This window comes from Oncorhynchus mykiss, chromosome 9 (assembly GCF_013265735.2).
Source record: "Oncorhynchus mykiss isolate Arlee chromosome 9, USDA_OmykA_1.1, whole genome shotgun sequence".
Lineage (NCBI taxonomy): Eukaryota > Metazoa > Chordata > Actinopteri > Salmoniformes > Salmonidae > Oncorhynchus > Oncorhynchus mykiss.
The window spans coordinates 38,721,629-38,793,717 of NC_048573.1; positions in this window are offsets into that span (position 1 = coordinate 38,721,629).

Here is a 72,089-nt window from a genome sequence, read left to right on the forward strand (position 1 = left end):
ACTGCAAGGTGTCGAAAGCATTCCGCAGGGCTGGCCCATTTCGACTCCAATGCTTCCCACAGTTGTGTCAAGTTGGATGGATGGCCTTTGGGTGGCGGACCATTCTTGATACACACGCATAACTGTTGAGCGTAAAATACTCAGCAGCGTTGCAGTTCTTGACACACTTCAATTAGTGCGCCTGGCACCTACTACCATACCCCATTCAAAGGCACTTAATTATTTTGTCTTGCCCATTCACCCTCTGAATGCCACACACACACACACACACACACACAATCCATGTATCAATTGTCTCAAGGCTCTCAATCATAATCTCCCATTAAAAATGCATTCAAATCTACTGTTACATATTGAGAGATGAGTTTGGTATGGAAAACCAGCCAGGCACATAAAAGGGGCGTCGAGTCGAAGTTAATAAATTGATACAAGGAATCAGCTTTCCATAGTTTCAGCAATTAGTTAAAATGTTAGAAAAATAATCAACATCAGACGGACATGTCATATTTGCTGTGTAACAGAAAAGAGTCAATCTTCATTATAACAACAATCAAATAAATGTAAACATAGGAAACACCTATCAATACTTTAGATCATTTACATTTTCCAACAGGGCTATACATTTGGGTGAGTTTTTTTCCCTCACCCGAGGAGCCTCGTTTTCACTGCCAAAAATAAAATGAAACCAACATAAGGTCAAATACAGGTAGCCTACTCAAATAATTAACATCCAATCTCATTAACCGTTATTCTTTTGCGGGAACGGTCTGTATGTTGCCAATCACAGCTGCTGCTCACTCCGTTTGCTCGAAAATGGATTAATGGTTAAATACAGTAAGGCCCACATGTATAGACACACATACCAGCTCTACTGGTAGTACTGCTACTACCAGCAGTACTACACTTGCACCTGTCGATGACACAAGTTGTTCTGCTTCCACGAACACATCCAATGCTAGCATCAGTAATTCTACATTTGTTGATAGCCAAGCTAGCATGAACACTGACAGTTGTGAATCTGATGTAGCCGAAGAGCTACTGCCACCTTACCCGGGAAAACACCGAACAACAGACACGGACGTTGGACCATCGAAGAGGCGCAAATATGATGAGAACTACATTGATTTGGGGTTCACAAATATTGGAAGTAGTGCCTTTCCTCAGCCACAGTGTGTTATTTGAAACTATCTCAGAACTCAATGAAACCTTCACTCTTGCGCAGACATTTAGAAACAAAACATGCCAATTTGAAAAATAAGCCACAGGAGTTTTTTGAGTGAGAATCAAGACGACTTTTGAGTAGTAAGACATGTATAAAAGCAACAGATACCATTAATAAGAAGGGGCTAGAAGCGCCTTACATGGTGAGCTGCCGAGTGGCTGGGACAGGCAAGCCCCATACTATTGTGGATGACTTCATCAAACAATACCATTTCACGACGCATCAGTGACATGGCAGGAAATGTTTTGAAACAATTACTGCTTCGCATTCAAGCCGGTGAATTCTATGCAGGTTTTTTTTAAGGTAATTTTTTTTTCTGAAACAAACAAGAAATAACACAAAAACAGAACTTGAGCGTGCATAACTATTCACCACCCCAAAGTCAATACTTTGTAGAGCCACCTTTTGCAGCAATTACAACTGCAAGTCTTGGGGTTTGTCTCTATACGCTTGGCACGTCTAGCCACTGGGATTTTTGCCCATTCTTCAAGACAAAACTGCTCCAGCTCCATCAAGTTGGATGGTTCCGCTGGTGTACAGCAATCTTTAAGTCATACCACAGATTGTCAATTGGATTGAGGTCTGGGCTTTGAGAGACATTTAAATGTTTCCCTTAAACCACTTGAGTATTGCTTTAGCAGTATGCTAAGGGTCATTGTCCTGCTGGAAGGTGAACCTCCAAAACAGTCTCAAATCTCTGCAAGACTGAAACAAGTTTCCCTCAAGAATTTTCCTGTTTTTAGCGCAATCCATCAGTCCTTGAATTCAGACCAGTTTCCCAGTCCCTGCCGATGAAAAACATCCCCCCCAGCATGATGCTGCCACCACCATGCTTCACTGTGAGGTGTTCTCGGGGTGATAAGAAGTGATGGGTTGAGCCAGATATAGTGTTTTCCCGTATTTAACTCGTTATGTGACTTCTGAAGCTAATTGGTTGCACCAGATCGGCTTCATAGCAAAGGGGGTGAATACATATGCACGCACCACTTTTCCGTTTTTGATTTTTTTATTTATTCCTATGAAACAAGTCATTTTTTTCATTTAACTTTTTGACTATTTTGTGTATGTCCATTACATGAAATCCAAATAAAAATCTATTTAAATTACAGGTTGTAATGCAACAAAATAGGAAAAACGCCAAGGGGGATTAATACTTTTACAAGGCACTGTACGTTTATGGGGGGTTCAATTAAAGAAGATATCCTCTTCTGCAAACCACTGGAAACCTTTTTTAAGTACTGGACAAATAAACTCCTCTATTTTTCCCAGTTTAGGACTCTGACTAACTCTGAAGGGAGCAAGCAGACAGAATAAAAGACTGTCTTGTGATCTGCATGGGTTACAAAGGAAACAACCAGTCAGTCGATTTGAGCGCCAAGATATGTGTATTGAAAGAGAGAAAAACAAAGGGACCTTTCTTCACCCTCCTTAACAAAGAGAACATGGCACCAAGCGCATAAAAGGACATTGAACTGTTCTCCCTTTGTTGTCACACAATACTAGACAAAATGTCTTCTGTGGTTGTGCAAGGTATCAGATTCATGTTGATGTAGCACATATGGTTACATTTTCCTGTTGGCCACACCCACATCTATGGATGTGTGTGTGTGTGTTCAAGGGAGGGCTCAGATTGGGTTTACAAACTACTTAATTATTAATATTTGATTTACACAAGCAGTGGGTGAGCTTTGGATCTCCCTCACAATTTTTATTTGGAATGTTGCTATTATCTTCATCTCATATAAGGTTACTTGCTAAAGATAACACATTTACTTTGCAGACCTTCTGCTTGCTTAGAAACCAGTTGGAAATTACATTTTATTTTATGACCTGTTGACGAGGAACATGGATATAATAACTTTTATACATTCTAATATTGATTGATGCTTATTCTAACTACACACAATCTGTATGTGTCACTACCTTTAATATTGTTGTTCAACTGTTTTGCAGAACATGTTATTGATTGGTGCCTTTAACATGATGTGTTCGTATTATGTTCTGTTTCTATTTATCTACACTCAATAATTGATCTTAAGGTGATTTGTTTTCATGAATATGGTTGTCATACTGTATGTATTTATTTAGTACTTTTTACACCTCTCCCCAATTTCATGGTATCCAATTTGTAGTTACAGTCTTGTCCCATCGCTTCAACTCCCATACGTACTCGGGAAAGGCAAAGGTCGAGAGTCATGCATCCTCCGAAACACAAGCCTGCCAAGCCACACTGCTTTCTGGCACACTGCTCGCTTAACCCGGAAGCCAGCTGCGCCAATGTGTTGGAGTAAACGCCGTACAGCTGGTGACCGAAGTCAGCTTGCAGGAGACCAGCCGGCCACAAGGAGTTGCTAGAGGATGCTGGGCAAATTGTGGCACAGCCTGAGATCAAACCTGGGGCTGCAGTGACGCCTCAAGCACTGTAACGCAGTGCCTTAGACCACTGTGCAACTCAGGGGGCCTAGTTGTCACATTTTCAATGTAAATTTCCTCCTGGGGGAGAGGCTTTTTCAATAGAACTTTGTCTTTCTCAAAGAAAAGTACAATTTAACACTTATGATAGTGTATCTAAGTATGCATTTATTGGTCTTTCATTCCATTTTATATCCATCTGATTCCTACTTAATAAACTTTGAAGATACCATTGACCAAACCAGCCAATCTGACCAACATGCAAAGCCAAACAGTGACTATTAACTCTTCACTGTAATAACGTTTCATCAAATGTTGAGAACTGATTGAACTGGTGTAATCGTTTTGCCCTCAACAAAGATTGACGTTTTATTGAGCTTGGTTGAAAGAATGTGTATGTAGGGACATTTGCATGACCACATTGTCAACGATCCCCCGGAAGACACTCCTGATGTCATGGGCCCAAGTACTAGATGTTGGGTTCCATAAGTTTGACTGAAGTCTCAAAAAGGAACTCTTGTGGTGCGGGCCATTTCTTTCACTATTGGACACAGGCTGTCCATATACAGCTTCTTTCCAAAGGAGATTTTTAGGCTCGGTCCTAATTTATGTTGTCTCTCACCTGGAGCTGCATGGCAAATTGTCCAGGAATATAAGGAAAGCACAAAGAACAATGCCCAAGGACTAGATAGCCATCCCCTTCTGAGGGGCCAAAAATATATATCTCTGTTACAGTATCCAGAGGACTGACTATTGAATGTGTGATAGAATAATACTATAGTATCCATGTCTGGTATCTATCTGAAACCTGTCACCTAAATAGGAATCTGAAGCTGTCTATATACAGTACCAGTCAAAAGTTTGGACACAACTACTCATTCCAGGGTTTTTCATTATTTGACTATTTTCTACATTGTAGAATAATAGTGAAGACATCAAAACTATGAAATAACACATATAGAATCATGTAGTTACCAAAAACGTGTTAAACTAATCAAAATATATTTTATACTTGACATTCTTCAAAGTAGCCACCCTTTGCATTGACGACAGCTTTGCACACTCTTGGCATCCAATCAAGTTTTAGAAACATCTCAAGGATGGTCAATGGAAACAGGATGAACCTGAGCTCAACTGAATATTTATGTAAATAAGCTATTTATGTTTTTTTAAAGTTGCAAACATCTCTAAAAACCTTAATTCTCTTTGTCATTATGGGGTATTGTTCGTAGGTTGCTGAGGATTTTCTTTTCTTCTTTAATCCATTTTTGAATAAGGCTTTAACGTAACAAAATGTGGAAAAAGTCAAGGGATCTGAATACTTTCTGAAGGCCCTGTGCGTATAATATATGCATACATGGTCATTATTACCTCACTACAGTAGAACCAGCTGACCTGCTTTTACACTATGATTTGACTATTAGATGGTCAATTTTTCTTTAATAAAACACTTACAAAATGAATAGTTCCACCATATATTTGAAAAAAGACTGTTCCTAAAAATGAAGGACAGTCGAAGATGAATCACTGATCACAGGATATAATAATAATCTTCAGAAATGACTAGGGCTTTACAACGATGACGAAAACTTGGAGAAATGTTTGGATTAAGCGGATTAAAATCTTCCTAGAAGGGCCCACACAGGGACATGCTGAATTTAGGCACATTAGCAAGTCTTCAACATTTCGGATTTATTGAAATCTCCATGTGGTCTTTGTTAAAGGGCACTTTATTTAATATTACAGGCTTTTAAAAAGCAATATTGGTGTACAAGTTCTACTTAAAATATCAACAGGGATGCAAAAGGCACTCTTTTCGGGGAATGACCAATCTAATACACAGACTGAGATGCACATTTAATAAGTGTATTTTGTTCCGTCTTTCTTTTGTCTTGGTTTTGCATCTTTTTCACTCTCCCTCCATCAGACTCTTTCAGAATCTGTATTCTTATGGCCCAAGATCACACACACACACACACAATCAATATGCACAAAGTAATACTGTATGCAACGAATCCCACTCCCTCTTATTTCCAGTGGTTTATATACAATGTACAGAACCATACCTGTTTGCCCATTTTGTCAAGACATATCCTTGAAATGGACCCATGTCTGTGATGTGTTACTGTATGTGGCTATGCCAAGACAAAGACAAAGCCTGTAAGATTAGGACCAGGCAGGCAGAGCAGAGTAAAGCCAGGTCAGACTGGGAAACAGGGGACATAACAGAGCAGAGTAAAGCCAGGTCAGACTTGGAAGTAGGGGACAGAACAGAGCAGAGTAAAGCCATGTCAGACTGGGAAGTAGGGGACAGAACAGAGCAGAGCAGAGTAAAGCCATGTCAGACTGGATAGTAGGGGACATAACAGAGCAGAGTAAAGCCATGTCAGACTGGGAAGTAGGGGACATAACAGAGCAGGGTAAAGCCATGTCAGACTGGGAAGTAGGGGACAGAACAGAGCAGAGTAAAGCCATGTCAGACTTGGAAGTAGGGGACAGAACAGAGCAGAGTAGAGTAAAGCCATGTCAGACTGGATAGTAGGGGACATAACAGAGCAGAGTAAAGCCATGTCAGACTGGGAAGTAGGGGACATAACAGAGCAGGGTAAAGCCATGTCAGACTGGGAAGTAGGGGACAGAACAGAACAGAGCAGAGTAAAGCCATGTCAGACTGGGAAGTAGGGGACATAACAGAACAGAGTAAAGTCATGTCAGACTGGGAAGTAGGGGACAGAACAGAACAGAGTAAAGCCATGTCAGACTGGGAAGTAGGGGACATAACAGAGCAGGGTAAAGTCATGTCAGACTGGGAAGTAGGGGACATAACAGAGCAGAGTAAAGCCAGGTCAGACTGGGAAACAGGGGACAGAAGTGAGTGTGTGTATGATATAGCACTCCAGCCTGTTTGGGAAATGTTGTGTGTGTCTCCGGCTTCTGTGAGCCTTCCTCACGCCCAGCACTGCTAATGAGGCCTCTGGGAACAAATCCTTTAAACTAAGAGATGTAACCGTATTTGTTTGGTTTCACTATCCTTGGACCAGAAATATTCACAAGGATAGTAAAACAAGGAACATTCTGACAAGTTTAGGTTCAGGGTTAAGGTTAGAGAAAATGCTATTTTTGTTTGGTCCCCACAAGGAAAGTAAAACAAATGTGTGTGCGTGCGTGCTTACGTGTGTGTAATCCATAAAAATATCTGTTTGGAGGAAACCATTAAATAGAGCACACAAGGCCAATGTGGGATAAACACTGCACAGGCAAATGTGACTCGTTTCAGGAAACTATGCGTATGTCGTGCGTCACTTCTTCACAGGAGAGCCATTTGAACATACAGTACATTTTTAAAAAATCTAAATGCATTTTTGGGCAGAAATGCCTTCTGGAATATAACTTTCATATGCTTTAATAACAAACTTGTATGCCATCTGTAAATATGAATAAAAATTGTTAAATTATGAGCCTAGTTGGTTTAGCCCCAGAAAAAGTGAGCAACCTTCCCGCTAGCCATGATTGGCTGAGATAATGAGTGGGCTGGAGATGAGTTCTGATTGGTCTGCCATGTAGCACTCTTCTGTCGATAACATGAGCTGGTCAGTATGTATAGGTAATCCTTTCTAACACGTTTAAAATAAAAAATAAAGATATAACGTAGTAGAACTCCACTTTCTGGAGGACCGAGTTTTGAAATCAGTGGAATTAGAGTTTGATTGCAAATATGCAGACAGAGTAGAAAAGAGAACACACGCTGTTGTATAAAACCCCTGCCTCTGGATTACATCTTCAAATGAATGGAAACCATGGCATCTGTGGCAGAGAGGGAGAAGCATCCATCCATGTATACGGATAAGAGGGTCTAGCTAACTACAATTTTCAGATATTACACATTTCTAATTTTGTCAGAAAGTCATTTTCATTTCAAGTTAAAGTGTACTGTATTCTAGCTAGCTGACGTTAACTGGCTGGCTCGCTAGCTAACGTTATGTGTATGAGATCTGTGTAGTTATATTATTCGTATATCAGAGCCATTTACATTGCTAGGTATAGGCTAATGCTAGCTAGCTAACATTGAACCTAGTTGGTTAGCTACCTGTAGATTTATGCAGGGTAGTAACTTTATGAGTTGAGATTAGGGTTCATTGTTTAGCTAGCTAGCTACATGTCTAAACAAAAGACTCCACTATGCAAGTAACCATGTCAATAGAATGTTCATGATGTCACTGTGACAACTGTCGATAGCCTGTGCGAATTTCCCAGTAACGTCTATCTACTTCGATTTCAGAGCACTCTCATCTGAGTGAGCCAGTGAACAGAAGAACTGGCAAATTTACAAATTTAAGAAAGCTCAAAAAAGTTTAATTAAATTGGCTTGCCAGCAGCACAGTTGCAGTCACCAACACTCTGGATAAGATAAATTCAGCCTAACCACCTCTACTAGGGCAAGTAAAATGGTCAGAGTGAGCTGATCACTCATTTGTGTCTGGAAAGTAGCTAGCTACCTAGCCAATGTTAGCCAGTGCTTGACTGATGTTGTTAGGTCAGAATGCTCAATCAACCTCCACTCATCGTGCGGTCTGAAAGCTCCGAGATCAAAACGCTCTGAATTCACCAACGGACAATCTGACAACCTCTGAGCTTATCAACGCCCAGAGCACACTCTGAGCACACTCTGGCAATCCAGTTTACATTTCTGAATACACACCCATAGTAGGAACCAGCCTTTAGTCTTGAAATATTTGGGTGTTTAGTGCATGGCCTCACATGTGAATCCTTAAAGAGATGGGTAGGGCTAAGGCTTTAGAGGGTTGAATGATGCTGAATGGGTGTATTCAAATAAGAACTCTCCAGTAGGTGTACCAAAACATTCAAGCCCATTTTCTCAAAAGTGAGGTAACAAGTTTATCAACTTTAAAAGCAGAATTACTTTCCATTGTTCCTCAAGTGTAGTGTATGATACACCATTTTCTAGCTCTGAGTCTCTACTTTTAGCCAATGTAAAAAACACAATTTCAAATTTGCTACCTCGAGCCGTCGGTCACAAATATAAGACAGCCTGCAACCCATCAAGCTGGGGATCGGTAACTCTCTCTCTTCTCTCTGGTGGCTCAAATTTCCCTAATTCCTCCCTATTGAAGAATAAGGTCAAGACTTCCTAGACTTAAAACAGTAATTATTACAACTTCCGGAGGATGTCCTCCAACATATCAGACCTCATTTGCCCATGTGGACTGGGATATGTACCGGGTTGCGTCTGAGAATAACACTGACATACAGTATACACTGATACAGTGACTGAGTTTATCAAGAAGTGTATAGGGGATGTTGATCCCACTGTGACTATTAAAACCTACCCAAACCAAAAACCGTGGATAGATGTCAGCATTTGAGCAAAACTGAAAGCTCGAACTATCGCAATTAACTACGGAAAGGTGACTGGGAATATTGTTGAATACAAACATTGCAGTTATGCCCTCTGTTTGGCAATCAAACAGGCAAAACGTAAGTACAGAGACAAAGTAGAGTCGCAATTCAACGTCTCAAACACGAGACGTATGTGGCAGGGACTCCAGACCATCACGGATTACGAAGGGAAAACCAGACACGTTGGGGACACTGACATCTTGCTCCCGGATAAGCTAAACATCTGGTGTGTACCTTTCCAAATTATGTCCAATCAATTGAATTTACCACAGGTGGACTCCATTCACGTTGTACAGTAGAAACATCTCAAAGATGATAAATGGAAATAGAATGCACCTGAGCTCAATTTCGAGTCTCATAGCAAAGGGTCTGAATACTTATGTAAATAAGGTATTTCTGTTTTATTTTTTTTAATACATTTGCAAACATTTCTAAAAATCTGTTTTCGCATTGTCATTAATTGTTTGGAATTGTTTGTAGATTGATGAGTATTTTTTTAAAATGTAATACATTTTAGAAAAAGGCTGTAAAGTAACAAAATGGAAAATGGGAAGGGGCCTGAATACTTTCCGAATGCACAGTGTATATATACAGTACCAGTCAAAGTTTGGACACACCTACTCATTCCAGGGATTTCTTTATTTGTATTATTTTCTACATTGTAGACCAACGTGTGGCCATTGCTGTGGTGAGAGACAAGTGCGCCTCTACTGTAATCTCTATCACGGAACCAGAATGAGATTCACTTTCTATAATCTCTCTCCCATTCTCTGCTCTGATAGACATGAGCCTGCAACTCTCATCTCTCCAGCGTTGCACTTCATCATTTATTTAAAGTCATTTAATATTTCCATGAGTTAAAATGTGTTCTTTTAAAATCATAGTGTGCTGGAGGTGCTGCATTGAAATAAATGTGCCAAAATGATAGAAATATCTACTCCTGTCTGCACAGAAAGTGAAGTTCAAAATATTACACCAGAAAGTATAATTTGGCCACAAAGGATCAAGTTTTTTATTTATTTTTCATTTTTAAATAGCTGTGGATTGTGTAGGTTACAGTGTAAACCAATCACAAGGCATAGTCTAGAAGGGAATGTGTAGAAAATAGGCTGATTGTTATGTTGTGGCCATCTGTAAACAGCAGCCAAAACATGCCTTTCGGCAATATTTGAAATACAATCACAGGAAAATCCAGGTTGGAAAGCAAATGGCTCCTTCAGAAAAGAGAAGACTAATCTGTCTGTAGTAGGCTACCAAAATATTTTATTAAAGGTGCTACACATAGGTTTTTGTAGAATATTTCCCATTGTAACTTAATGTCCATAGTATATCTGCAGTAATAGTGGAATGATAGTGTTTCATAGTATTATTTATCGGCCAGTGATGTGATTGGCTGTGATATTCGCCTGTTGATTTTTCCCGCAGGAGCAGCATCTGTTGTCAAAATCAGCAAGCTGTTTTGACTTTTTGGCGGTGTTACCTAGTGGAAATCAGGTTAAACTGCCAATGTAGAAATCGCTCTGTCATTTCCTGTTTGTTAAAATTCTACACTGTTCCCTCAATTTCAGTTTATGTGAGAAAATGAGCACTGAATAGTGTAGGGAATCATTGTACCTTCTAAATTGAGGTGAAATATATTTTCAATATAAAATAAATGTTTTTTTACAGCTGTTTGAAGCTGGTGGACCAAAACCGAAAGTAAAAGGCTCAAGAACGATTCTCCACTGTGTTAGGGGAAATGTAGTGCTTAATTTGTAAATCGGGAGGTGTCGGAACAAAAAGTGAGTACTAGAGGAAAGTGACCTGGGGAATTCTGAGGTACCGGAAGGCATGAGATTTTTTTTAAATCACAGAGTAAAGCATTGCATGCATATCATTGCATTTGCATAGTGGCATACAGCAGGAGAGTAGAGGCACTTACAGGAGTTGCACACATGGGGAACATTATTAGTTTGCCGAGAGTCCGGGAAAATGTTGGCCTTTTAAAAAAGTATTTCATGCAATTCTACGTCATTTTACGTGACTGGAGTCTTTGGCAGAATCTTTTTTAATACTGTACAAATGATCCAAATGGCAGGCTACTTTGACACTGACAACCTGAGAATCTGAGATGAATAAAAACAATCTTGTCTTCAATCCATCAATAGCCTAGGCCTAGACGTGTGGAGACATATTGCAAGCTACAATATGAGCAAATTATAGTCCTAAAAATGCTTTCCAGTTTCACTGACTCACCCAATGACGCAGCAGCTCACTCGCTGGTGATTGTCGATGAGCTCGTGCCAAAATACTATCTCCCTCTCTTTCTCTTTTGGAAGTTGATTAAATATTTTGGTATCCGACAGCATGGAGTCTTCTCTTTTCAGCAGGAGTCGTTGCTTTCCAACATGTGTTTTGACTTGATTGAATTTTAAAATGTTTTGTCTGCATGCTGTTTTTTCACTGACAGATTTGCCTCGTGTTCCAGACTGTTTATTTTTATTTAACTAGGCAAGTCAGTTAAGAACAAATTCTTATTTTCAATGATGGCCTAGGAACAGTGGGTTAATTGCCTTGTTTAGGGGCAGAATGACAGATTTTTACCTTGTCAGCTCAGGGATTCAATCTTGCAACCTTTCGGTTATTAGTCCAACACTCTAACCACTAGGCTACTTGCCACTAGGCTATTCCTTGTTATTGGGCTACAATCCACAGCTAGGCTATTTTTAAAACAAGCTATTGGTCCTCTGTGGCTAAATGATAGGGCTTCTCATGGTGTAGTAGGCTATTCTGAGTGATTTCATTTTTTTCTGAACAGACAGCAGTAATTCTATAACTTTGGCAAATGTATCTACATTTATCAGGGGTGCTGCATTTCCTCCAGAAACCTTTGCGCAGCTATGATTCTACAGTATAAGGAAATAAAATATGAAGTGCAACACATGCAGGCTCATGTCTATCAGAGCAAAGGGAGAGATCATAGAAAGTGAATCTCATTCTAGTTATGTGAGAGATACCGGTGCACTTCTCACACAGCCATGTGTTTGTCTTAAACAATGTTGCACAAACCATAAAACCAGCCAAGCCAAATCAATTTATAGAATATAATCAACTTTTTCACATTACGTTTTTTTTGTTGGAGTAGGAGAATTAATGAAGAGCCAACTCAAATGAATTTGGATCGCTTTTATTCAAATTTTTACAGTGCAAAAAGGGAAACTTATTTGTCATGCCACGAGAGATACCAGATACAGCCAAATAGGTTCCGGAACAAAACAGTGGAAATGGGAAAACGGTTGAGGGGGGAGATTTGTTATGAATACAGCCTAGTGCTGTTTCAATTCACCCTAGTGCTGTTTCAATTCACCCTAGTGCTGTTTCAATTCACCTGGCTTCCACATTGTGGAGAAATTCTGTGTAGCATTAACTGTCGAATAGGCCCATTTTACAAAGTAAAACAACACCAGTGAGTGTTCTGCACATCATTGGGCAAGTCAGTGACACTGGAAAACCTGTTTAGGACAATCATTTCCTCCCCATTTTGTAAAATCTGTGTCTCTCCACTGTTTAATGGCATAGGCTATTGGTTGCGTTCAAAAACAAGGCCATTTTTATTGTTCTTTGTCTCAAACATGTGTGTGGTATTAAAACAGATTCTGCTAAAGACTCCAAGCATGTAACTTGACGTAGAATTGCATGAAGTGTGTTCATTAAAAGGCCACATATTTCCCGGATGCTAGGCTACTAAAAAACTGTTCCTCATCTGTGCAAATTCTGTAAGCGCCTCCACTATATGCCACTACGCAAATGTCACGATATGCATGCAATGCTTTATTATTTAAAAAAATCTTATAAATACAAAACAAACGTGTTCAGGTACCTCAGATTCCCTCAGGTCATCCCCCTCTCACGTTCACTTTGTGTTCCGGCACCTTCCAATTTACAAATAGCCTGCCAGAGTGGACGTATCATAATAATACACAGAAAATATAGCGGTAAAACATGGAAATGGTTCCAATGTTTTTTTGCTGTCATAAATGTTTCACGTTGTGAGTTTTACAAACACTTCAAATGAAGTGTGTGTTTGGTGTAAACTTGCCGTGGCGTTTTGATAACTGTGTAATTCTCTCTCGGACCAGGTGGTTGTATCAAATATGTTTGCTTCAATGTACAAAAGAAAAAGTGCGAAATGCTGATTTGCAACAGAGAAGACCTCAACAAGACTACAAATTCCCGCAGGAAGCTAGCTGGAAGTTTACCTTCCAGCTATTGTGTGAGGCCGACAGTCGTTAAAAGAGAAGTTAAGTGTGAAGACAACACAGAAATTGCATCTCTAGCCGACACTGTCAGCTAGCATTCCCCAGCGCGATCAGAGACCTGTGCCCAATCCATGATGAATCCGTGTGCTGTTTTGAAATGAATTGAATAAAGTGTTGAATTTCTTCCGTCCCCTTTCTCGGTCTTAGCTACTAGTCTTTAAACTTTAGCTAGCTAGCTAGAAGAACAGTAGATAAAAAAAAAGCCTAGCTAATTGTTGGTACAATATGCCGACTTCCGTGTCTATTTCAGACCTTATGCCATTTTTCAAGGATGAGCACAAGAGCATAAAAAGGGGAGATAAAGTGTATCCTGTGTCGGTGAGCGTAGCTATTAAGTTCTTAACTCAATGACCTCGACTGACCTGCACCCCCGCACATTGACTAAGTACCGGAACTGTTTATACAGTAGCCTCATTATTGTTATGATATTGTTGCTCTTTTGTTTTTTACTTGAGTTCATTTAGTGAATCTTTTTCTTAAAACTGCATTGTTGGTTAAGGGCTTGTAAGTAAGCATTTCGCGGTAAGGTCTACACCTCTTGTATTCGGCGCATGTGACAAATAACGTTTGATTTGATTGAAGTTAAGCTTGAGCGTCTTAGCAATACAATGTTTTCTTTACAGCGATCAACATTCTACAAGAAAAGACACCCTTAATTCATTATATAATCAGGAACAAGATTTCCCCGTCTACCAGAGTTTGATGAATGATAACTCCATTCTAAAATGGTGTAATTGATTAGAATGAATCAAAAAATCTATTGACATTCAGAATTGGCTTTGTTTACACATCCAACCAGTATTGTAGTTTCATGACCAGAGAGGTACAATCTTCAAATGCATAGTTTTTATTTATTCGGAGTGGTACATGCATCCACACGGTCTGGGTTTATAGGATCCTTCCCACTATATGACTAATATGTGATAAAGTGATAAAATAGCAGTTTACCAATTAAAAGTTTATGGAAAAGCTGTACTTGTCCTCATGTCAAAATTCCAGTTGATTAAATATTCTACAGCTGTAATGTCATCCATCAAATCAAAATGTATTTACAGTGCAGTACAGACTTTTTCCTCATTTTGTTACATTACAGCCTTATTCTAAAATATATATTTTAAAAAAAATACCCCATAACGACAAAGAATAATAAATTAAATATCACTTTTATATAAGTATTCAGACACTTTAGTCAGTACTTTGTTGATGAACCTTTGGCAGCGATTACAGCCTTGAGTCTTCTTGGGTAATAACACTACAACCTTGGCACACCTGTACTTGGGGAGTTGCTCCCATTTTTCTCTGCACATCCTCTGAAGCTCTGTCAGGTTGGATGAGGAGCGTCGCTGCATAACTATTTTCAGGTTCAAGTCCAGGCTCTGGCTGGGCCACTCAAGGACATTAAGAGACTTGTGCCGAAGCCACTCCTGCCTTGTCTTGGCAGTGTGTTTAGGGTCGTTGTCCTGTTGGAAGGTGAACCTTCACCTCAGTCTGAGGTCTTGAGCGCTCTGGAGCAGGTTTTCATCAAGGATCTCTGTACTTGGCTCCATTTATCTTTCCCCCGATCCTGACTAGTCTCCCAGTCCCTGCAGCTAAAAAACATTCCCACAGCATGATGCTGAAAACCACCATGCTTCAGTGTAGGGATGGTGCCAGCTTTTCTCCAAATGTGACGCTTGGCATTCAGGCCAAAGAGTTCAATCTTGGTTTCATCAGAGCAGAGAATCTTATTTCTCATGGTCTGAGAGTACTTTACTGTAGGTGCCTTTTGACAAATTCCAAGTGTAACGGATGTGAAACGGCTAGCTTAGTTAGCGTGGGCGCTAAATAGCGTTTCAATCAGTGACGTCACTTGCTCTGAGACCTTGAAGTAGTAGTTCCCCTTGCTCTGCAAGAGCCGCGGCTTTTGTGGAGCGATGGGTAACGATGCTTCGAGGGTGACTGTTGATGTGTGCAGAAGGTCCCTGGTTCGCGCCCGGGTATGGGCGAGGGGGACGGTTAAAATTATACTGTTACACAAGCGGGCTGTCATGTGTCTTTTACTGAGGAGTGGCTTCCGTCTGGCCACTCTACCATAAAGGCCTGATTGGTGGAGTGCTGCAGAGATGGTTGTCCTTCTGTAGGGTTCTCCCACCCCAACAGAGGAACTCTGGAGCTCTGTTAGAGTGACCATCAGGTTCTTTGTCACCTCCCTGACCAAGGCCCTTCTCCCCCGATTTAGGTACCATTCCCCAGATCTGTGTATCGACACAATCCTGTCCTGGTGCTCTAAGGACAATTCCTTCAACCTCATGGCTTGGTTTTTGCTCTGACATGCATTGTCAACTGTGGGACCTTATATAGACAGGTGTGTGCCTTTCCAAATCATGTCCAATCAATTGAATTTACCAAAAGTGGGCTCCAATCAAGTTTTAGAAACATCTCAAGGATTATCAATGGAAACAGGATGCACCTGAGCTCAATTTCGAGTCTCATAGCAAAGGGTCTGAATACTTATGCAAATAAGCTATTTTACATTTGAAAATCATTCTAAAAATCTGTTTTCGCTTCGTCATTATGGGGTATTGTGTGTAGATTTATGAGGGAAAAAAATGTAATTGAATCCATTTTAGAATAAGACTAACGTGACAAAACGTGGGAAAAGTCAAGGGGTCTGAATACGTTCCGAATGCATTTCAAGGTGTTCAAAGTCATGCATTGAAAGGCATGTGACACTTACTGTAACATCATTGCTCTTGGCACGTCTCCATAGGTGACTATGGGGGATTTTCTCTACCAAGTGAATGCCTCCGTGAAGCTCATAAGTGTAGCCATGAAGCCTATTTTGGCGGTTCACAATATCAGCCATATGGATATGGAATGTGAATGGAAGAAGCCAGCCATGTCCAACTAGGTGCAGTCTGTGGAGGACCTGTTCCTGGCCTACGACTACAACCCGCTGTCCCGAGAGCCCACTGAGGAGGACCTTCAGTGTCTAAGGAACCGTCACCAGGGCCGGTTCAGTGGAATGTCATGTCTCCTTGAACCTGAGCCAGAACAACCACTACCCTACCTATCATCCTTGTCTGTACCGAACATTGTTAAAAAAAAACAAGAGCATGCAGGCATCCTAGCTGGCATGGCGCTGCCGGTGAAGCAGCAGTACACTACAGGCAACAGTTGGATAGCGCACCAGCCCCAACTGCCACACCATGAGGAGAGGGAGGTTAATGGCAAGCAATTTTGGAGCCATGGTTAAGGCCTAGCGCATTTCTCCTTTGCTGCTAAAGGGTCCTCAAATCACAGTTGTTGTAGGGAGTGTTGTCTGTAAAGTGGGGCACAGATAACGAAGAGGAGGGCATCAAAGCATTCAAAATGGCTGTGCAGGAGTCAAGCGGTTTGGGATCCTGTGTGCCTCACCGGATGGTCTGGTAGGCACCACAGCAGTGGTGGAGGTCAAGTGGCCCTATGGTGCAAGTGACCTTACCATTGAAGAGGCAGTGAAGTCAAAGAGTTTCTATATCATAGAGGAAAGGTCTTACAGCCTCCATAAAGACCATCCTTACAGGCACCAGGTCCAAGGTCAGCTCCACATCACTGGATGACCTGCTTCTTTGTTGTGTGGAACACCAAAGCCTTGATCACCATCTCCATCCAGTGTGACGACCTCTGACAGACTCATATTTTTCCTCCTGTTAGCACTTGTTTTCAGGGAAACCAATGGTCCAAAAATATTCCACAGTTTATACACACACTAGGCTCCCAGAATAGGCTACATTGTATACAAGTTTTACTCAAATCAGCCAACTAAAGTAATGTAGTTAACTTTGGGAAAGGCGGGACACCTCGACAACATCCGGAGAAATTGCAGAGCGTGAAATTCAAACTACAGTATTATAAATATTTAACTTTCATAAAATCACAAGTGTAATACATCAAAATGAAGCGTATAACTTCTTGTTAATCCAGACAAAAGCAAACCATGCAATTGTCTGAGGACAGTGCCCCGCATACAAAACCATGAAAAACATATTTCAACCAGACCGGTGCGACACGAAAGTCAGAAATAGCAATATAATAAATGCCTTACCTTTGATGATCTTCTGTTGGCACTCCAAAAGGTCCCTGTTACATCACAAATGGTCCTTTTGTTCGATAATGTCCTTTATATCCATAAAAACTCAGTTAAACTGGCGCGCTTCAGTCAAATATCCACCCAGTTTCCCTCCATCAAAATGGATACAAAATGAATCCCAAACGTTACTAATAAACTTTTCCAAATAAGTCAAACAAAGTTTATAATCAAACCTTAGGTACCCTAATACGTAAATAAACGATACAATTATAGACGGAGAATCGTTATTGTCTTTACCGGAGAAAAATACAAAAGAACACGCTCTTCCACGTGCTTGGAAACACTACAGCCAAAATGGGAGCCACCTAGAAAAACTACAATTTCTGGCTCATTTCTCCAAAAACCAGGCTGAAACTCTTTCTAAAGACTGTTGACGTCTAGTGGAAGCCCTAGGAACTGCAATCTGGTAGGCTGAAATTATATTTTCGGGGGATGGTTTGGTTTGTCCTCGGGGTTTCAACTGCCATATCAGTTCTGTTATACTCACAGACATACTCACAGTTTTAGAAACTTTAGAGTGTGTTCTATCAAAATCTACCAATTATATGCATATCCTAGCTTCTGGGGTTGAGTAACAGGCAGTTTATTTTGGGCACGCTTTTCATCCGGACGTCAAAATACTGCCCCCTACCCCAAACAATTTTCATTGTTAGTTAAATTACAAAGGCTGGTCTGAGTGCATTTCCTCAGTTTCATTCAGTAGTACAACATAATTCAAATGGCATTTTATCATGGGCACAGTGGGCAGTTATGCAGTTGAAGTCAGAAGTTGACATAAACCTTAGCCAAATACATTTAAACTCAGTTTTTCACAATTCCTTACATTTAATCCTAAAACCTCACTGTCTTAGGTCAGTTAGGATCACCAGTTTATTTTAAGAATGTGAAATGTCAGAATAATAGTAGAGAGAATGATTCATTTCAGCTTTGATTTCTTTCATCACATTCCCAGTGGGACAGAAGTTTAAATAAACTAAATTAGTATTTGGTAGCATTGCCTTTAAATTGTTTAACTTGGGTCAAATGTTTCGGGTTAGCCTTCCACAAGCTTCCCACAATAAATTGGGTGAATATTGGCCCAATCCTCCTGACAGAGCTGGTGTAACTGAGTCAGGATTGTAGGCCTCCTTGCTCGCACACGCTTTTTCAGTTCTGCCCACACATTTTCTATGGGATTGAGGTCAGGGCTTTGTGATGGCCACTCCAATACCTTGACTTTGTTGTCCTTAAGCCATTTTGATACAAATTTGGAAGTATGCTTGGGGTCATTGTCCAGTTGGAAGACCAATTTGCGACCAAGCTTTAACTTCCTCACTGATGTCTTGAGATTTTGCTTCAATATATCCACATAATTTTCCTGCCCTCATGATGCCATCTATTTTGTGAAGTGCACCAGTTCCTCCTGCATCAAAGCACTCCCACAACATGATGCTGCCACCCTCAGGCTTCACCTTTGGGATGGTGTTCTTCGGCTTGCAAGCCGCCCCTTTTTCCTCCAAACATAACGATGGTCATTATGGCCAAACAGTTCTATTTTTGTTTCATCAGACCAGAGGACATTTCGCCAAAAAGTACAATCTTTGTCCCTATGTGCAGTTGCAAACCGTAGTCTGGCTTTTTTATAGTGGTTTGGGAGCAGTGCTGAGCTGCCTTTCAGGTTATGTCGATATAGGACTTGTTTTACTGTGGATATAGGTACTTTTGTACCTGTTTCCTCCAGCATCTTCACAAGGTTCAACTGTATCTGTGATGTTTAAATGATGTCTTACCCCCAGAGTGAGATAAAGAGTTCATCACTTCCAGCAGATCTCCTTGCTGAGGGTGGTGTTGACCATGCACTGCTTCTAGTGTGGTGAGCCAGATGTTCCACATGTCACTCCTCATGTCTAAAACATGGGGGACAGAAAACAATGTTTTACACAATATTGTATCATATTTGGTGAGTTACTGACCTGTCCGTCCAGGAAACACATTGTTTATCATAACACAAACACACCTTGAACAATATGACAAGTGGTCCCTAAACACCCAATCCTCATGCCTCAATGTTCAGTCTTGTTTCCCAATCAACAGTCTGGATCTGCCTCTTCTGCCATGGTGGATACCTTGTCTGGTAAATACAGGGCCATTTCTCTTTACCAACAGAAAATGTTCGCTACAGACCCAAGTGTTATCAATGGGTTTCTGGTCCACCCATCTGAAAGACAATACTTTAAAAAAACTTTTAATTATCTAGCTAGATAAGTTGATTACAACAATGGTAACATCTATTTTAAAATACCATAACCCACAGACATGACTATAGTAACGGTAAAATAGACTGGGCCTTGGTCTATCTGCACATCTAAAATCATACTATGTGATTGGGACATTTCTTCTGGGATGGAGGAATTATCTGGAATTCTCAACTAGATGATCAGGACATTCTAGGATAATATTTGCCTGAAGAGGTGAAGTATTGTGATGAGCTATGGGACTGTACTTCTGATTCTATTTCTCAAGAGGAAAGTTAAAACCCTCAGCCACGAGATCACTGAAGAGAACCAACAGTGATGGAGGGATCATCTGAAAGGGACAAACATGCAGGGATCTAACATAAGGATTTTGGGCACTGGCCAGCAGACCACGATTTCTACATTCAGGTCCTAAATCTGTGGCGTGCGATGTTTGTAAAGGCAACATTTCACTGCTGCGTCAGGCAAATTTTGCACATTGTCTACTAGTCCAGTCTGAAAAGTACTAGCCTTGGCTAGCTTAATTTCCATCCCTGCTGACATGTCTAACTGACTTCACATGTCACTTGATTAGTCAAGTACAACAGATGTACTCGTGGAACAATACCGTTTCTGTGTTTTGTATGGGAAAACATTGAGCCCAAAAGTCCTTTGTGAGCTAGCTAGCCAACTTTAGCTAATGTAGCTAACTAGCCAAACAATGTGTCTAACTAGTTATCCAACCAGGCAATATTTAGCTAGCTAGCTAATTAATATTAGCTCAGCATTTGTGTAGTCAGACTTTTCTAAGTGGTGACAGCTAGCAACCAACTATCATTGCCCTGGTGCTGTCATATCGTTAAAAAGGTCAAAACAGTCATTATGCTAGCCTCTGTGGATTTCTTTGCATGGAAGGTATGGAAGCTACAGGTAACTACAGTTGGTAGTTAACTAGCACATTTTCAAAAGCACCTAGCTAAGCACAGATCTTTGACGAAAAACTATTGGAACCATTTCCAGTTTTTACCGTTTTTACCGGTTTTATGGGTATTATGAGTGTGGTACTCAAGAAAGCATTGGTGCAGAGCAAAGTCAAAGCGAATCTGTGTCTCAAGTTCCTCTCACTCTTTAGGTAATGGTATCCTATTTTCTCTAGCTGTGGTTGCACACACTAAGCACATACAGTGCATTCTGAAAGCATTCAACTCCCTTCCCTTTTTCCACATTTTGTTACGTAACAGCCTTATTTTAAAATGGATTCAATAAAAGAAAAATCTAATCGACACACAATATCCCGTAAGGACCTAGCGAAAACAGGTTCAGGAATTTTAGCATATTTATTAAAAATAAAAACAGAAACACCTTATTTACGTAAGTATTCAGACCCTTTGCTATGAGAATCGAAACTGAGCTCAGGTGCATCGTGTTGTTTTCATTGATCACTAGGTATTTTTATACAACTTGATTGGAGTCCATCTGTGGTAAATTCAATTGATTGGACATGATTTGTGAAGACACACACCTGCCTATATAAGGCCCGACAGCTGACAGTGCATGTCAGAGCAAAAACCAAGCCATGAGGTCAAAGGAACTGTCTGTAGAGCTCCCAGACAGGATTGTGTTGAGGCACAGATCTGGGGAAGGGTACCAAAACATTTCTGCAAGAACACAGTGGCCTCCATCATTCTTAAATGGAAGAACTTTGGATCCACCAAGACTCTTCCTAGAGCTGGCTTCCTGGCCAAACTGAGCAATCGGGGGAGAAGGGCCTTGGTCAGGGAGGTGAATAAGATCCCGATGGTCACTCTGGCAGAGCTTCAGAGTTCCTAGATGGGAAAACCTTCCAGACGGACAACTATCTCTGCAGCACATCACCAATCAGGCCTTTATGGTAGAGTGGCCAGACGGAAGCGAATCCTCAGTAAAAGACACATGACAGCCCACTTGAAGTTTGCCAAAAGGCACCTAAAGGACTCTCAGACCATGAGAAACAAGATTCTCTGGTCTGATGAAACCAAGATTGAACTCTTTGGCCTGAATGCCAAGCGTCACATCTGGAGGAAACCTGGCACCATCCCTAAGGTGAAGCATGGTTGTGGCAGCATCATGCTGTGGGGATGTTGACAGGAACTGTCAGGATCGAGGGAAAGAAAAACAGAGCAAAGTACAGAGAGATCCTTGATGAAAACCTGTTCCAGAGTGCTCAAGACCTCAGACTAGGGTGAAGATTCACCTTCCAACAGAACAACGACCCTAAGCACACTGCCAAGACAACGCAGGAGTGGCTTCGGGACAAGTCTCTGAATGTCCTTGAGTGGCCCAGCCAGAGCCCGGACTTGAACCCCTCTCCAAACATCTCTGGAGAGACCCAAAAATAGCTGTAAAGTGACGCTCACATCCAACCTGACAGAGCTTGAGAGGATCTGTTGAGAAGAATGGGAGAAACTCCCCAAATACAGGTTTGACAAGCTTGTACCGTCATATCCAAGAAGACTCAAGGCTGTAAGTAAAGGGTCACATTTCGGTTTTATATTTTTACACATTTGCAAAAATGTCTAAAAGCCTGTTTTTTCTTTGTCATTATGGGGTATTGTGTGTAGATTGATAAGGGGAAAAAACGATTTAATACATTTTAGAATAAGGCTGTAACGTAACAAAGTACTGAGGGTCATATTTAGTTTGTTTTATTAACACATTTTCAAAAATGTCTAAAACCTGTTTTTGCTTTGTCATTATGGGTATTGTGTGTAGATTGATAAGGGGAAAAAATGGTTTAATACATTTTATAATAAGGCTGTAATGTAACTAAATGTGGAAAAATCAAGGGGTCTGAATACTTTCTGAATGCACTGTACACACTAGCATGCCACTGATATGGTATATACAAGTTTTGATGAGGTAAATACCCTCAAGATATCACAGAATTTACAGAAGAGACTTCACCGTCCTGCCATGTAATCCAAAAAAGGCTTGGCAAAATGATGTTATTTTAGGGTTTAATTTCGTTAATCCCCTCTTGTTTTCCAAAGCGATTGTTTATTTCGGGAAATTAGCATCTGTGTGTGGGTTTCCCGCTCTTAATGATTTCCCTTGCCTTTAAACAGCAGGAAACTCATCCCACTGAAATAACACAGCGCAACCTGGAGAAAAATAAGTGGATATTGAAATTGAAAAGCATGAAATTAATATTTACATTGAGAAGGCAGGAGACAGGGATTTGCTCAGTGGCACAAATGAAGTGCTTTATAGGGGAGATGGGAAATATGGAAATGGAGAGGAAGGTGAGGGGTGGTACCATGCCACATGCTGAGAGACACCACTTCTGTTGACGAGTCAGGCTGAGGTGGACTGGAGTGAGTGGATAAAAGGCAAAGAGGGGTGGACAAGGAGGAGTGCTTGAGCAAGAGTGGCTTGTTTTCAAAGACTCCGTTTACAATGAGCATGTAAATTACTCTAAAAACTGAAACATGCTGGAATATATTTGTCTGAAATGTTTTGAAACCAATATTCAAATATATCTCTCTTAGAGACATGACTGTTTGTCTTCTGACAGAAACACTGCGATAGTTTGATCTGTTCAGTGGAGGTTTTCTCAGAAGAATCGATTAAAAACACTCTCCTTTGTCCCCTCTGTCCGCAGCAGAATTAACATGCAAGAAGAAATTAATTATGCACTGCCATCATTAAGTTTTTGCTTCTAATTACTACAATTTCAGGCTTGAGGAAATTTAGATAGGCCAATTTGAGGAGAGGTTAATGGGTTCTTATTATGGGCTAGATTTCTCATTGCTGTGGCGACTGTGACAACAACACTGGGATGAACAGACAGACCACTTCTCTGGAGACAAAGGGAAATTGTTTCACTGAAAATCCCTCTGAAGATCACAACATTATTTTTCTTCTAAAACTATTCCAAAACGTCATTCCAAAACTTTAAGCCATGTTGAATGATTTGGAACATTGGACGAAAGAATAGGACTAAAAGTTTTGATGCAACATCATCTCACAAACTCAAGTGGATTCTAGACGTTTGTACTGCCTTAAAAGTAAAATTGAATACAAAACGGCTGCTGCTACATTAACATAGCAAATATATCACTAGTAGGTACCAGCCATGGTCTGACTGTTAACAAAACTGACCTTCTGTTCTGGCAGCAGAGGATTTCTGTCTTATTTATTTATTTGCTGGCTTAGACTTTGAGGCTCACCGGAGCGCAAAATTGCTGTGCAAAGATATATTATTCACAACATGACAGAGTTATTCTCTCCATAGAAACTGGCCCCCATTTTCTGTAGTTAATGCAATTACCAGACAAGGTCAAAAATAGAGACAGTATGTGTGTGAACGTGTGAAATCGAGGGATTGAAAAGACACGAAGAGGCAGAAATGTTGTGATAATGAAGAGAGAGAAGGGACAGATGGTGTTGGAAAGAGAGAAAGAATGAGAGGTGCATAAGAAGTGGATGAGTGGGGGGAAAAAAATGTATGTAAAGAATAATGATAGTGGGGACAGGGGTTGACAGACTAGGCCATTCTGACCATGTTGCACTGCAGATCCAAGCAAGGCGGCATTTTTTTGACCCACAATCACAAAATAACATCATCCTGGGGTTGGGAGTGTTTTTCAGTTCAGGGTTTACAAGCTAGTATAGCAGACAGTGAGGATTTCAAGACAGGCATCTGTCGTCTCAAATGTAGCCAGTGAGGGTTTGATCGCATGGTGAAGGATACAACTTTTTTTTGTTGAAATAACTACTTTGATTTGAAAAGTTCCCACCTTTAAAGGTAATAGACGTGAGCAGATGAAAGTGTACCTTGATTCAGCTCTTTAAAAAAAAAAAAAAAAAACATAATGGATAGTATAACAACCTTGATTTACTACTTGCTCTATGAACATGAGAACCATAATAGAGGGCTAAAATTCCCTCGTCGGTATTCTGAGTAATCAGAAGGTCATTCAAAAGCCTCTGAAATATACAAGTAAACCCCTTGCCTCGGGCATACACCAATAGTTGTACAATGCTTTAATGACCCGGTGATTGTCAGTGAAATACCAATGAACATATCCTTTCTGTCTGTGAGAATATGACTCAGAGGTAGAAATGCAACTGAATGGCTCTGTGATGTCCGGGATGGCCACGCTACCAACGGAGGTCAGAAGACTGGACAGGTCTGTACAAATCTGGCATTTTATGCCTTATCTCTTTCCTCGATATCCCCACCTCCCAACTCGCCCACAAACATATCCACCTCCTCTCCATCCGTTTTTCTCCCCTCGTCGCGCAACATTATCTGTGATGGTCTGTCTGTCTGGTCAGCTAAGCCGTAAAGTCTTGAGGAGCTTGCATGGCTTCGACAGGAGCCGTGGCGACATTTCAGGTCCGACTGTTTTTCCATTAATGTTCCCCTGATGGGACTGAGCCAGGGTTATTATCCTCTAGCAACTCACTGAAGCACAATAAAACACACACAAACACACCACAAAGCACTGCAACGCACTGCAACCAAGTAAAACATACTGAAACCCCACTGCAAAACACTGAAACACACTTAAGCACACTATTACACTCTGAAACACACTGCAAAACAGTGAACCATTACAAAATACTGAAACAAACTGAAACCCAATGCTACTCTCTGAAACACACCGAAGCACTTTGAAACACAATGAATCACACTCCTACACTTTGAAACACAATGAAAATCACCGCAAATCCTGTATCATTGAAAAACATTGGCTTGAGGAAAAGAGTCAATGTGACTTTTTTGTTCAAGCTAAAATCGTCAGAATCTGACATTCAAAGTTGATTTTAAATGTCAATTTTGGCTACAAAAATTATGACATTAAGCTGGAACTGCACTAGATCATAATGAACTTCACTGATAACAACAGCAACAGTATAATGAGTTGGTTCCTCATATTCTGTCTTTGTACACTTTTCTCCCTCTCTCCACATCTCACTTTCTCCACTTCACCCCTCCTTTACCTTGTCTTGCCCCCACTATTGTATCCCTTTATCTTTAATTTTCTCTCTCCCCTCCCCCTATTTTCTCTGCTAAACCTGGATAAGCCTACATGACGACCAGAGAAAGAGGGAGACAGAGTGAGGGAGTGAGAGAAAGATCATGACAAAGTGGTAGAGCTGCTCAGAGAGCAAGTGAGAAAAAGAGAGGCATGCGAGAGACCTGGAATTATGGTGAAAGAGGGGCAGATATCTAATAGTTAAAGATCGGGGAAAGGAGACAGGGAGGGAAATGTATCTGCTCACCAACCGTTCATTTTCCAATCCGTACCCATCATATCGGCTCAATCTCCCTCCATTATGGGCCAGATGTCTCCCCCGGCCTGTGAAGTGCTGGTATCAAGCCGTCATCTCTACCTGCGCGGCTCTCATTTACCTCAGTCGCAGCAGATTCACAAGGAAATGACAGCAACTGGAGACACAGAGAGAACTTTCTGTTCCATGTGCCCTCAGCACTGAGAAAACTCTCCTCTCTTCCATGTACCCGTTCCCTGAAAATCTAGGTGACCATCTTTCCTCTATGCCGTGATTGCAGTCAGACTTTGACCTCTGTGAATTCAGAAAGAGCTCAGCGGGGCAGCCGTTGCGATCCATCACAATTCTGATGTATTCTTAGAGTATTTTTCCAACATATACAATTCTGTGCATGAAGTTAAGTGATTTCCTATGAACTCCAGACAAAGGTGATGATAAAAGTGGGTGAGCCAAGTCGGAAAGCACATATCAAAATGTCTGCCTCTCTGAAGAAGAAAGGCTCAGTCAGTTTTATTCAGTGTTTAAATCAAGGGAAAAGTTTTCATCCCCATTGTTTCTTACATCTTTACACATCTTTAATCATACTGGGGTGGTGTTTTCTTACTTACTCAACAGCAAATTCAGATATAGCATTTGTCATACAGTACCACTGCCCAGGGCCGGCTGCAGGCATAAATGACAAAAAAAGTACCCCCCCCCCCCCCCCAACACAGTGGCGTGAACTCATTGCTGTCAAAGGTTCCCCCCCAAAAAATAACCAAGAAAAAAAACATATAAAGTAATTATATTTTGTCTCTCTGTATTTTATAATTTTCCTTCAATTCGCAAGATGCTGAATGTGCCTCACCGGAGAAAGCATCCGACCAAGCGAAACAGTGCACCTCTCTCTCTGTATGTGTAGCCCATTTATCAGATGCTGTCTGGTCAAAAAGATATGATATTGCTGCCTCGTAGCATTGAATGCAAGGGAAGCTAGTGAGCATTTGGCCCCCCCATTATCATTTTTTGGGCAATAATAGCCAATCAGCGTTGAGCTAAACAGAGTGAGCTCAACTGTGAATGGTCCTGGCGCACCAAAAAAAGGGTAAAGGGAAGACATTTTGGATTAGGTTTCACACCAATGGCCTGAATGCATGTTAACTAGCAGGGTAATCGTTGCCCATGAAAGGAAGTTAGGCTAGCAAGCAAGCATTTTAGCAAGTTAGCCTAGGACAACAAAAACTAAAAGTGTGTACTGTAGGACAGAGGATGGCATTGGCGTTTCACTACAAGTAGGGTGAGTGAACATGTTTTTTTTCTATTTACACACACACACAAGAAATCAGTACCATGGCCAGCCACATGATATTTGGCTTACTTTGATTGGACTAAATTGTTTTTGGAATCTTTTAGTTGTCACTATATTAGACTAAGCATAGGTGATTTGATGATTTTGAAATGTTGAAGTTGAAAATGTGCTGGAAATAGTGGAGCTCCTGTTTTCTTTGCGACTTGCGGTAACTCTCCGTGGTTCTAAATCAATAGTTGTTAAGTAATCTGAAAATGTTGATGGCATTAACTTGCTTGACCATGGCTGTAGGTCATGTAACTGTTTGTTACATGCAATATGCTTTGTGGACTCCACCGGACAGATGTGGCTCTCCGGTTTTGTGATGAAACAAAGGTGTGGTTGAATTATTCTTCCACTGTGTCTTCTTGTTGTTTTGGCTTTAGGCCTGTATATCATGGTGGCAAGACGTATGAACTAACAGGTTATAGAGCAAACAATGCAATTATCACAACACATAGGTTGCAATGTGGATTTTTTCCTGGCTTGGCTTCCCCAGGGATTTTGCCCTCGCACCGCTACTGCGCCTGCATCACAATGGGATTCAATACGCTATTAGCGTCCGTTGCTATATCAACGGTGTGGTGAGCTAATGCATCAAATTTTGAAGATCCTAACAGCCAAAATGACATTATTTTCATCACCGCTGTGAACAAAGCTGATTTCCCCGACAAACTTGCCTTTTAAAATTGTTTCTTTTAGCTAATAAGATGAAAACATGAACACATTGATGTCCCTTACCTTATAGATCACAAAGTCCGCTAATTTCCACTTCATTCATATGGAAATCCATTTGATTCATACACTGGCTTGTCTGGTTGGCATGTTTTTACTTTGAGCTTTTCTCCCATTGTCTTGTATACACTGATATAATATTATTTCAGTAGTCCTCTATTATGATTATTTATTTTCTATCTCGCATAGCTCATTAGTACAACCTTGTGGTTGAATATACTGTATACTGCCTGTCACTTGTTCTCAACAGGCAGCCAGTCTGAGAACGGAGACTCGAAGAGGGACACTGCGAAGTCCAGGCACTGCTGCTCTCTTTGTTCGGAGTGTTTGCAGTGCTAGTGTATCTCACATAATATATGCTCAGTACGGCAAGCAAAATGTTCGAAGCAGATAATGACAACATGACAGCTGTAGATTCAATGAAAAGTTGGAGGGTGGTTAGGACATCAGGTGGATCCACGTCTGGGTGTTAGACAGAACCCATAGGTCTTGGAGAACAGGAGCAGAGTTTAACGGAATAGGGGAGGAGACAGAGACGTAAACCAGCAAGCACACAGGTTACAGGTAGATCAGGTATGTAAAGATAGTTATTGATTGATTTAAGTTAAATGTTTGAACATCCATGCAATAATGTTAATGGAAGACATAGAAGAAGAAAAAAGGATACCGGTCTGTAATTTTTAGCATCAGAGGGGTTGATGAGAGCGGTAAGGAATGGGAGGTCTCCACTAGATGCAGAATTTTGTCTGGAGTGAGGGTAGAGAAATTAATTAAAGGATGAGGGAAGAGGCTAAATCAAGAGACAGAAGGTGCTGCTGCTAGTTCTTCCTGTCGACAGGCAGCCAGTCTCGGAAGCGGGACTTGAATTTTGCTCAAACTGGTCGTCATCTTGTCTCCTCGCCTCCGTCTTGGAACATGGCAGAACCCCTGGAGATCATAAGCAGAGTAAAGGGAAGAGGAGAGAAGGCTGTTTTTTTTATTTTTTTTATTATTATTTTATTAGGATCCCCATTAACCGACGCCAATGGTGACAGCTAGTCTTACTGGGGTCCAACACACAACAAAAAATACATTACAGACAACAGAAATACTTTACAATTTACATACATTTAAAAACATTGTGTGTGTGCGCGCGTTTGTATGTATGGATCTATAATTTACTCATACATATCAATATATACACACAAAAAGTAGGTCACATTAGTGTTTCTTATAAAAACAAGAAGTGATGCAGTCAATCTTTCCTCATCTCTTAGCCAAGAGAGACTGGCATGCGTAGTATTGATATTAGCCCTTTTATTACAATGAAGAGCAAAATGTGCCACTCTATTCTGGGCCAGCTGCAGCTTAACTAGGTCATTCTTTGCAGCATTTGACCATTATGACTAGACAATAATCAAGACTAAATCAAATTAGAGAATGCAGGACTTGGTTGAGTGTGGTGTCAAAAAAAAACTGTGCATCTCTTTATCACGGACAGACCGCTCCCCATCTTTACATTCATCAAATCAATATGTTTATGCAATCTAAGGTAACAGCAAGGGATTTTGTATCCTTAACTTGCACAACAGTTACACCATTCATTAACAGATTGAGCTTAGGTTTTGAGAACTTAGGGAATGATTTGTACCAAATACGATGCTCCTAGTTTTAAAGATATTCAGGACCAGTTTATTACTGGCCACCAATTCTAAAACTGACTGCAACTCTTTGTTTAGAGTGATTTCACTAGCTGTGGGTGCTGACGCGTATAGGGTGGAATCATCAGCATACATGGCACACAGGGCTTGTTTACTGCCAGGTCATTGGTTAAAACATAAAAGAGTAGAGGGCCAAGAGAGCTGCCCTGCATTACACCACAATTTGCATGTTTAACATAAGAGAAGTGTCCATTAAAGAAAACCCTCTGTGTTCTATTAGATAGCTAAATCCACAAGGTTGATGGATTAGGTTTCACACCAATGAAATCACAACCAGCCAAATATAATTTGACAGAAAACAAATGTCAATTGTTGCATCTCGTTGTGTTGTCCTCTGGTGGCAAGCTAGCTATCTAAAAATTGTCCCTTTCCTAAATTAGCCATGGATGGAGATAGGGATTTGGACTTGTGGTTTTACTTAATACTCCATACTGGCCAATGATTATAAAGGTGATTCTGATCCACCCATAAATTCATACACTGTGCCTCTGGCCTGAGAGTATGGAATCCACGAGGCTGAAAAGCCATGACACAAACATTTTTTCAACAACAGTTTATGATCAATAGTATCAAAGGCTGCACTGCAATCTAACAGTACAGCTCCCACAATATTCTTCAACCAATCATCTGTCATTTGTATCAGTGCAGTACATGTTGAGTGCCCTTCTCTGTAAGCATGCTGAAAGTCTGTTGTTAATTTGTTTACAGAGAAATATCACTGTATTTGTTCAAACACAACGTTTTCCAACAGTTTCCTAAGAGCTGGCAGCAAGCTGATAGGTCAGCTGTTAGAACCAGTAAAGACCGCTTTACCATTTTGGCTTCCCTTCAGACCTGAGGACAAACACTTTCCTCTAGGCTCAGATTAAATATATGACAGATAGGAGTGGCTATAGAGTCAGCTACCATCCTCAGTAGCTTTCCATCTAAGTTGTCAATACCAGTAGGTTTGTCATTATTGATAGATAACAATAATTTTCCACCTCTCCCACACTTACTTTACAAAATTAAAACATACAATGCTTTTCTTTCATTATTTGTTTTTTTATGCATGAATATGATGGCTCACTGTCCGTTCTTGGCATGTTCTGCCAAGTTTGCCCACTTTGCAAATGAAATGATCATTAAAATAATTGGCATCATCAAATGGTTTTGTGATGAATAAACCATCTGATTCAATGAAAGATGGAGTTAAATGTGTCTTTCTGCCCATCATTTCATTTAAAGTACTCCTTGGCTTCATAATACAGTTTCTTCTTCTTTTTGTTGAGTTTAGTCCCATAATTTCTCAATTTGCAGTAAGCCAGCTAGTCAGATGTGCAGCCAGGCTTATTAGCAATTCCCTTTGCCCCGTCTCTTTCAACCATACAGTTTGTAAATTCCTCATCAATCCAAGGAGCATTAACAGATCTAACAGACAGTTTCTTAACAGGTGCATGTTTATCAATAATTGGAAAAAGCAATTTCATAAATTCATCAAGTGCAGCGTTTGGATGCTCCTTATTATTCACATCAGACCAACAAATATATTTGACATCATCCACATAAGAGTCACAGCAAAATCTTTTGTATGATCTGTTATACACTATTTTAGGCCCAGGTTTTGGAACCTTGGCTTTCCTGGATATAGCCACTATATTGAGATCACTGAATCCAATGGGTACAAATACAGATTTAGAACAAAGTTCTACAGTATTAGTAAAAATATGATCAACATGTGAATTATATAGCTCCTGTAGTGTTTCTAAAGACCCTGGTAGGTTGATTAATAATCTGAACCAGATTACAGACACTGGTTACAGTGAGAAGCTTCCTCTTGAGCGGACTGCTTGATGAAAACCACTTAATATTCTGGTCCACAAGAAAGTAGCCCTCTCTGTTTACATCACAAACACTACAAAGTCTTTTACACACATTATATAGATGCTGACTGTTAGCACTTTGTGGCCTATAGCAACACCCTAAAATAATAGGCTTTAAATGAGGCAGGTGAACCTGCTACCACAACACTTCAATAACACCTGACATGAGTGTTATTGATCTTCTCTAAACATTAAAGGGATATGGCTCTGAATATATACAGAAACACCTCCCCCAAAGGCATTCCTGTCTCTTCTGTAGATGTTATTTCCTTGTATTGCTACTGCTGTATCATAAAAGTAAATACAGTGCCTTGCGAAAGTATTCGGCCCCCTTGAACTTTGCGACCTTTTGCCACATTTCAGGCTTCAAACATAAAGATATAAAACGGTATTTTTTTGTGAAGAATCAACAACAAGTGGGACACAATCATGAAGTGGAACGACATTTATTGGATATTTCAAACTTTTTTAACAAATCAAAAACTGAAAAATTGGGCGTGCAAAATTATTCAGCCCCTTTACTTTCAGTGCAGCAAACTCTCTCCAGAAGTTCAGTGAGGATCTCTGAATGATCCAATGTTGACTTAAATGACTAATGATGATAAATACAATCCACCTGTGTGTAATCAAGTCTCTGTATAAATGCACCTGCACTGTGATAGTCTCAGAGGTCCGTTAAAAGCGCAGAGAGCATCATGAAGAACAAGGAACACACCAGGCAGGTCCGAGATACTGTTGTGAAGAAGTTTAAAGCCGGATTTGGATACAAAAAGATTTCCCAAGCTTTAAACATCCCAAGGAGCACTGTGCAAGCGATAATATTGAAATGGAAGGAGTATCAGACCACTGCAAATCTACCAAGACCTGGCCGTCCCTCTAAACTTTCAGCTCATACAAGGAGAAGACTGATCAGAGATGCAGCCAAGAGGCCCATGATCACTCTGGATGAACTGCAGAGATCTACAGCTGAGGTGGGAGACTCTGTCCATGGGACAACAATCAGTCGTATATTGCACAAATCTGGCCTTTATGGAAGAGTGGCAAGAAGAAAGCCATTTCTTAAAGATATCCATAAAAAGTGTCGTTTAAAGTTTGCCACAAGCCACCTGGGAGACACACCAAACATGTGGAAGAAGGTGCTCTGGTCAGATGAAAACAAAATTGAACTTTTTGGCAACAATGCAAAACGTTATGTTTGGCGTAAAAGCAACACAGTTGAACACACCATCCCCACTGTCAAACATGGTGGTGGCAGCATCATGGTTTGGGCCTGCTTTTCTTCAGCAGGGACAGGGAAGATGGTTAAAATTGATGGGAAGATGGATGGAGCCAAATACAGGACCATTCTGGAAGAAAACCTGATGGAGTCTGCAAAAGACCTGAGACTGGGACGGAGATTTGTCTTCCAACAAGACAATGATCCAAAACATAAAGCAAAATCTACAATGGAATGGTTCAAAAATAAACATATCCAGGTGTTAGAATGGCCAAGTCAAAGTCCAGACCTGAATCCAATCGAGAATCTGTGGAAAGAACTGAAAACTGCTGTTCACAAATGCTCTCCATCCAACCTCACTGAGCTCAAGCTGTTTTGAAAATATTTTACTCTCGATGTGCAAAACTGATAGAGACATACCCCAAGCGACTTACAGCTGTAATCGCAGCAAAAGGTGGCGCTACAAAGTATTAACTTAAGGGGGCTGAATAATTTTGCACGCCCAATTTTTCTGTTTTTGATTTGTTAAAAAAGTTTGAAATATCCAATAAATGTCGTTCCACTTCATGATTGTGTCCCACTTGTTGTTGATTCTTCACAAAAAAATACAGTTTTATATCTTTATGTTTGAAGCCTGAAATGTGGCAAAAGGTCGCAAAGTTCAAGGGGGCCGAATACTTTCGCAAGGCACTGTACATACATAGTGTCCATGATGGACAGTGTGTAGATAGAATATTCAGTATATCTGTAAAATATGTAGGATAGAATAGTATATACAGTGGGGCAAAAAAGTATTTAGTCAGCCACCAATTGGGCAAGTTCTCCCACTTAAAAAGCTGAGAGAGGCCTGTAATTTTCATCATAGGTACACTTCAACTATGACAGACAAAATGAGAACAAAAATCCAGAAAATCACATTGTAGGATTTTTTACTAATTTATTTGCAAATTATGGTGGAAAATAAGTATTTGGTCACCTACAAACAAGCAAGATTTCTGGCTCTCACAGACCTGTAACTTCTTCTTTAAGAGGCTCCTCTGTCCTCCACTCGTTACATGTATTAATGGCACCTGTTTGAACTTGTTATCAGTACAAAATACACCTGTCCACAACCTCAAACAGTCACACTCCAAACTCCACTATGGCCAAGACCAAAGAGCTGTCAAAGGACACCAGAAACAAAATTGTAGTCCTGTACCAGGCTGGGAAGACTGAATCTGCAATAGGTAAGCAGCTTGGTTTGAAGAAATCAACTGTGGGAGCAATTGTTAGGAAATGGAAGACATACAAGACCACTGATAATCTCCCTCGATGTGGGGCTCCACGCAAGATCTCACCCCGTGGGGTCAAAATGATCACAAGAACGGTGAGCAAAAATCCCAGAACCACACGGGGGGACCTAGTGAATGACCTGCAGAGAGCTGGGACCAAAGTAACAAAGCCTACCATCAGTAACACACTACGCCGCCAGGGACTCAAATCCTGCAGTGCCAGACGTGTCCCCCTGCTTAAGCCAGTACATGTCCAGGCCCGTCTGAAGTTTGCTAGAGAGCATTTGGATGATCCAGAAGAAGATTGGGAGAATGTCATATGGTCAGATGAAACCAAAATATAACTTTTTGGTAAAAACTCAACTCGTCGTGTTTGGAGGACAAAGAATGCTGAGTTGCATCCAAAGAACACCATACCTACTGTGAAGCATGGGGGTGGAACCATCATGCTTTGGGGCTGTTTTTCTGCAAAGGGACCAGGACGACTGATCCGTGTAAAGGAAAGAATGAATGGGGCCATGTATCGTGAGATTTTGAGTGAAAACCTCCTTCCATCAGCAAGGACATTGAAGATGAAACGTGGCTGGGTCTTTCAGCATGACAATGATCCCAAACACACTGCCCGGGCAACGAAGGAGTGGCTTCGTAAGAAGCATTTCAAGGTCCTGGAGTGGCCTAGCCAGTCAAACATTGATAAAAGATGCAAGTGTTATTCACAGAATTAAAGATAAATGTATCCTCTATTCAACCGCTGTGTCAGATTTCTTTTTTTTTACTTTACGGAAAAATAGTCATCTGAGAACTGCACTCAGAACCCAAAGAAATAGCCGCCATTTTGGCGTCAACAGAAGCTACAAAAATAAACACTATAAATATTCACTTACCTTTGAATATCTTCATCAGAAGGCAGTTCCAGGAATCCCAGTTCGACAATAAATGACTGATTTGTTCCATAAAGTTCCAAAAAAGCCCATAATTTAGCCACTTGTTGTTAGCTTGTTCAGCCCAGCATTCAATCCTCAAAAAGCATGAGCAATTCCTCCAGACAAATACTCAAAAAGTTATGTTACAGGTCGTAGAAACAAGTCAAATGATGTATGCAATCCATATTTAGGATGTTTTAAACATTAATCAATCAGCAATAAGGTTCCAACTGGAGAATTTCATTGTCTGAAGAAAAGCATAGGAACGGGAGGACACTCTTTTGTGACTGCGCGCAATGAGACCGAGGCTTTCTGCCAGACCACCCACTCAAGGAGCTATTATGAGCCCCACCTTTACAGTAGAATCATACAACCAGAATCTAAAGACGGTGACATCTTGTGGAAGCCCTAGGAAGTGCATGCTCATCCATATCTAAGATTGACATCCAATGGCACTGTTTTCTAAATTGAGTTCTCACTTCCTGTTTGGATTTCTTCTCAGGTGCCATATGAGTTCTGTTATACTCACAGACATAATTCAAACAGTTTTAGAAACTTCAGTGTCTATCCACCAGTAATAATAATATGCATATATTCCCATCTGGGAAAGAGTAGGAGGCCGTTTACTCAGGGCACGCCTTTCATCCAAAAGTGAAAATGCTGCCCCCTAGCCTCAACAGGTTTTAATCTCAGAGGCAACCCGAAACATAACCCAGTCCGCGAGATCAAAACAATCTTGAAGCATGAATTCCGATTGTTCAGACTAGCGTTGAATAGACCTTAGCACAGGTACTGCCTGTTTGAGTTTCTGTCTATAGGAAGGGAGGAGCAGAATGGAGTCGTGATCTGATTTGCCGAAGTGAGTGCAGGGAAGGACCTTGTAGTCATCCTGGAAGGGAGAGTAACAATGGTCAAGAGTTTTTTGAAGTGTGAGTACAACAGGCAATGTGTTGATAGAATTTCAGCAGCATTTTCATCATATTTGCTTTGGTAAAGTCACGAGCTACAACAAATGCCTCAGGATATGTAGTTTCCACTGTTTGCACAAAGTCCAGTGTAGTTCCTTAACGGCCGTCGTGGTATCGGCATTTGATTGTGAGGTTTTCTAGGACGGGTGAACAAAAGGACATAAGTTCCTATACATTATCAAAATCACACCACGAGTATTTAATCATGAAACATACACAACTGCCTTTATTCTTCCTGGATACTTCTTTATTCCTTTAATACTCAGAACCCAGATGGCTATATGGACGGGGACAGTATATCCCAAGACAGCCATGATAATGTGGACACTTTGGACACTGAGCGTCTTCAATATTATTCTACAATGTAGAAAATAGTAAAAATAAAGAAAACCCCTTGAATGAGTAATTGTGTCCAAACTTTTGACTGGTACGGTATATACCAGTCAAAAGTTTGGACACAATTACTCATTCAAGGGGTTTTCTTTATTTTTACTATTTTCTACATTGTAGAATAATATTGAAGACGCTCAGTGTCCAAAGTGCATGCTCTTCAACAAATCGCTGCCCGCACCTGCACGCTCGTCCAGCATCACTCCTCTGGACAGTTATGACTTAGAATATGTGGACAATTACAAATAACTAGGTGTTTGGTTAGACTGTAAACTCTCCTTCCAGACTCACAACAAGCATCCCCAATTCAAATTTAAATCTAGAATCGGCTTCCTATTTCGCAACAAAGCATCCTTCACTCATGCTGCCAAACATAGTCAGTTTTACGAGGGTATCTTACCGATCCTTGACTTCAGCGATGTAATTTATAAAATAGCCTACAACACTCTACTCAGCAAATTGGATGTAGTCTATCACAGTGCCATCATAATTTGCAAATACATTCATTAAAAATCCTACAATGTGATTTTCTAGATTTTTTTTCATCATTTTGTCTGTCATAGTTGAAGTGTACCTATGATGAAAATTATAGGCCTCCCTCATCTTTTTAAGTGGGAGAACTTGCACAATTGGTGGCTGACTAAATACTTTTTTGCCCCACTGTATATACTGTACTCTATACCATCTACTGCATCTTGCCTATGCTGTTCGGCCATCACTTATCCATATATTTATATGTACATATTCTTATTCATTCCTTTACACTTGTGTGTATAAGGTAGTTGTTGTGAAATTGTTAGATTATTTGTTAGATATTAATGCATGGTCGGAACTAGAAGCACAAGCATTTCGCTACACTCGCATTATCATCTGCTAACCATCTCTATGTGACCAATAAAATTTGATTTTACTTAATGTATCATAATAATGCATCTCTGAAAATGAGCTCAGATTATGTACCTAATGTATACAACACAGCTTTGTTGACACCCCTCAAAAACAAATGTTTTTGAAGCTTTACCCTCTTCATGTAAAAATAATAAAATTGTGAGGCCAGACGCTGCGGGACGAGAAGGAAGTACAGGGAGTGAATATTTAATAAATAACAGACATGAAACAAACAGGGACAGCGTCTAGACAAGGGAAACATAACAACATTAATGCTGACAAGGTGATGAAACTGAGGAATAGACAGATATAGTGGAGGAAATCAATAAAGTGATGGAGTCCAGGTGAGTCCAATGAAGCGCTGATGCGCGTAACGATGGTGACAGGAGTGCGTAATGATGTGCAGCCTGGCGACATCGAGCGCCAAAACATGCTATTGGGTAAACTACAGTATATCTACTTGAAAATAAAGTTGAATCCCATCCCCCTCCTAAGTTGAATGTATGAATATTATGACGATTATTTATTTGAGTTATTTCCATAACGATTAAACAATTATTTTGCCAGTCCTTGTGTACGTCTGTATGCATGTATGTGTGTTCACATGATCGCACGTGAAAGCTGTTATCCCAGACCATCACCTCATCTCCACTCCTCAGGAGTGGCCCAGAAAAGCAGTGGGTTCTGAGATTTGGCCAGCCAGGTAATGGGGGGATTCAGTCTTAAGGTTTTGAAGGGCATGAGTTCTCATCAACCCAGAGGGGAAATGGGAAAGGAGGGAAATGGTGAAAGGTTCAGACAGGGTTACCTTAGAGTCTTAGACCAGGTGAGGTGGGTCAGCTTGTCCTTTCAGGATTCGAGCTCACGATGAACTGGATTACACCTACATGCTGCACAATTATGTTGTTCCATTGTAGTAAAGTATCTTTGTCACATAAAGTGTCTGCCATTTTCTCACAGTCACCAAGGCTTGCGTGACACTGCCTGATGTGGAAATGAGATTGTAAGAGCAATGAGTAAGTGTCTCAGAACAGTTGATGTGAAATAACAGCGCGTTGCACCACAGAAATCAGAACAGCACTTATCAACTAGCCAGGCACTGATAGGCTTATCTATACGCACAACAGAGACCTCACAAACAAACTTTTTCCTTCAGTTCTGTATTTCTCCACTCCTATTTTCCACTCTAGAGAGATGGAGAGGAAGTGTGTGAGACAGACAGACAGACAGACAGACAGACAGACAGACAGACAGACAGACAGACAGACAGAGGCAAATGCTAGGGTTTAATGAATGTGCTATCACTGTCACAAGCTTATGAATTCATCATCAAATGAGTGACAAGGTTGAAGAAGACTCAGGATGTCACATTCTAATGGAGAGCAAGGCGAGAGAGAAAAGAGGGTGAGAGGGAGAGAGAGAGAGAGATAGTGGGGGGGGGGGGGGGGCTATTGGCTTCTCTAATGATGTGGTTGTCATGCTGATAACAGCCATGGTCATATGGCTCATATTTCTGTTATCTGCTGTATCTGCTGTTGGTGGAGACCAGAAGGAGGAGCTCAGTGCCTGGGAGTTGACCGTGTCTAAAACACTATAATGATTTATGAGTCTGAGCCGTAGGAGCAGAGACTGCAACATTGACACAATGAGGACACCAAACATTAGGAACATCTTCCTAATATTGAGTTGCACCCCCCCAACCCCTTTTGTACTCAGAACAGCCTCAATTTGCCAGGGCATGGACTCTACAAGGTGTCGAAAGCATTCAACAGGGATGCTGGCCCATACTGGCTCCAATGCATCCCACAATTGGCTGGATGTCCTTTGGGTGGTGGACCATTCTTGATACATACAGAAAACTGTTGAGCGCACCGTTGCATTTATTGACACAAACCGATGCGCCAGGCACCTATTACCATACCCCGTTCAAAGGCACTTCAATCGTTTATCTTACCCATTCACTTTGAATGGCACACATACATTGTGTATGTGTGCCATTCAAAGTGAATGGGTAATGTCTCAATTGTCTAAATCCTTAAAAATGATTCTTTAACCTGTCCTCCCCCCTTCATCTATACTGATTGAAGTGGATTTACCAAGTGACATCAATAAGGGATCATAGAATGACCAGGTGAATCCAGGTGAAAGCTATGTCAAGGAAAGAGCAGGTGTTCTTAATGTTTTGTATACTCACTGAATGCATGCACACACACGCACAAACACACACTCACACGCTTCTGCAGCAAACTTTTCCTAAGAAGCACGGACCGGTAGAGTCCTATCCTCCAACCTCAGGTTTGATCAGTACAGGATAGGATGGGGCATCAGGAGAGGACAGAGTGAGAGAAAACACATTTACCATCGCTGTGGTGGCAAGAAGCCTTATCTTGCACACAGACTACACACACACACACACAAGAAGAGGAGGGCAATACAGATGGGCAGAGGATGGAGTAGAAAACAAATAGGAAGTGGTAAGGAAAAGGAAAAAAACTGCCCACAGTCAAAAACCGATAGGTTATTCCATTTATGACACTACTTTACTTTCTCTCCCCTTTAATCATACCTTTCTGATATCTCAGCTAAGGAAGCAATACTGTCATTTAGGTGTAATTCATTCCAAACTCTCTTTCTTCTTGAAAGTTCCCTACACACTGTGCCCCCACAAGGTAATGAAATTCAAAGTTAGCTAAAATGCATGAATTACCAATTATGCCATGTTTTAGCGAGAACATGAAAATAATTGGTGCATTGTGCTGAAATAAATGTTGTGGGGAATAAACACATATGGCACAGAGTCCCTGCTAGTAGGACTCTTTACTGATTCACTTAGTTAATTTCCACTGATGTTTGTCTGCATTGTGACAGTACCAGGAAGTAAACATTCATGGAATGACAAAGGCATACTCACTCCATGGAAATGCCTGTTTAAAAAATCTAACTGACGTGTTGTTGACACTCCAAATCTAGGCTGTGCATGCCCACGTTTCTCCTCTACTCTAAATTATTTTGATATTCACTCGGTTCTCAGATTTCATTTAAACAACAAAACAAATTATTGGGTTTCTTGCTCCGTCTTCTGCGCCTCCCCTGCCACTGTTTTATTTGCACAATTTAGATAGGATGAATCTGGCTGGAGACGTGTAAACACACTTTGACTTGTGATCCATAAGTCTACACAAATCATTATCCACTTTCCAGACATTTAACATCCAGTATTGATAGCAGATCTGTTGGCTGATGCAGAGTGAAGATGAAAGCAATTCAGTATTGACTGTGAGAAAGAATGGGCAGAAAGAATATCTAAACAAAGTCAATAGTATTCTGTCCATGTGTGAGGGACATACTGACTTATCACATGAACATCACACGCCTGTATGCGTCAGCCAAGACACTGCAGCACCACAAGAGAAAAGCTCCTCTCTCCCCAAAAAGTATTTTTATCCCCAATGACGAGTCCCTGTAATTTTTTGCGCCCAGCAGCACTTCAGAAAGCTAATTCTATGACCCATTAAATTAGCCAGAGACCTTTTAAATGAAGCAATTCGGGGAGAGAGCTCTAGCAATTAATACAGTTCTAAGGACAGCCCAGGCACCAACGAAACAATCCCCCCAAAAATCTGCACAGCAGACTGTAAAAGTAATAGTCCTCTATCGAAAATGAAAGCTTTACATTTTAGTCATTTAGCAGATGCTCTTATCCAGAACGACTTACAGGAGCAATTAGGGTTAAGTGCCTTGCTCAAGGGCACATCAACAGATTTTTCACCTAGTCAGCCCGGGGATTCAAACCAGTGACCTTTTTGGATACTGGCCCAATGCTTTTAACTGCTAGGCTATCTGCTCCTTTTAATAAAGCGAGTAACCGGGCACCTGAATGTTTCTCACTCAGGAAACCATTAGAGCCACTGAAGTTACAATAATGTGCATTATGCAATGACATTATTCATGGTTTATCCAGGAGCATGTTGGTTAAAATAGTCTATGGCATCACTTCCAGAGGCCATTAAGCGTCATTAACCGATAGGGTGGCATTAGCAGCCATCGAACATTCAGTCAATCACAAAATGTACAGTTGAAGTCGAGAGTTTACATACACCTTAGCCAAATACATTTAAACTCAGTTTTTCACAATTCCTGACATTTCATCCTAGTAAAAACTCTCTGTCTTGTGTCAGTTAGGAACACCACCTTATTTTAAGAATGTGAAATGTCAGAAAAATAGTAGAGAGAACTATTTATTTCAGCTTTTATTTCTTTCATCACATTCCCAGTGGGTCAGAAGTTTACATACACTCATTTATCATTTGGTAGCATTGCCTTTAAATTGTTTTAACTTGGGTCAAACGTTTCATGTAGCCTTCCACAAGCTTCCCACAATAAGTTAGGTGAATTTTGGCCCCTTCCTGTAGACAGAGCTGGTGTAACTGAGTCAGGTTTGTAGGCCTCCTTGCTCGCACATGCTTATTCAGTTCTGCCCACAAATTATCTATAGCATTAAGGTCAGGGCTTTGTGAAGGACACTCTAATACTTTGACTATTTTGTCCTTAACCTTTCTGGGAAGGGGGTTCTGCTAGCGGAACACCTGGCCTACAGCCAGTGAAATTGCAGGGCGCCAAATTCAAACAACAGAAATCTCATAATTAAAATCCCTTAAACATACAAATATTATACACCATTTTAAAGATACACTTAATCCAACCACCGTTTCCGATTTCAAAAAGGCTTTACGGCGAAAGCACACCATGCGATTATGTTAGGTCAGTACCTAGCCACAAAAACCATACAACCATTTTCCAGCCAAGGAGAGGTGTCACAAAAATCAGATATAGCGTTAAAATGAATCACTAACCTTTGATGATCTTAATCTGGTGGCACTCCCAGGACTCCATGGTACACAATAAATGTTTGTTTTGTTCGATAAAGTTAATCTTTATGTCCAACAACCTCGTTTGAAATTGGCACGTTATGTTCAGAAATGCGTTGTCTCAAACAAACATCCGGTGAAATTGCAGAGAGCCACATCAAATTACAGAAATACTCATCATAAACATTGATGAAAGATACAAGTGTTATACATAGGATTAAAGATAAACTTCTTGTTAACCCAGCCGTTAAAATTAATCACTTACCTTTGATGATCTTCATCTGATGGCACTCCCAGGCCTCCATGTTAGACAATAAATGTTTGTTTTGTTTGATAAAGTTCATCTTTATGTCCAAATACCTCCTTTTTGTTCGCACGTTTAGTCCAGTAATCCAAAGTCCAGATGAAAAGTCAAAAAAATTCCATTAGAGTTCGTAGAAACATATCAAACGATGTTTCTAATCAATCCTTAGGGTATATTTATCATAAATATTCAATAATGTTTCAACTGGACAATAGTGAATTCATTTGAAAGGAAAAGGAACGGAGCTCGCACTCACGGCCACGCGCGATAAAAAACTCATGGCTTTCAGCTGAGCCACTTACTCTAAGTGGTCTTATTCGCTCCCATTTCACAATAGAAGCCTGAAACAATTGTTGACATCTACTGGAAAACTTAGGAAGCGCAATCTGACCCCACAGACATTGGATATTCGATAGGCATTCACTTGAAAACTACAAACCTCAGAATTCACACTTCCTGGTTGGATTTTTCTCAGGTTTTCGCCTGCCATATGAGTTATGTTATACTCACAGGTGTTATTTTAACAGTTTTGGAAACTTTAGAGTGTCCTCTATCCAAATGTATTATATGCATATTCTAGCTTCTGGGCCTGAATAACAGGCAGTTAGTCTGGGCATGCTTTTCATCCAAACTTCCCAATGCTGCTCCCTATCCCAAAGAGGTTTAAGCCATTTTGCCACAACTTTGGAAGTATGCTTGTGGTCGTTGTCCATTTGGAAGACCCATTTGCGACCAAGCTTTAACTTCTTGATTGATGTCTTGAGAGGTTGCTTCAATATATCCACATCATTTTCCTGCTTCAAGTGCACCAGTCCCTCCTGCAGCAAAGCACCATCACAACAAGATGCTGCCACCCCTGTGCTTCATGGTTGGGATGATGTTCTTTGGCTTGCAAGCCTCCCCCTTATTCCTCCAAACATAACGATATCATTATGGCCAAACAGTTCTATTTTTGTTTCATCAGACCAGAGGACATTTCTCCAAAAAGTACGATCTTTGTCCCCATGTGCAGTTGCAAACTATAGTCTGGCTTTTTTATTGCGGTTTTGGAGCAGTGGCTTCTTCCTTGCTGAGCGGCCTTTCAGGTTATGCCGATATTGGACTCGTTTTACTGTGGATATAGATACTTTTGTACCTGTTTCCTCTAGCGTCTTCACAAGGTCCTTTGCTGTTGTTCTGGGATTGATTTTCACTTTTCGCACCAAAGTACGTTCATCTCTAGGAGACAGAACGTGTCTCCTTCCTGAGCGGTATGACGGCTGCGTGGTCCCATGGTGTGTATACTTGCGTACTATTGTTTGTACAGATGAACGTGGTACCTTCAGGCATTTGGAAATTGCTCCCAAGGATGAACCAGACTTGTGGAGGTTTACAATTTTTATTCTGAGGTCATGGCTGATTTCTTTTGATTTTCCCATGTTGTCACCTCCAATTGACTCAAATGATGTCAATTAGCCTATCAGAAGCTTCTAAAGCCATGACATCATTTTCTGGAATTTTCCAAGCTGTTTAAAGGCACAGTCAACTTAGTGGATGTACTTCTGACCCACTGGAATTGTGATACAGTTAATTTTTTGTGAAATAATCTGTCTGTAAATAATATTTGGAAAAATGACTTGTGTCATGCACAAAGTAGATGTCCTAACCGACATGCCAAAACTATAGTGTGTTAACAAGAAATTTGTGGAGTGGTTGAAAAATGAGTTTTAATGACTCCAACCTAATTGTATGTAAACTCCTGATTTCAACTGTATAAGCCCTCAACATTAATTTGATTATTGTTTATATTTGTTTCAACAAGGGTTTCATGTAAATATGTATACATTTAGTTGTTTACACACACACACACACACACACACACACACAGTTAAACATACATATTTAAACATTTCCTCTTCCAAAATCTACTGTAACAAAGAGAAGTAATATTCAAATATTCTGTTATATACTTATAATGCAAAGTATCGCTAAGATTTGGCCCAAGAAATCACACCAAAGATGATGTCAAGATGTTCAATTTCTTACATATTGTATGAAAGCAGCTCAATTATGAGGGAAAAAAGAATTAAGAAAATGAGAAATGTATTCTGAACAATGTAAGATAAATTATTTTCAAATCAGTTCCTTCATAATGATAGATTATCTATGGAAGCGAGACGAGACAAAGCAGAGAAAAATCATTGGTCTCTCTTCTATTGTTTTGAGAGCTAAAACTGTGAATAATTTGAATCATTTCATTTTCATATTTTTAGCTTGTGACTTTTTTTTCTTCTTTCCATGGCCGTCATCTCCCTGCTCCTTTCTTTCTATTTTTCCTTTTTGTGGGAGGAGGAGAGTGAATGCATGCATTATCTTTCAGCGTGGAACGGTGGTGCTTTAATGAGTTTTATCTCCCCTCGCTACGTTTATCGCTCTCATTCAAACTCAGCCACTGCTACAATTCTAAAAACAGACTTTCCTTAATATATGATATTTCAAAAGCCGCCGATTGTCCAACAAAAGCCTTCATTCTTTTCCCTTTTTTTCCAGAGGTAAAGAGTTTCTCGGATTCGGAGCAGAAAACAATGAGACTCCTGAATGAAAGGTCTCCACCGCTGAAGACAGACAGACAGGGTGAATAGAAAACGAAAAGTCACTTGCTGAGTCAATGTGAGAAAAGGTTAGTTACCAATTCCTATAAGTCTTATTAAAAGCAGTGAAATACTGTCCTTTAGCCCTCACTGCAATCCTCAGGGAGAAGGTAGGTGTGAATGTGAGTCTTGAATTCATTCAGATTCATAGAGTGTGTATGGAGGAGGAAGCATGAATAGTTACCCTTTCAAAAATAGTCCCCTAGTTACCAGGTTAAAGCTAGAAGCACTAATAAGCAAACACTCAAAAGTTTCCAAGTGCATTCCATTATTTCCAAGAGTGATAATGTACCTGATAATGTGATAGTGCCTACTCGCTGAATTACTTTGGAGTTGCATGCTGACACACTGACTAAAATGGGTTCATAAAGGAGAAATCAATTAACTGTGGCACTTCATCAATATTATACACTAATGATTGACTTGTCTCATGTTTCCGTTACCAAAACTGCATTGTGACATGCCTTACAAACAGGGTCAAACACCTCATTAGAGAACTAAGAGTTGGTATATGTGGGAGTTTGTTGAGTTGTTAATAAATGAGACATGTAGTGATTAAAAATATATATTTTAGTAATCCTATCCTGGATGACCAGTATAGAACCTATTTCTGCATAAGATAAAACCCAACTCTGACAGTTGAAAGTAGAAGCTTGTGATGTGTTAAAATCAACAAGCTCCTTCTTAAAATGTAATTATCATTTGACTACAGCTTATGGCGCACCAGTAAGCACAATATACCACTTAGAGAGATATCACCATCAGGCTCAGTGCCTCTTCAGAACAAGGCTACGGTAGAGCCAGTCATCTGAGCACCATTCAAATCCACATATTCTGGATGCCAGCATGGGTGCCATGCCATCACCAGTAACGATGCTAACTTCTATAAAGTATTTACAGTCTGTTTGTATACTGTCAGGATCGGCAACTTCAACGAGTAAAAGTTAAGGCATGCAACGTGTTTCAAGATGGACACGGCGAGAAAGGGAGGGGTGAGCGGGAGGGAGAGCTGGCTTTGATGGATGAAGAGAGAGAAAATGGAGAGCTGAAAACGGGAATGGGGAGAAGGACACAAATGGGGAAAATGAGATGGAGGCAAAGAAAGTCAGTGAAAATGAGTACAATCCTGAAATAGAAAATATATAATGGGGGGGACCGTGTGTGAGCCATGTGTCCATGTGAGTATATTATATTTTTTTGTTAAAAAAAACCCACAACATCCATTTACATAGCTGCTCTATCGTTTATTCTATCCATCATCGGCACAAAGCTATTGTATTGTGAATCATCTCGATTCTCAATGTTCTGCATTGTCATCTACTCTGTCTTAAAAAACAGAGAAAGTAAAACAGAAAAACCTTTATTCAGCAGACTGCCTGGCAGAAGTTAGCCTTGCTTACTGTAACTCTGACAATGATTGATGTTCAGCTCACATTTCATTCCTATTGACTAGATCAGTGGTCACCAATCTCCAAGGCGTTCCTAGTTGATCACCAAACATTTCTGTAAAGAAAAACTACGATAAAGCCTTGCGTTCCAATTTTTGTGTATTGGTTTTGCACTGTTGGCGGTAGTTACACTTGATTCAGCAAACCTAGTGCAGAGAAGGCAAAGTATTTCCATGTTGAACCATTTCATACGTCTGAAGGTAGAACTCCACCTACCCAACAGACCCAGAGAGCAAATCAAGTGGGCCTTCCGCTGGCCAATCAGATACAGCGCATTCAGAAAGTATTCAGACCCCTTGACTTGTCCATATTTTGTTATGTTACAGCCTTATTCTAAAATTGATTAAATAAATATTTTTTGAGGCCTCCCGAGTGGCGCAGCGGTCTAAGGCACTGCATTGCGGTGCTGCGGCATCACTACAGCCTGGGATTGAATAATACATTTGCAAAAATTTCTAAAAACCTCTTTTTGCTTTTTCATTATGGGGTATTTCCTCGAGCCATAGGCTGTAAAATAAAGCCTTGAATGCACAGCAAAGCTGATACTGTGAGATTACAAAACTTTTAAAACCATGAAAGACTCAACAAATACAGAGCTCAATTTCGAGTCTCAGAGCAAAGGGTCTGAATACTTATGTAAATAAGGTATCTGTTTTTTATCTGTAATGCATTTGCAAAAATGTCTAAAGACCTGTTTTCACTTTGTCATTATGTGGTATTGTGTGTAGATTGATGAGGGAAATGTTTTCTTTAATCTATTTTAGAATAAGGCTGTAACGTAACAAAATGTGGAAAAAGTCAAGGGGTTTGAATACTTTCTGAATGCACTAGTGATAATGTACTGGGCCTATAGCCTACTGCACAAACCTCATTGCTACAGAACTGTTTTTAGTTGGTTAATATTGCATAGGCCTACATTAAAAAAATCTGAGCGCTAGATCTCGGCTTGCATTTTGACTCAGAAATTGATCTTCACTCAGAAAAGGTTGGTGACCACTGGACTAGATAATGTATAATCCATGTCCATCATCTTTTACCTGCTATTGGAGCTATTCCAAATATGTTAGGCTTACATGTATTTATTGCACAAAATGCAAAAATTGGATCCGAATGGGCATGGGCATGGTGTCCCCCCTCTCATCTCCTCATTTCTCTTGGACCCTCAAAACACTTTTGTTGTCACCTCTCCTCACCCCTTCTCTCTACAGTCAATCACTGATTACAAAAAAGAAAACCAGCCCCGTCGCGGACTAGGATGTCTTGCTCCCAGACAGACTAAATAACTTTTTTGCTCACTTTGAGGACAATACAGTGCCACTGACACGGCCCGCTACCAAAACCTGCGGACTCTCCTTCACTGCAGCCGACGTGAGTAAAACATTTAAACGTGTTAACCCTCGCAAGGCTGCAGGCCCAGACGGCATCCCCAGCCGCGTCCTCAGAGCATGCGCAGACCATCTGGCTGGTGTGTTTACGAATATATTCAATCAATCTTTATCCCAGTCTGCTGTTCCCACATGCTTCAAGAGGGCCACCATTGTTCCTGTTCCCAAGAAAGATAAGGTAACTGAGCTAAACGACTGCCACCCCGTAGCACTCACTTCCGTCATCATGAAGTGCTTTGAGAGACTAGTCAAGGACCACATCACCTCCACCTTACCTGACACCCTAGACCCACTCCAATTTGCTTACCGCCCCAATAGGTCCACAGACGACGCAATCGCAACCACACTGCACACTGCCCTAACCCATCTGGGCAAGAGGAATACCTATGTGAGAATGCTGTTCATCGACTACAGCTCAGCATTTAACACCATAGTACCCTCCAAACACGTCATCAAGCTCGAGACCCTGGGTCTCGACCACGCCCTGTGCAACTGGGTACTGGACTTCCTGACGGGCCGCCCCCAGGTGGTGAGGGTAGGAAACAACATCTCCACCCTGCTGATCCTCAACACTGGGGCCCCACAAGGGTGCACTCTGAGCCCTTTCCTGTACTCCCTGTTCACCCACGACTGCGTGGCCATGCACACCTCCAACTCAATCATCAAGTTTGCGGACGACACTACAGTGGTAGGCTTGATTACCAACAATGACGAGACGGCCTACAGGGAGGAGGTGAGGGCCCTCGGAGTGTGGTGTCAGGAAAATAAACTCACACTCAACATCAACAAAACAAAGGAGTTGATTGTGGACTTCAGGAAACAGCAGAGGGAGCACCCCCCTATTCACATCGACGGGACAGTAGTGGAGAGGGTAGTAAGTTTTAAGTTCCTCGGCGTACACATCACGGACAAACTGAATTGGTCAACCCACACAGTAAGCGTTGTGAAGAAGGCGCAGCAGCGCCTCACCAGGGGGCAAAATACCTGCCCTCCAGGACACCTACACCACCCGATGTCACAGGAAGGCCATAAAGATCATCAAGGACAACAACCACCCGAGCCACTGCCTGTTCACCCCGCTATCATCCAGAAGGCGAGGTCAGTACGGGTGCATCAAAGCAGGGACCGAGAGACTGAAGAACAGCATTTATCTCAAGGCCATCACTAACATTGAGTGGCTGCTGCCAACATACTGACTCAACTCCAGCCACTTTAATGATGGAAATTGATGTAAAAAATGTATCACTAGCCACTATAAACAATGCCACTTAATATAATGTTTACATACCCTACATTACTCATCTCATATGTATATGTATATACTGTACTCTATATCATCTACTGCATCTTTATTTAATACATGTATCACTAGCCACTTTAAACTATGCCACTTTGTTTACATACCCTACATTACTCATCTCATATGTATATACTGTCTTCGATACCATCTACTGCATCTTGCCTATGCCGTTCTGTACCATCACTCATTCATATATATCTTTATGTACATATTCTTTATCCCTTTACACTTGTGTGTATAAGGTAGTAGTTGTGCAATTGTTAGGTTAGATTACTCTGCTAACCATGTGTAAGTGACAAATACATTTTGATTTGATTTTGATTTGCCTCCCTCCCTCCCCACACCCTCATCTATGAACATGGTTCTAAAGTGCACAAAATGCGGAATTTGACGAAGACAAGCTTGCATGTGAAAAAAAGACAGTGGATGAGTGGGAATGGTGGGTGAGAAGCAGAAGAGCGACGTGAAGTATGACGGCGTGCCGCCTGCCAACAAAGCGTCTAGTGTCTGTCTGCTTCCGGGGAGCTGTGGCAGCTCGCACCAGCATAGGGGGGAGGGAGAGAGGGGAGGGAGAGGCGACCTGTCAGGCTGGCTGGCTGAATGACTCCACATCACCCTTTCAGCTCCAGCGACTTCCCATTTATATTGTAATGCAAATCCAACATGTGTCCCAGATGGTGCTTTTCCAGCATCATGGTTGCATAGAAATATGATTATTTATCCCCAGAGCTCTCAGGTCTTTACTCCACCCTCTATCTCTAACACCCTCCCTGCTCTCCCCTCCTCTCACCCTTGCTGAGATGAAACTGTGCTCTGTATTGTGTCCCTCATTAATGAAACAGATGGAGGAAAGTAAATGATAGGTGTGGATAGAGAGATAACAATAAGGTAGAAAAGGAAGAGTGGGAGATCTGGAAATAGCGTAAGAGAAAGACCGAAAGAGTTTAGAGAGCAGGAAGAGGGGTGTGAAAGAGAGGGGGGGGGGGGGCGTAGGAGAAAAAAGACACAGGTAGCTCCTTTCTTCCTCTCCTCTGGCTGAGCATTAGGCAGAGGAGCGTGAGCAATAACTCTTCCGACTCAAGTGGTCTTTTAATCATCTCCAGTGAGCAAACGGAGCTCCCTCCCCAATGCGCGTCGCTGTTAAATGTCACCACTCTGACACAACACGACAGGAATCCTGCTTGAATAATTCACCCTTTATCTCCATGTGTCAGATACGGCTCACCTGCTGTATGTTGTCTGTTGAAATAACTCACAGCTTGTTGGGGTTACATACTGTACAATACGTTTCAGTCATGGTATGGCCATGAGAGTGCTTTGTTGATTTTGTAATGGCTGCTGCATGCACTACTAAAGAATAGAACTTTGACAACATAAAAGTTAAGACATATGCTAAATCTGTTAGTCAACAAACTTTGAATGAACTATCTAAGTAAAATACTTAAAATATCTGAGAGCGTAAATCTGAGACAAGTTAAATTGCCAGGGGGTATTGAATATGCTGTTTTTTGCTAATGCAGTCCCTTCTCCCCCTCCAGTCTGTTCTAAGCCCCTGACTAATTGGTTTCATTTGAATGTCAAATGAAAGTGTATGCATCACGTACACAGGTTACAGCAGATGTTTTCAGCTCCCTCAGCAGTGCAGTTCAAATATCAAGATCAATATTAGTCAAAAGTCAATCAAAAATAGAAAGTAGAAGAAAGTAGTATGCATAGTAATAAAAAGGATATGTACACCCAGCTTCACTGCAGTTCTTGACACACTCAAACCGGTACGCCTACCATACCCCGTTCAAAAGGCACATAAATATTTTTTCTTGTCCATTCACCCTCTGAATGGCACACATACACAATCCATGTCTCAATTGTCTCAAGGCTTCAAAATCCTTATTTGACCTGTCTCCGCCTTACTGCTATTAGCCCATACAAACTAATTGAATAACAGATTCACTACATGGAACAACAGATAGTCCCCCCCAAAAAAAAATCAAAAGGAAGTTTTTTCTGAAGTGTCTGTCCTATATCTGAGAGATTTTTTTTTACATGTATTTAACCCCTTACTTTTTGCACTAAACTGTCTCCATATACAGGTGAAGTCTGAACTTGACATACACCTTAGCCAAATACATTTAACCCGTTCATGCGTGAGTTCCAAATATCTCTAACGGTCGCCCCCAGCGTGAGTTTTTATGGTGGTGGTGGCACGCAGCTTGTTTTTATTTATAGGCTGTTTTCAACTTGTCAATTTTCAATTATTTTCTAACAAGTTTTTTATTTTCTAATAACAGTTTGAATTGAGGTGTGTTCCGCCTCCATGTCGTTTATACTGTAGCATAATGTTTTTGTGTACATTGTTTTTGTGTACATTCCTTATAACCGTAACGTTACTAATTTCATAACCTTTAGGGTGTTATGCTCAATGCTTAGGTAGCTAGCTACATTCTTCTATTAACTCTGGAAAACAATGCTAATTGCATCAGAGAAGTATTAGCATGTGTATTATTTTGAAGCTACCCTGGCCTTATGACTCCCAAGTGGCACAGTGTCTTCGTGCTAGAGGCGTCACTACAGACACCCATGTTCAAATCCAGACTGTGTTTCTATCAAAGTAAGTGCCATATTACATTATAATAGTTTCTGTATGTCGTGTTATACCGTTTCTACTGTAGCTCACTGTGTGTATGGAGCATAATATATTTGTGTATATTCGCGAGGTACTCATTTCATAACCTTTATGGTGTTTTTTTTCAATCGTGCTTATGTAGCTAGCTACAATCTTATATTAACGCTGTAAAACAATGCTAGGTGCGTCAGAAGTACTGGCTTGTTGTATTTTGAAGCTACCCTGGAAAAATTTGAAAATATCTTCTTATACCACTTGGTTGTTTTCTGAGTGCATTCCACAGAGATGTTTATCATGTCCGCCTTATCCACTGCCCCCATTTTGAGGTTATAGTCAAGTACGCAGTCTGGCTTGATGTTTCTCTCTCCCGTCAGGTGGTCCACCTTCCCTGTGGCCGACATGGTTACTGTATGGACAGTGGAGAGGACATGGACGTCTTCGCAATTTACTGCCAGCTGTTGACATTTTTTATTTTGTATAACGGGTCATTTAGGATGGCAGTAGCGTTGAACTAGAAAGCAGTCTTGGGAAAAGAGGGTGGCAAAGAAAGGAGTTGCAAACATAGGCTCTCTGCTCCAGTATTCTCTTAGGGAGTTCTTTTTTACTATCCCCATGAGACGGACTGTCAGCAGGAAGTTATACATTTCACTAATTGTGGTTGTCCCCCCACTCCTGGCTCTCACTTCTCCTGTAGCTCCAAGGCATAGCGATTCGTCTCTGCTCTGTCTCCCACCAGCTCCTCTGTCAGAAACAACTTGAAGCACTGCCTCAGATGGAAATGCCAAGGGCCATTGCACTCCAGACTGGGACTCATCAACGCAAACAGCAGGGCCAGGAGGGGTGAAATGGCTGGCAGCCTTCCAGCTACCACAGAACTCCTGTACTTCATTCACTATCGGTCTGCCTCCATCACCACCAGCATCTTCAAATGGAACAAGGACTTTGTCAGTGGACAAGGGGTCCTCAGATTCAGGGTTCTCAATGGCTGAGTGGCAGCTCCTCACTGTCACTGTCAGAATCTGATTCCTGACTTTCAGGCTCAGACTCATTGTCAGAATTTTTTTTAAATCCCCAGAATTTCCGCATTTGTGAGTTGTCTCTTTTTGAAAGACATTGCTAATGCTACAGCTTATCTCACCAACTACATACATAAACAACAACACTGAATGGCTCAGAGTGGGGGGTTATGTGATTGATTGCCTGCACGCACCACTTGTATCAATAAATCACTATCAGAAAATGTTTTGTGTGGTATTATTGATATATTTACTATTTTATCCATGTTTTTCAATTACTGGTGACAAATCATGCATTCCGATTTTTGCATAGATTGTAATGGGCATATAGTATGTGTGTAAAATAATTTTTTGAAGGTTGGACTGATTATGACAAGCTAAGCCAATTCTGGCTATGTGTGTGGAGCCATGTTTTTTGACAGACAATGCATTCTGGGTTTCCGTGATCGTCTGTCGGACCAAAGATGCAATAACAAAATGAGGTGAGTAAGGGTTCACTCATTTTTTGAGAACTTCAGGAAGTGAATGGTGGGATGTGAACGATGGTAGACGACACACCCCTTTAACATGCATACTACAAACAGACCAAACTCATCTGGTCTTCTCTTATTATCTTTGGTGTCTGTGAGGGGAAAAAAGCATGGCTGCGCGCTGAAACTAATCGTCGGATTACTTTAGATTTCTAGAAAGTGTTTTACTCAATTATTTTGATCAACGGTGAGCTCTCCCGTGATGTGATTAATTATAAATAGTAATTGCTATCAAATAATTCATATTGTAGTTTATGTCAGCCGAGAGTTAGAAAATATGACCGCTTGTGTTGCGTCAATCTTTCCTCATTTAGCGATAGGACAAATGTAGCCTACATTTCTCTGGTTAGGGTGATTGTGTTATGCTATAGATACTTCTGTGAATATCTGAACATTGCATCCAAAAATAAACTGCTCACATTCTGGACATAACTTTGTAAGGACTGTGTTTGTGTAAATAGTTGATGAAAAAAGTGTGGCCAGCTCAAATTCTGATTGTTGCAATATTTGAAACTGGCCGTCCTAAATAAGCATTCTAAATGAGCGTTCTAATCACACGGGTGTGATTGTACGCTTCAAGGACCACTGTAGAACGATCACACCCATGTGATGGTTTGTGTGAATGGGTTAAACTTAGTTTTTCACAATTCCTGACATTTAATCCTAATAAAAAATGCCCTGTTTTAGGTCAGTTAGGATCACTTTATATTAAGAAAGTGAAATGTCATAATAACAGTAGAGAGAACTATTTATTTCAGATTTGATTTCTTTCATCACATTCCCAGTGGGTTAGAAGTTTACATACACTCAATTAGTATTTGGTAGCATTGCCTTTAAATTATTTAACTTGGGTCAAACGTTTCGGGTAGCCTTCCACAAGCTTCTCACAATAAGTTGGGTGACTTTTGGTCCATTCCTCCTGACAGAGCTGGTGTAAGTGAGTCAGGTTTGTAGGCCTCCTTGCTCGCACACGCTTTTACAGTTCTGCCCACTAATGTTCTATAGGATTGAGGTCAGGGCTTTGTGATGGCCACTCCAATACCTTGACTTTGTTGTCCTTAAGCCATTTTGCCACAACTTTGGAAGTATGCTTGTGGTCGTTGTTCATTTGGAAGACCCATTTGCGACCAAGCTATAACATCTTGAGATGTTGCTTCAATATATCCACATAATTTTCCTAGATTCACGGTTGGGATGGTGTTCTTCGGCTTGCAAGCATCACCCCTTTTCTTCCAAACGTAACAATGGTCATTATGGCTAAACAGTTCTATTTTTGTTTCATCAGACCAGAGGACATTTCTCCAAAAAGTACGATCTTTGTCCCCATGTGCAGTTGCAAACCACAGTCTGGCTTTTTTATGGCCGTTTTGGAACAATGGCATCTGCCTTGCTGAGCGGCCTTTCAGGTTATGTCGATATATGGTACTCATTTTACTGTGGATATAGATGTTTTGTCCCTGTTTCCTCCAGCATCTTCAAAAGGTCCTTTGCTGTTGTTCTGGGATTGATTTGCCCTTTTCGCTGCAAAGTACGCTAATCTCTAGGTGACAGAATGTGTCTCCTTCCTGAGGGGTTTGACAGCTGCGTGGTCCCTTGGTGTTTATACTGCATACTATTGTTTGTACAGATGAACGTGGAACCTTCAGGCATTTGGAAATTGCTCCCAAGGATGAACCAGACTTGTGGAGGTCTACAATTTATTTTCTGAGGTCTTTGCTGATTTCTTTCTTTAGATTACTGAACATAATGCGCCAATGTAAACTGAGATTTTTGGATATAAATATGAACTTTATCGAACAAAACATACATGTATTGTGTAACATGAAGTCCTATGAGTGCCATCTGATGAAGATCATCAAAGGTTAGTGATTCATTTTATCTCTATTTCTTCTTTTTGTGACTCCTCTCTTTGACTGGAAAAAAGGCTGTTTATCTGTGACTAGGCGCTGACCTAACATAATCACATGGTATGCTTTCATTGCAAAGCCTTTTTGAAATAGGACACTGTGGTGGGATTAACAACAAGTTTATCTTTAAAATGGTGTATAATACTTGTATGTTTGAGGAATTTTAATTATGATATTTCTGTTGTTTGAATTTGGCACCCTGCACTTTCACTGGCTGTTGTCAAATTGATCCCGTTAACTGGATTTCAGCCGTAAGAAGTGAGAACCACCGCATTTAACCATGGCAAGGTGACTGGAAATATGGCCGAATACAAACAGTGTAGTTATTCCCTCTGTTAGGCAATCAAACAGGCAAAACATTAGTACAGAGACAAAGTGAAGTCGCAATTCAACGGCTCAGACAACGAGACGAATGTGGCAGAAAATCACAGATTACAAAGGGAAAACCAGCCGACGTCATGCTCCCAGACAAGAGAAATACCTTTGCCCGTTTTGAGGATAACACAGTGCCACAACGAGGATAACACAGTAACACAACACGGCTAGCACCCAAGGGCTGTGGGCTCTCATTCTCCGTGGTCGAGGTGAGTAAGACATTTAAGGGTGTTAACCCTCGCAAGGCTGCCGGCCCAGACGGCATCCCTAGTCACGTCCTCAGAGCATGTACAGAGCAACTGGCTGGAGTGTTTACAGACATATTCAATCTCTCCCTATCCCAGTCTGCTGTCCCCACTTGCTTCAAGTTGTCCACCACTGTTCCTGTACCTAAGAAAGCAAAGGAAACTGAACTAAATTACTATCACACCCGTAGCACTCACTTCTGTCATCATGAAGTGCTTTGAGAGGCTAGTTAAGGATCATATCACCTCCTTACCTGAAACCCTAGACCCACTTCAATTTGCTTACTGCTCCAATAGATCCACAGACAATGCAATCGCCATCGCACTGCACACTGTCCTATCCCATCTGGACAAGAGGAATACCTACGTCAGAATGCTGTTCATTGACTATAGCTAAGCCTTCAGCACCATAGTACCCTCCAAGCTCATCATTATGTTCAAGGCCCTGGGCCTGAACCCCGTCCTGTGCAACTAGGTCCTGTACTTCCTGACGGGCCACCCCCAGGTGGTGAAGGTAGGAAACAACACCTACACTTCACTGATCCTCAACACAGGGGTCACACAAGGGTGTGTGCTCAGCCCCCTCCTGTACTCCCTGTTCACCCATGACTGAGTGGCCACGCACACCTCCAACTCAATCATCAAGTATTCAGATGACACAACTATAGTAGATCTGATTACCAACAATGACGAGGCAGCCTACATGGAGAAGGTGAGGGCCCTGGCGGAGTTGTGCCAGGAAAATAACCTCTCCCTCATCATCAACAAAATGAAGGAGCTGATTGTGGACTTCAGGAGACAACCCCTATCCACATTGATGGGACCGCAGTAGAGGAAGTGGAAAGCTTCCAGTTCCTCGGCGTACACATCACTGACGATCTGAAATGGTCCACCCACACAGACAATGCGGTGAAGAAGGCGCAACAGTAATTTTGCTTGGCCCAAAGATCCTCAGAAAAGTTTACAGGCACATAATTGAGAGCATCCTGTCGGGCTGTATCACCGCCTGGTACGGCAACTGCACAGCCCGCAACCGCAGGTCTCTTCAGTGGGTGCTACAGTCTGCCCAACGCATCACCGGAGGCACACTGCCTGCTCTCCAGGACACCTACAGCACCCGATGTCACAGGAAGGCCAAAAAGATCATCAAGGACATCAACCAAGTAAGCCATGGCCTGTTCACCCTGTTATCATCTAGAAGGCGAGGTCAGTACAGGTCCCAGAATCAAAGCTGGGACCAAGAGACTGAAATACAGCTTCTATCTCAAGGCCATCAGACTGTTAAATAGCCATCCCTAGCCAGCTACCACCCGGCTACACAATCCTGAACCTTAGAGGCTGCTGCCCTATATACATAGACATGGAATCACTGGCCACTTTAATAATGGAACACTTGTCACTTAAATAATGTTTAAATATTGCTTTAATCATCTCATATGTATATACTATTCTAAATACAAGATGGAGTAGGAGTGGGATGGTTTGATTGTCTTGTCCTGTCCCTTGTTACTTTCTTCGTATATATTTAATTTTTCCATTTACGAACTGAACATACTCTCCTGCCACCCGCATCACCCAATGCAGTATGTATCTTTTTTTAAAACATTAGAACCGTAACCCCCTTCAAGCTAGCCAGCTACTAGCTAGTAGTCAGTTAGCCGCTGCTAGATAGCCATCACCATTAACTGGGACATCTGCCACCTTCAGCCCGGTCAACTCCTGCCAGGCTGCACAGCGCGATACCAACCCAGAGCATATCGGACTGCTTTTCTCCAACATATCTCCGTATTTCTACCGCAAGCTCTGAACCTTTACTCTGGATCATTGCAGTTAGCTAGCTGCAATCCGGGTGGCTCCTCCTGGCTAACGTCTCTGTCCCAAAGCAAGCACCAGTTAGCCTGGAGCTAGCCTCGAATCTAAGCTTCAATTACCTCTTTTGCCAATTGGCCTGGACCCTTTGCTGCCGACACGGAGCCCCGCCGATCCATCACGACTGGTCTACCGACATAACCATCCAAGGGGGTTTCAACAGGCTCCTGAGGCCCGTCTGCTTGCCCCGGCCTGCTAGCTGTCTGAATCTCCGTGCCTTCAGCTCGGCTAGCTACTCACTGGACCCTATGATTCCTCGGCTACACATGCCTCTCCCTAATGTCAGTATGCCTTGTCTATTGCTGTTTTGGTTAGTAATTTTTGTCTTATTTCACTGTAGAGCCTCCAGCCCTGCTCAATATGCTTTAGCTTGCCCTGTTGTTCCACCCCCCACACATGCGGTAACAGCACCTGGCTTAAATGGTGCTTCTAGAGACAATTATTATTATTTTTTGTCTTTATTTAACTAGGCAAGTTAAATTCCCCAGGCACTCTCATTTGTTGACTTCTGTAACCGTAAAAGCATTGGTTTCATGCCTGTTAACATTAGAAGCCTCCTCCCTAAGTTTGTTTTATTCACTGCTTTAGCACACTCTGCCAAACCGGATGTTCTAGCCGTGTCTGAATCCTGGCTTAGTGAGGCCACAAAAAATCCTGAAATTTCCATCACTAACTATAACATTTTCTGACAACTGCAATCTACAGTGTGTGCAATCTACTGCTGAGACATCCTGCAGAGTTCTGTCATACTATCCAGGTCTGTGCCCAAACAATTCAAGCTTCTTCGTTTAAAAATCCACCTTTCCAGAAACAAGTCTCCCACTGTTGCCGCCTGTTTTAAACCCCCTCAGCCCCCAGCTGTGACCTGGACACCATATGTGAATTGATTTCCCCCCCATCTACCTTCAGAGTTCGTACTGTTAGGTTACCTAAACTGGGATATGCTTAACACCCCGGCCGTCCTACAATCTAAGATAGATGCCCTCAATCTCACACAAATTATCAAGGAACCTACCAAGTACAACCCAAATTCCATAACGATGGGCACCCTCATTGATATTATCCTGACCAACCTGCCCTCTAAATAGACCTCTGCTATCTTCAACCAGGATCTCAGCGTTCACTGCCTCATTGCCTGCATGCGTAATGGGTCCGCGGTCAAACAAACACCTCTCATCACTGTCAAACGCTCACTGAAACACTTCAGCGAGCAGGCCTTTCTAACTGACCTGGCCCGGGTATCCTGGAAGGATATTGATCTCATCCTGTCAGGCCAACTCTTTTCTCTGTATATATCAATGATTTCGCTCTTGCTGCTGGTGATTCTCTGATCCACCTCTACGCAGACGACACCATTTTGTATACATCTGGCCCTTCTTTTGACTCTGTGCTAACAAACCTCCAAACGAACTTCAACGCCATACAACACTCCTTCCGTGGCCTCCAACTGCTTTTAAATGCTAGTAATGCTAAGTGCACGCTCTTCAATTGACTGCTGCCTTCCGCCCACTACTATGGACGGTTCTGACCTAGAATAATATACTACAAATACCTAGGTGTCTGGTTAGACTGTAAACTCTCCTTCCAGACTCACATTAAGCATCTCCAATCCAAAATTAAATCTTGAATCGGCATCCTATTTCGCAACAAAGCCTCCTTCACTTATGCCGCCAAACATACCCTCGTAAAACTGACTATCCTACCGATCCTTGACTTTGGCGATGTCATTTACAAAATAGTCCCCAAAACTCTACTCAACATATCCATCGCCAAACCCACTGGCTCCAGGTCATCTATAAGTATTTTCTAGGTAAAGCCCCGCCTTATCTCAGCTCACTGGTCACCATAGCAACACCCACCCGTAGCAAGCGTTCCAGCAGGTATTTTTCACTGGTCATCCCCAAAGCCAACACTTCCTTTGGCCGCCTTTCCTTCCAGTTCTCTGCTGCCAATGACTGGAACGAATTGCAAAAATCTCTGAAGCTTGAGTCTTATATCTCCCTCTAACTTTAAGCATCAGCTGTCAGAGCAGCTTACTGATCACTGTACCTGTACACAACCAATCTGTAAATAGCACACCCAACTGCCTCATCCCCATATTATTAATTACCCTCTTGGCCTTTTGCACCCCAGTGTCTCTACTTGCACATCATCATCTGCACATGTAGACTGTGAGAAAGACCTGATTATGTGATGGAGAGCCATGTGAGTGAGAAGTGCTTTGGAGCACACAGCACTCAGAGAGAAGGGAATTATAATCATTATATTTAATCCAAGGGCACAACGGCCACTGGCCGCAAAAGGCATACTCCACTATGGCCAAGACCAAAGAGCTGTCAAAGGACACCAGAAACAAAATTGTAGACCTGCACCAGGCTGGGAAGACTGAATCTGCAATAGGTAAGCAGCTTGGTTTGAAGAAATCAACTGTGGGAGCAATTATTAGGAAATGGAAGACATACAAGACCACTGACAATCTCCCTCGATCTGGGGCTCCACGCAAGATCTCACCCCGTGGGCTCAAAATGATCACAAGAACGGTGAGCAAAAATCCCAGAACCACACGGGGGGACCTAGTGAATGACCTGCAGAGAGCTGGGACCAAAGTAACAAAGCCTACCATCAGTAACACACTATGCCGCCAGGGACTCAAATCCTGCAGTGCCAGACGTGTCCCCCTGCTTAAGCCAGTATATGTCCAGGCCCATCTGAAGTTTGCTAGAGAGCATTTGGATGATCCAGAAGAAGATTGGGAGAATGTCATATGGTCAGATTAAACAAAAATATAACTTTTTGGTAAAAACTCAACTTGTCGTGTTTGGAGGACAAAGAATGCTGCGTTGCATCCAAAGAACACCATACCTACTGTGAAGCATGGTGGTGGAAACATCATGATTTGGGGCTGTTTTTCTGCAAAGGGATCAGGATAACTGATCCGTGTAAAGGAAAGATGGGCCATGTATCGTGAGATTTTGAGTGAAAACCTCCTTCCATCAGCAAGGGCATTGAAGATGAAATGTGGCTGGGTCTTTCAGCATGACAATGATCCCAAACACACCGCCCGGGCAACGAAGGAGTGGCTTCGTAAGAAGCATTTCAAGGTCCTGGAGTGGCCTAGCCAGTCTCCAGATCTCAACCTCATAGAAAATCTTTGGAGGGAGTTGAAAGTCCGTGTTGCCCAGCAACAGCCCCAAAACATCACTGCTCTAGAGGAGATCTGCTTGGAGGAATGGGCCAAAATACCAGCAACAGTGTGTGAAAACCTTGTGAAGACTTACAGAAAACGTTTGACCTCTGTCATTGCCAACAAAGGGTATATAACAAAGTATTGAGATAAACTTTTGTTATTGATCAAATACTTATTTCCACCATAATTTGCAAATAAATTCATTAAAAATCCTACAATGTGATTTTCTGGATTTTTTTTCTCATTTTGTCTGTCATAGTTGAAGTGTACCTATGATGAAAATTAAAGGCCTCTCTCATCTTTTTAAGTGGGAGTACTTGCACAGTTGGTGGCTGACTAAATACTTTTTTGCCCCACTGTATATCACTCCAGTATTTATGCTAAGTTGTAATTATTTTTCACCTCTATGGCCTATTTATTGCCTACCTCCCTACTCTTCTACATTTGCACACACTGTACATAGATCTTTCTATTTTTCTTTTCCTTTGTGTCATTGACTGTACGTTTGTTTATGTGTAACTCTGTGTTGTTGTTTTTGTTGCACTGCTATGCTTTATATTGGCCAGGTCGCAGTTGTAAATGAGAGCTCTTTCTCAACTGTCCTACCTGCTTAAATAATATTTAAAAAAATATATATATAAATAAAAAAAATTCTACTGTATTATAGTCAGTGCCACTCCGCCATTGCACGTCCTAATATTTATATATTTCTCTATTCCATTCTTTTACTTTTAGATTTGTGTATTTTTGTGAATTCTTAGATACTACTGCATTGTTGGAGCCAGGAACACAAGCATTTCACTACAGCCGCAAAAATATCTGCTAAATATGTGTGTGTGTGTGACCAATAACATTTGATTTGATTCGTGGATGCCAAGGAAAGCCAAGCTTCCCCAAATATTTGACCAATAAAAATTATTAAATCATTTCTCTTTCATCTAAAGTGCATGACAGTGGCTTGGAAATACAATGCAATTCAAAGGGAGGAAAATAACTTGTCGGAAAATCTTTCGTCATCATTTTGAAGTAGCCAGATTTACTTTAGATGCAGTATAACGTTAGCTAGTTAGCTAAGATTGAGGGGAGGTATAGCAGCTATTGAAAATATATGGGAATGTCTGTTCAATCCAAACTTATAACCATGTTATTGCAGAATTACCACAAAAATGGAGGAAGCAAGTGGAAGAGGGAGAAGGTAGGAAACTTGTTCGTCTGCCAAATATTAAAGATACAAACTGTCTGAAAATAATTGTCATAAATAGAAAATATATACCAGTTTCATTTGAGGACAAAAATGTTGACAGCTGCGTCATAAAGGTTGCAAAATAAATGGGAAGAGATTTTATGACCAGAGGTTTATGAACAGATACAAAAAAACAACACTTGATTCAACACCTCAATTTTTCAATTTAAATTATTTTACAAAATTCTTGCCGCCAACGGAATGCTACATACAGAGTATTCAGACTCTTGACTTTTTCAATATTTTGTTACATTACAGCCTTATTCTAAAATGTATTATATAAAAGAAAATCTCAGCCATCTACGCACAATACACCATAATAACGAATCAACATCTTATTTACATAAGTATTCAGACCCTTTGCTATGCGACTCGAAATTGAGCTCAAGTGCATCCTGTTTCTATTGATCATCCTTGAGATGTTTTTACAACTTGGAATCCACCTGTGGTAAATTCAATTGTTTGAACATGATTTGGAAAGGCATACACCTGTCTATATAAGCTCCCACAGTTGACAGTGCAGCTCAGAGCAAAAATCAAGCCATGAGGTCGAAAGAATTGTCTGTAGAGCTCCGAGACAGGATTGTGTCGAGGCACAGATCTGGAGCAGGGTGCCAAAAATGTTTACAGTATTGAAGATCCCCAAGAACATGGTGGCCTCGATCATTCTTAAATTGAAGTAGTTTGGAACCACCATGACTCTTCCTAGAGCTGGCCAGCCGGCCAAACTGAGCAATTGGGGGAGAAGGGCCTTGGTCAGGGAGGTGACCAAGAACCTGACGGTCACTCTGACAGAGCTCCAGAGTTCCTCTGTGGAGATGGGAAAACCTTCCAGAAAGACAACCATCTCTGCAGCACTCCGCCAATCAGGCCTTTAGGGTAGAGTGGACAGACGGAAGCCATTCCTCTGTAAAAGGCACATGACAGCCTGCTTGGAGTTTGCCAAAAAGGCACCTAAAGAAATAAGATTCTCTCGTCTGATGAAACCAAGATTAAACTCTTTGTCTCGAATGCCAAGCGTCACGTCTAGAGGAAACCTTGCACCATCCCTACGGTGAAGCATGGTGGTGGCAGAAACATGCTGTGGGGATGATTTTCAGCAGCAGGGACTAGGAGACTAGTCAGGATCAAGGCAAAGATGAACGGTGCAAAGTACAGTGAGATCCTTGATGAAAACCTGCTCCTGAGCGCTCAGAACCTCAGATGGGTGCGTAGGTTCACCTTCCAACAGAACAATGACCTTAAGCACACAGCCAAGACAACGCAGGAGTGGCTTTGGGACAAATCTCTGAATGTCCTTGAGTGGCCAAGCCAGAGCCTGGACTTCAACATGATCGAACATCGCTGGAGAGACGTGAAAATAGCTGTGCAGCAAAACTCCAAATCCAACCTGACAGAGCTTGAGAGGATCTGCAGAGGAGAATGGGAGAAACTCCCCAAATATAGGTGTGCCAAGCTTGTAGTGTCATATCCAAGAAGACTCAATGCTGTAATTGCTGCCAAAGGTGCTTCAACAAAGTACTGAGGGAGGCGCACAATTGGCACAACTCTTAGGGCGGTGCACAATTGGCCCAGCGTCGTCCGGGTTAGGGTTTGGCTGGGTAGGCCGTCATTGTAAATAAGAATTTGTTCATAACTGACTTGCCTAGTTAAATTAAGGTTCAATAAAATAAAAAAATTGAAAAGTGAGAAAAGGGTCTGAATACTTATGTAAATGTTCTCTTTCATTAAAAAAAAAATGAATTAGAAAACATTACTAAAAACCTGTTTTTGTTTTGTCATTATGGGGTATTGTGTGTAGATTGAAGAGGAAAAAACAACAACAATTTAATACATTTTAGAATAAGTCTTTAACGTAAACAAAATGTGGAACAAGTCTGAATATTTTCTGAAGGCATTGTATCTGGGGCATACAACAATCTCAGCTCTGTAGATTCTGCTGTGCAGAGACAGAATCACAAGTGCATGGGTATTGCCAATATGTAGCTTGTTTCTGGTCACAGGTTCAGGAATGGTTAAAAGAAATCACAACATTCAATGAAAATGAACCTTACAAATAACAGTGTTGGGCGATTTGGAACGCCATAGTCAGTCAATAAATAATATAATAATACTCGTAGGAAAGGTTTTAACCTTAGGCTCATAATCTGTGGATAGAAAGGTTCAAAATGTATTTAAAACATCACAGCACAATTGAAAAATATGTGGCACATGGAATTCAAACAAGGGTAGTCTATGGTAATAGGTGGGATGGGCTGAGAGTGGCTGAGGGGTGGGATTAAGGAGTTTATGTTCAGTAGTGTATTATTATTATGTGATTGCTGTATATAACTACTTTTTTAGCTTACTACATGATTTCATGTGTTATTTCATAGTTATTCTACAATGTAGAAAATAGTACAAATAAAGAAAAACCCTTGAATGAGTTGGTGTGTCCAAACTTTTGACTGGTACTGTATATACCCAGACACAAGGCCGGAGTTAAATGAGGTGGTCCACACTCTCAGCTTTTCACGGATGTTTCCACTTACCCACAGATTTTGGTTGGGATATGTACACACTGTCACTGTTGGAACAACATCCTCTATGCATTTCCTGATGAACCATGTGACTGAGTCTGTGTACTCTAGATGTTACGGTTGTAGGCGACCCGGAACATTTCCCAGTGCATGGAGTCAAAACAGTCATTGAACAGTCCTTCCCATCTGCATTTCTTACTTAAATGTCTGCCTATTGGCAGGAAGAACCAGGATGGAGGCGTGATCTGAAGGAAAGGGTGAATAACAATGATCCATCATCCGCTGGCCTCACAGAGGACAGGAGAAATTTCAGTAGGGTTTTTAAGATTTGCTTTGTTGAAGTCACCAGCCACAATAAATGCGACAATTGGATGGGCACTTTCCTGTTTGTTTAAAGACCCGAAATCCAAAATAATGTAGATTTGTATGTATAATACCTTGAGTGCCAGCAAGGTGTTGGCTGAGGGAGGAATGTAAACAGCCGTGATGAAAACAGATGGTAATTCTCTCGGGAGGTAATAGGGTGGCATTTAAATGTCAGGTATTCCAGATCAAATTTGATAGATTTATGATTTCAGAAGTGATTGGACTTGCTCCTGTTTAGGAAAATTCACACATAGCACACAGTGGTGTTCAGTGTTCAGTCAGCAGTGTTTTGTTGTGAGAGTGAAGCATCATGGGGGATTGAGTTCTCCGTAATGAGCGCTGTAACTCTGACTGTTGTGTTGTCATACCTGTGCTATTATCCCACAATTTTCACCAGATCTGTCTGTCTGTCTGCCTCTGAGCTTTTCTAAACAACCCATCAGTGCCGTAAGAGCTGAGTAATCAAATCCCATTCTGGTGTCAGAGCAACTCCTTCAATCCCCATCACCTCCTTCAATTAGGTGTTTTGACAAGGTGCCTCTCACTTGAACTCCACTTACTTAAAGCACAACGTTTGAGTGATGCAGCAGCAGCATTATGGAATATGATGAGCAGTACAATGAGGATGTGTCTGACAGTACAGACAGGACGTTTGGCAGGGGTGCATGATGGGTGAGAACTCACTCTTAAAAGGTAACAGATGTTTTCTTTAACAGTGCTTAGCATACAACAGTTTATTCTGCTGTCTCGGCCACAACACTAAGTCGACTCCCTCGTGTTCTTTCCGTTGTTGAAATTGTGTCAACAAGGCAGAAGAGTATTCACATACGTAGATTGTACAGGTTTGTTCATGAGAAAATATGATAATACTGTTGTATATTTCAGCCAGAGAGAGCACTCAGCATAATTAATCATTAACCCAGTGCCTAACCCGCTGGAGTTGGTGCTCCCACACACACCATTATTCTGATCACTGCTAATAAGTAGCACAGCAAAGTTATCATGTCTGCTCTACTTGCTTGCTACTCCTGCTTCTGCCATTCAATGTTTCCAAACTCCACAGTCTTCCACAGTTTGGTGGTGTTTGTTAACTCTGAGGGACAAATCTACTTCAATTCACACACTTTTTGACAGCACGCCTTTTGATTTGAACGAAACCACACAAACTCAGCAAAAAAAGAAACGTCCTCTCACTGTCAACTGCGTTTATTTTTCAGCAAATTTAACGTGTGGAAATATTTGTATGGACACAAGATTCAACTAAGACATAAGCTGAACAGGTTCCACAGACATGTGACTAATGGAAATGGAATAATGTGTCCCTGAACAAAAGGGGGTAAAAATCAAAAGTAGCAGTCAGTATCTGGTGTGGCCACCAGCTGCAGTGCATCGCCTCCTCATGGACCTCACCAGATTTGCCAATTCTAGCTGTGAGATGTTACCCCACTCTTCCACCAAGGCACCTGAAAGTTCCAGGACATTCCTGGGGGGAATGGCCCTAGCCCTCACCCTCCAATCCAACAGGTTCCAGACGTGCTCAATGGGATTGAGATCCGAGCTCTTCGCTGGCCATGGCAGAACACTGACATTTCTGCCTTGCAGGAAATCCCGCAAGAACGAGCAGTATGGCTGGTGGCATTGTCATGCTGGAGGGTCATGTCAGGATGAGCCATATGAGAGAGGAGGTCTTCCCTGTAACTCACAGCGTTATGACAACAATGACAACAAGCTCAGTCCGATGATGCTGTGACACACTACCCCAGACCATGACAGACGGACCTCCAAATTGATCCCGCTCCAGAGTACAGGCCTCGGTGTAACGCTCATTCCTTCAACGATAAACGCGAATCCGACCATCACCCCTGGTGAGACAAAACCACGACTCGCCAGTAAAGAGCACTTTTTGCCAGTCCTGTCTGGTCCAGCGACTGTGGGTTTGTGCCCATAAGCAACGTTGTTGCCAGTAATGTTAGCTGTAGGCCCATTAGTAGTTTCCTATGCTGTTAATTTGATTGAATTCAAATGGACTTACTCTAATTTGAAATGACTGACATTCGAACACATCTTAAAGATTTGCAGCGTTGCCAAAATGGAGAAAGAGGAACAGACAGACACAGAAGTAGCCAATAGGCCAAGCAAAGAGAGAACATAGAGAAACACCACACACTTAGTCAGCAATCAAGATAACTAGTTCCTAATTATGAATCCCATATAAATCACAGCTTCTCTGAGTTCCTTCAGGCTTACAACCATAATGTGCATCTTTGCCTTGGCGTACTCTACTACCCTACCATCATCCACAAATAGAACAGATTCAAGGTAATCAAATTTCAAGCAATTTAAATGGTATAATGGAATCTATCTTTGGTAATTGCCCGACTTAGTCAAGCAGTCATTAACCGTGAGGAGGGAGGAGCTGGCTGCTCTATGCCGTAGTGGAGATAGAGAGACAGATCTCCTCCTCATGCGAGGATTCTCTCTCTTTGTTGCTTTTGCAGTTTTGTGCTTGCCATTGTCAAACTCACGGATAAGAGCAAATTACCTCTTCAACTGTGTGATGGGGAACAAACTTGGAGTTGACAGGGAATCAGAAATCCACAAAGTTCATCATGAACTTCTGTCTTCCTGATGTTGGCCTCTGCCTGACCCCTTTCTCTCTGTTATGGCCGACCGAGCTCAGACAAGGAGTTGCGGATATTCATGGCTACATTGCCCTTCGGAGGAACTCGAATTAATGAACATCGCAAGCATGGAGATCAATTATTAATTGGCAAAAGTTTAGCTGGATTTCCTTATTTTTTTATATAATAGATAAGAGACGGCGACTGATTGCTGCAACAAGGCAGTTTGGGGTCTTATCCTATTAACCTGCCAACCATTTCCATAACATTCAGTAACCCTTCAACTGCTGTCTCAACAGCCAGTATACCGAACGCAAAACCATTAACCATTAACTTCCCCAAATGGAGAATCCATAGCTGTGTATCTCTGTGACCTACGATACTATAAATCAGACAGATCAATAAAAACACTGAAGTAAAGGTGAAGTCCGGTGGCTCCTGATGATCATACTCAATTCACTACATCTCTCTAACATGCATGAACTGTATGCCTAGACACTCACATGCGCGCCCACACACATACTTGTAATCATCTTGCGAATTACGGGGGAGCCAGGGTGGGCTCAGCTCCCCTGAATGAGACGTTAGCTCCACTAAATGCATCAAACGTCGAGGGGGGGAGGGGGTGTCTAAATAATGCTAATTTAACCATTCTCCTATTTGTTTAAAATGCAGTGATAAATATGTTCTACGGTGGCTGTGCTGTCCATCCGATAGGCTACAATGTTTTATTTAAAAAAAAGGTGCTATACACACTGAACAAAAATATAAATGCAACAATTTCAACAATCTATGGATTTCTGGGCAGAGTTGTTCCCCACAAAAGGGCTTTAATACAGATACAGTGCATTGGAAAGGTATTCACCCCCCTTTGGTGTTTTTCCTATTTTGTTGCATTACAACCTGTAATTTAAATTGATTTTTATGTGGATTTCATGTAATGGACATACACACAATAGTACAAATTGGTGAAGTGAAAAAAAAAACTTGTTTCAAAAATATATATATATAAAATACAGAAAAGTAGTGCATGCATATGTATTAGCCCCCTTTGCTATGAAGCCCCTAAATAAGATCTGGTGCAACCAATTACCTTCAGAAGTCACATAATTAGTTAAATAAAGTCCACCTGTATGCAATCTAAGTGTCACATGATCTGTCACATGATCTCAGTATATATACACCTGTTCTGAAAGGCCCCAGAGTTTGCAACACCACCAAGCAAGGGGCACTACCAAGCAATGAGCTCTCCAAACGGGTCAGGGACAAAGTTGTGGAGAAGTACAGATCAGGGTTGGGTTATAAAAAATCGGACATTTTGAACATAAAATGCAATTGTGTTCTTTGTCCGTAGCTTATGCCTGCCCATACCATAACCCCTCCGCCACCATGAACACTATTCACAACGTTGACATCAGCAAACCGCTAGCCCACACGACACCATACACAAGGCCAAATTCTCAAAAAAACTATGTTGGAGGCGGCTTATGGTAGATAAATTAACATTAAATTCTCTGACAACAGCTCTCATGGACATTCCTGCAGTCAGCATGCCAATTGACCGCTCCCTCAAAACTTGAGACATCTGTGGCATTGTGTTGTGTGACAAAACTGCACATTTTAGAGTGGCCTTTTATTGTCCCCAGCACAAGGTGCACCTGTGCAATGATCATGCTGTTTAATCAGCTTCTTGATATTCCACACCTGTAAGGTGGATTGATTATCTTGGCAAAGGAGAAATGCTCACTAACAGGGATGCAAACAAATTTGTGCACAACATTTGAGAGAAATAGGCTTTTTGTGTGTAGGGTGTTCTCCGTGCCATTTGTGGCCAGAAGGAGTAGACAAATTATTTAGCTCGATTATTTTCTATCAATATTTGTTTTCTTTACTGGATCACCTGATGGTAGACAATATCACTAAATAACTAGCTTACAGCTAGACACCAGTGTGCATCCAATCCATCCAGCAAGTATACGTTAATGACAGTATGCCTGACTCTTTCGGGTTAGAAGCATTCGATTTTGCAATGGCATAGACCTACATTATTTTTGATTTGTGTGCCCAAGAGAACGGCAAAACATAATGAAATGTTATGCAGCCATACTGTAGTTAAACTTACAGTGCATTTTCTGAGATCGCCAAGATCCATGATTGGTACAGGATTTAACTTCAACGTTCTAATTTAATTGCTAAATGCTTGATAATGACAAATAACACTGTCATGTCATTAATGTAAAGAAAGAAAGAAAGCTAGTGTTTTATGTCACACAATAATGAAGCCTCCCAGCATTAACTCGTGAATTATGGACAACTCCCGAACTAGGGTGTAAAACATGTTTTGATTCATCTCATGTAATTATACTGATTGTAGGCTACCTATTTTGCGTGTGTTTAAGTGTTTAACATTGCCTTGGCTGAGAGTGTAGGCTACCTCCAGTGGTGTAAGCCTAGTTGAGGGTAAATACAAGTAAACATCATTTACCAAACCTTTAAAAAAAAATGCATTGAAAGCATAGAGAGTTACTTTTTCAGAGTTTACCCACCTATTTTCTTTTTAACACTACATCAGGCCTTTTTTGAAGTTCATGCTAATACACATTGTGGCCTAGTCTAGTAAGTTGACCTTGTGTGTTCGGGTGATCATCCCGTTTGTCCCGGGACAGTTTCAGACCCATTTTTAGATGTCCTAACTTTTTCACATTGCAAATAATGTCAATTTGTCAGCAAGACGCATCAATTAATGTAGGCCTAATCCAGGGTTTCCTAAACTTTTTCACTCAGGGCCCCTTTCCAACATTGGGGAACACCCCCCCCCCCCCCCCCCCCCCCCGCCTTCCAGGTTTAAAGCTTATTTCCTGCAATTCAACACATTTTGTCGTGCGGTGCAGATCATATTTTGCCGTTTTAAAGCTAATTTTCTTGCAATTCTATACATTTTGCCATGTCTAATGTGTATCCATGTGTTATTTGAGTGACTCACAAATTTCAACAAAATCCATGGGCTAAAAATAACTAGCAAAACAACAGTAGCTGACACGGGTTTGTTGATCTGGAAATTTCTGACCAGTTAGTTATAAGGTATGCAATGACTGATATTACGAGAGTGAAACTGATGACGCACTACCCATTTTTGAAAGCCGGAATTAGAGTTTGGGAACAGTTTGGGAACCACTGGCCTAATCAATGGCAATCGATTCATCTCATTAGGCACACTTTTTGGTGTTTTGCAACCAATGTCTATCTCCATTCATCAAATGGCATACATGCAGTTTGGATGCTGGAATTATTAGAAGAACATGCCTACTTTTTTAAATGGATTTGTTTGACAAATCAGATGAAAATATCATGACATGTTGTTTTCATGTCACATTAAACGCTTCCAATTGGCTCATTCATCCCCCTCCTCTCTCCTGTAACTATTCCCCAGGTCGTTGCTATAAATACGAATGTGTTCTCAGTCAATTTACCTGGTAAAATAAGGGTAAAAAAACAATTAAAAGTATGTATGGCATTTCCTCTATGTAGAATATTAGCTACTTTTCAGAATATTAGCTACTTATTCAGAACAGTCAAGTCCATTTCAGCTCCAAACCTGACCAATTGTAGTGAGAACTAACTAAAAATCCTTCAATCTGCTTGAATGAATCGCTCTCTTTGCAAAATGATCACGTCTTGCTGATGAAGCCATTGTTTACTTCCCAATCAAATTGTTTGTTTTCCGGATCATAAGATGAGAACATTCCTCTGTGGTAACTGCATTTTTTTGTTCAGTCCTCCTCAAGGATTGATCATTTGGTTGATATTGTTGTATTCCTGATCTCTGCTGGTTGTCATAGTATCTCCACACACTACCTCTACCTGCCCACACAAAGAAGAGCTAGTGAGCTAGCAGTTGGCTGAGAGCCTGGCCAGTACCTATAGCTCCCTGTAGCTCACCATCTGTGCTCAAAGCAAACCTTCACAATGATCACCTCAGCCAGAGACAGATAAAAGAGACAAGAGTGTGAGGTGACTGGGAGGTCAGTGTCGGTGGCCTCTGCCCAACACCAAGCTAAACAGAGAGAGAAAGAGAGAGGGAGGGGAGGGAGCGGTAGGAGATAGCCAGAGGGAGAGAGTGAAAGGTAAAAGAGAGAACTTGCACGATTAACGAGTGAAGCTAAGAAAAGGTGGGATGAAAAGACAAAGAGAGAGAGAGAGAGAAAAGTGAGAGATAGAGGTGAGAAAGTAAAGAGAGAAAGGTGAGACAGCGAGAGTCGTAGGACACTGACCGATGTAAAAATAGATACACAGCTGACATTGTTGGTCATTGAGTCCCTTAACTCTGCAGCACACATTAAAGCTTAATCCGTATGAGCCCCCTACCTGCAGCTTTGGACCATACCGGTCCATAACCCTTTCCTTTGGCAGCGCTGACTGA